At 44.8% G+C, this 70,810-nt stretch overlaps 2 protein-coding genes and 1 long non-coding RNA gene across 6 annotated transcripts; 1 reads left to right on the top strand and 2 right to left on the bottom strand.

Moving 5' to 3' along the window:
• Window positions 1-30,729: 30,729 nt before the first annotated feature.
• On the bottom strand, window positions 30,730-48,423 carry LOC131496121 (uncharacterized). Its single transcript, XR_009254325.1, has 4 exons — window positions 43,659-48,423; window positions 32,636-32,781; window positions 31,421-31,505; window positions 30,730-30,893 (listed from the first exon to the last, which is right to left on the bottom strand). It is a non-coding gene; the product is annotated as an uncharacterized LOC131496121 (long non-coding RNA).
• LOC131496120 (cytochrome c oxidase assembly protein COX20, mitochondrial) lies at window positions 43,130-51,125 on the top strand. The gene is made up of 4 exons (XM_058701350.1): window positions 43,130-43,237; window positions 49,945-50,059; window positions 50,155-50,218; window positions 50,879-51,125. The coding sequence occupies exons 1-4, from the start codon at window positions 43,196-43,198 to the stop codon at window positions 51,054-51,056; spliced, it is 399 nt and encodes a 132-aa protein (XP_058557333.1). The 5' UTR covers window positions 43,130-43,195; the 3' UTR covers window positions 51,057-51,125.
• Window positions 51,126-51,735: 610 nt separating this feature from the next.
• HNRNPU (heterogeneous nuclear ribonucleoprotein U) lies at window positions 51,736-70,247 on the bottom strand. 4 transcript variants are annotated; one of them, XR_009254324.1, is made up of 16 exons: window positions 69,321-70,247; window positions 68,341-68,452; window positions 68,182-68,255; window positions 65,984-66,123; window positions 65,298-65,397; window positions 64,800-64,912; window positions 64,195-64,458; window positions 63,793-63,912; window positions 63,240-63,368; window positions 62,979-63,147; window positions 62,477-62,731; window positions 61,798-61,982; window positions 61,374-61,445; window positions 55,323-55,393; window positions 53,181-53,283; window positions 51,736-52,650 (listed from the first exon to the last, which is right to left on the bottom strand). XR_009254324.1 is itself a non-coding variant. In XM_058701348.1 (14 exons), exons 1-14 carry the CDS (start codon window positions 70,009-70,011, stop codon window positions 60,895-60,897), a joined length of 2,478 nt encoding a protein of 825 aa, XP_058557331.1. In that variant the 5' UTR covers window positions 70,012-70,246; the 3' UTR covers window positions 59,820-60,894. The 4 variants fall into 4 exon arrangements, 2 of the variants coding, with proteins under 2 accessions (XP_058557331.1, XP_058557332.1); XR_009254323.1 differs by having other exon boundaries at window positions 53,181-55,393; XM_058701348.1 differs by lacking the exons at window positions 51,736-52,650; window positions 53,181-53,283; window positions 55,323-55,393 and adding an exon at window positions 59,820-60,948 and having other exon boundaries at window positions 69,321-70,246.
• Window positions 70,248-70,810: the final 563 nt, after the last annotated feature.

Below are 70,810 nucleotides of genomic sequence, written 5' to 3'. Positions count from 1 at the left end.
ACAGAGTTTTCCACTTGGTTTTGCAGGGCTTTCCTGATAAGTGAAGTAAGGCTCAGTTAGCAAGACAGAAACTATAATATTAATCCAGACTCATGTCATTTACTGCTATAATTCCTCTTCATATGTAATTTTCACAATCCCCAAAGAGCTTTTATTTTGGTGTTAAGATTTGTGGTTAATAAGATCCTCCTTTTAGGGGGAAAAAACCCCTCAGATTTCTCTTTTAAACCCTCCAATTGTTTTCTTTTCAATCAGACCTTTGTCTGGTGGTTTAAAACTTTAAAGGTATCGACCCTCTCTTTTCCTCATAAACAAAAAGACTTACGTTGATTTATTTATATTTATCAAACTTTTCAAAATGATACTTTTTTATTATTATTATTATTGAAACGCTATCCCAGAAGCAGAAACATCCGTGACAGGGAAGGCCTTTGTGCCCGCGTTTCTATATTTTCTATAGAGAGCTGCGCTGTCTCGTGCTGTAGCTAAAAACCACATGGGGCTCTTTAAATTAATTTATAGCAATTCAATTTAGAAATTCAGCTCCTCAGTTGGACTGGTCACATCCCAAGTGCAGTGAGAGACAACGATGATAGACTGTGCCTAAGTAGAATATGTCCACCACTGCAGAAAGCCGAACAGGGCAGCACTGAATGTGTGACTTAATTTGTACAACCACCTACGGTTTTGTTCCTAGACGTTAATGGAACCCAGGGGCCCTCCCCCTCCACCTGGGGAAGATCCTAAGTTGAGAGGTAAGGAAGTGTAACTTAAAGAGCACAGCCCTGCAGGTTAGAGGGAGCTGTTTCTGGGGTTTCTGAGGTGTAAGCCCTTCGGCTTTGACTGTGAAGGTAGCTCATTTCAGGTGGCTCCTCCAATAAGTATTAACGCGAAGTATTGTTAAAAAACAAAATTGGGGGGGCGCCTGGGTGGCTCAGTCGGTTGAGCGTCCGACTTCAGCTCAGGTCACGGTCTCACGGTTGGTGAGTTCGAGCCCCGCGTCAGGCTCTGGGCTGATGGCTCAGAGCCTGGAGCCTCCTTCCGATTCTGTGTCCCCCTCTCTCTCTGCCCCTCCCCCATTCATGCTCTGTCTCTCTCTGTCTCAAAAATAAACATTAAAAAAAATTTTTTTTAAATAAAAAAAAAATTGGGGGGCACCTGGGTGGCTCAGTCAGTTAAGCGTCTGATGTCGGCTCAGGCTGTGATCTCACGGTTCGTGGGTTCAAGCCCCACGTCGGGCTCTCTGCTGTCAGTGCAGGGCCCACTTTGGATCCCCTGATTCCCTCTCTCTGCTCCTCACCCCCTCTCAAAAGTAAATAAACATTTTTTTAAAAATGTAACGAAGTGGGGGCGCCTGGGTGGCGCAGTCGGTTAAGCGTCCGACTTCAGCCAGGTCACGATCTCACGGTCCGTGAGTTCGAGCCCCGCGTCAGGCTCTGGGCTGATGGCTCGGAGCCTGGAGCCTGTTTCCGATTCTGTGTCTCCCTCTCTCTCTGCCCCTGCCCCGTTCATGCTTTGTCTCTCTCTGTCCCAAAAATAAATTAAAAACGTTAAAAAAAAATTTTAAAAAAAATGTAACGAAGTAAATTTGAAGATCTAATTGGCTTTGTTAAATAATTCGTGAATGGGGTAGCATCCCATCTGGCGAGAGGAGAGCTCTAACAAAAGCAGGGTTTTTAAAAGCAAAAAGGAGCATTTAAAAAAGAAGAAAGGAACTTGTTAGCAAGGTTTGCATTGTTTAGGCAAGATTGCCTTCTTCTTCTTTTTTTAATTTTTTTTTCAACGTTTTTTTTTTTTTTTTTTTTTAATTTATTTTTGGGACAGAGAGAGACAGAGCATGAACGGGGGAGGGGCAGAGAGAGAGGGAGACACAGAATCGGAAACAGGCTCCAGGCTCCGAGCCATCAGCCCAGAGCCTGATGCGGGGCTCGAACTCACGGACCGCGAGATCGTGACCTGGCTGAAGTCGGACGCTTAACTGACTGCGCCACCCAGGCACCCCTCTTTTTTTAATTTTTTTAAATATTTATTTATTTTTGACAGAGAGAGAGAGAGAGAGAGAGAGACAGCATGAGAGGCAGAGAGAGAGACACAGAATCTGAAACAGGCTCCAGGTCCCGAGCTGTCAGCACAGAGCACGACGTGGGGCTTGAACTCACGGACAGCGAGATCATGACCTGAGCTGAAGTCGGATGCTCAACTGACTGAGCCACCCAGGTGCCCCAAGATTGCCTTCTTAAGGGTAGTGGAAGGGGGGCGCGCCTGGGTGGCGCAGTCGGTTAGGCGTCCGACTTCAGCCAGGTCATGATCTCGAGGAGTTCGAGTGTCAGGCTCTGGGCTGATGGCTCGGAGCCTGGAGCCTGTTTCCGATTCTGTGTCTCCCTCTCTTTCTGCCCCTCCCCCGTTCATGCTCTGTCTCTCTCTGTCCCAAAAATAAATAAAAGACGTTGAAAAAAAAATTAAAAAAAAAAAAAAGGGTAGTGGAAGGGGTCTGTCAGTAAATTTCCTACTACTGACCAGGAAATTCCATGTTGACTGGTTAAAGGTTACACGGGGATTTGGGGGATTGAATAGGCAGTTGGGTTAGGTATTCAGTCTTGGTTTGCTGACTTGGCCTAAGTGATGCCATTTTGGCCTTGTGGTTTTATTTCTCTCTGTGTCTTTTTTTTTTTAATGTTTATTTAGTTTTGAGAAAGAGAGAGACAGAGTGTGAGAAGGAGAGGGGCAGAGAGAGAGGGAGACACAGAACCCGAAGCAGGCTCCAGGCTCTGAGCCGTCAGCACAGAGCCCCACTCAGGGCTTGAACTCACCAACCGCAATATCATGACCTGAGCCTAAGTCAGATGCTTAACCGACTGAGCCACCCAGGTGCCCCTCTTTTTAATAGTGTTAACATAATCAGCAGAACCGGGGAGACAGGTGACACAGGCACTGATAGGGACCGTCAGCTTATCAAAAGAAAGACTCTTCTCAGCCTAGAAGCCCAAAGCTGGGCTCATGATTCCAAATGTGTGGCCACTGCAATGGCAAGGACTTAACCAATCAAGGGGATCGTGACAGCCCTAAAAATCTGATGAAGGCAATTAGGCAAAAAAGAAAAAAAAGAAGAAAGACATACAACTATCACTATTTGAAGGTGACATAATCTTGCATATTGAAAATTCTAAGAAATCCACTAAAAAACTATTGGAATTAATATGTTTAGCCAGATTTGCAGGGTACAAGATTAATATACAAAAATCAGTTGTATTTCTATAACACAACAATAAATAATGCAAAAATGAAATTAAGAAAACAATTCCATTGGGGTGCTGGGTAACTCAGTTAAGCCTCTGACTCTTGATTTCAGCTCAGTTCATGATCATGGTTTGTGAGATCAAGCCCCAAGCTTGGGATTCTCTCTCTCTCCCTCTCTCTCTGCCCCTCCTCTCAAAATAAATAAATAAACTGAAAAAAAAAATCTCATTTTGTATGCTGACAGATTAAAAAAAAAGAAAATTCAATCTACAGTGTCATCAAAGGGAATAAAGTAGGGATAAATGTAACGAAATAAGCATAAAACTTGTACTCTAAATATTACAACTATTGTTGAAAGAAATTAAAGGAGGCCTAAATATTGTGAATACAAAGACATTCCATGTTCATGGATTGGAAGACTTGATATTGTTAAGGTGACCAACACTCCCCAAATTAATTTACAGATTCAATGCAATCCTTGTCAGAATCCCAGCTACATTTTTATGCAGAAATCAACAAGTTGATCCTAAAATTCAGATGGAATCGCAAGGGATCCAGACAAGCCAAACAATCTTGAAAAAGAAGAACAAAGTTGGAGGACTCACACTTCCCAATTTCAAAACTTAGTACAGGGCTACAGTGATCAAGACAGCATGGTGTGGGTGGGTATAAGGGCAGATGTAGAGATCAATGGAATAGGTTTGAGAGTCTAAAAACAAACCCTTACTGACAGTTCAATGGGGAGAGAATAACCTTTTCAATAAACTGAATGGGGACAACTCCATGTTCCCTTCCTTATACCACACACAAAATGAACCCCGAATGGATCATAGACCTAAATGTCAAAGCTGAAACTACAAAACTCTTAGGAGAAAACATAGGAGTAAATATTCATGCACTTGGCTTAAGTAAAGCCCCCTTACACATGACACAAATAGCATAAGCGACTAAAGAAAAAATAAACTGGATTTCATCAAAATTAAAACCTTTCCTGCTTCCTAGGATATCACCAAGAAAGTGAAAATCCAACCCACAGACTGGGGGAAAATATTGGCGACTCATATCTCTGATAAGGAATTGCATCCAGAACAAAGAACACTTACAACTCAATAATAAAAAGACAAATAACAGAATTTAAAAATAAGCAAAAGGTAAGAACAGACACTTCTTCAAAGAAGACACAGAAATGGCCAACAAGCGCATGAAAAGATGCCTAAAAATGGCTCATTAGCCCTTGGGGAAATGTAAATTAAAACCAACACAAGATATCACTTTGCATCCATTCAAGAAATATAATTTTTTTTAAAAAAGATACCAGGGGCACCTGGCTGGCTCAGTGGAGCACACAACTCTTGATTTGGGGGTCTTGAGTTTGAGCCCCACATTGGGCACAGAGATTACTTTTAAAAAATAATAAAGGTATTATCTATTTTTAATTAGTTTTTTAATTAAATTAATTTAACTTCATGTGTTTAAGTAATCAAAAAGATAACAAGTGTTGATGAGGATGTGGAGAAATGGAAACCTCACTACCGGTGAAAATGTAAAAATGGCGCAACCCCTTGGGACAATAGCTCAGCACGTCGTCAAAGTTACCACGTGACCCAGTGATTCCTCTTAAAGATCTATATATACCCAGAGAAACCCTCCACACAAACACTTGTACATGATCAATGTTGACAGCAGGATGACTCATAGTAGCCAAAGGTTGTAAACAACCCCAAGTATCTATCAACCGATGAACGGATAAACCAAATGTGAACGTAGCCACACAATGAAATATTATTGGGCAATAAAAAGTAACGATGTACTGTGTCACAGCACAGATGAACCTTGCAACATGCTAAGTGGAAGAAGCCGGACACCAAAGACTGCCTGCTGCATGGTTCTATTTGTCTGAAATGTCCAGAAGAGGCAAGTCTATTCAGACACAGTAGATTGGTGGTCTGGAGGGCGGAGGGGAAAAGTAATTTATGTGGGAAGTTCGCTGGCGTGATGAGACGCACCAAGGTTGATTATGCCACTGGTTGCACAACTCTGTGACCACGCAGATGCCAGTGAGCTGTACCCTGCAGGGGCGGGGAGGGGGAATTGCCTAGTCTGCAACTTAAATCTCAATAAAGCTGTTTAAAAAAAAAAAAAAGAAAAATCTGGTGAACCTGTGAGTGCTGGATGCCAGCCAGCACCATCTAGAGCCTAGACTCTTCTTCGAAGTGTGGACAGTGGACCTGAAGCAGCTCAGGCTTTCAACCAACTTACTAAATCTGCATCTTCCAACATCCCATAGGCACGCTTAAGCTTGAGAAGCACTGAAAGGCTTCGGACTCAGGAAACAAACTCTGGAGCGACGTAGTGATTGATAGACATTGAGAGGATGTATGTAACATGTACTTGAAATATTTCTTTAAGTATTACTTTGTCTTCTTTATTTATTTTCTGAATCGAGGGTAGTGCTGTGAGATAAATGTTTACGCTTTTATTCAAACATGATAGGCATGCTCCTAACTGATCCCCCCTTACCAAGTTCATCCCATGGCCCCTGTTCTCCATTCCCGCTGCAGTGGGCACCGGCTGGGTTGGGTGCACAGTGAACCCCTCTCTTGCAAGCTTGCTCTTCCGAACACCATCACATTCAGCAGGTGGATGGGCTGGTCCAGAGGCTCCAAGTCAGCTCTGTTCACCTGTCTGGCGAGACGGCAGGGATGTCTACCGGGCTGCGAATGTCTACGAAGGAGCCTCCATGGGCCTCTTCAGCATGGTGGTCTTGGAGTAGTGGGATGTCTTTTTATATGGTGGTCCAGGGCCCCAGAGTGTTTGAGTGGGAAGGAAGTGAAAGCTGCCAGTCTCCAAAGGCATGGACCCCAAATTGGCACCGCATCACTTCCATCCTATTTTATTGGTCAAAACAGGCACAGATGGGGCGCCTGGGTGGCTTAGTCAGTTAAGTATCTGACTTCGGCTCAGGTCATGATCTCATGGCTTGTGAGTGTGAGCCCCGCGTTGGGCTCTGTGCTGACCGCTCAGAGTCTGGAGCCTGCTTCACATACTCTCTCTCTCTCTCTCTCTCTCTCTCTCTCTCTCTCTCTCTCTCTCAAGAATAAATAAACATTAAAAAAAAGAAAAAAGAAAAACAGGCCAGAAGCTGCCCGGATTCGAGAGAAGAAGCCATAGACCTAGTTGGGGAGAGAGGAAAATGGGAGTCATTATTTAGCGGGTTATAGAGTTTCAGTTTTGCAAGATGAAAACGCTCAGGAGATTGATTATACGACAATGTAAATATACTCAGCACCACTCAACTCTACACTTAGAATGCATAAGGTGGCAAATTTTGCATTACGTGTATTTGACCACAAGTAAAAATACAAAAAAAAAAAAAAAAACAAAAGAAAAGAAACTCCCTTGAACAACGCACTGCCAATTTAAGGCCACCATGTCATACATAACAACAAGCACGCGCCCAATTGCTGCTGACAGTTGGCGATCTCTTTAAGCTCATCTGAGCTGTCTGTAGGGCCCAGGATTTTATCACTGCAAAATTGTGTTGGTGGTGTCATAATTTCTGAAATAAACATGAAGACAAGACACCACAGAATGTGCCCAGTGAGACTCTGAAATGGGTCCTACAGGGAGGGTGACAGAACCGGATGGGAGCAGGAGCAATGGTATGCGTTCATCTGCAGTTCAGATCATGGAATATGTAGAATGAAGCAAAACTGATAATTGGGAACGACTCTCAAATGTTTCATTTACAGGTGAAAAACCAGAGGCCCATAAAAATTACCTGAGGACATGGAGGCAGAGATCATGCTCCTGGATGAGAAGATTTAACACTGTGACTCCCTCTTTCTCCCTGGCTTCTCAGTGGGAGACATGTTAAAGGACAGGGTGTAGGGTCTGGTGCCACCAGTTCTGTGTGCACCCGGCCCTGTTCAGTGTCATAGCTGGGGAGGGACACTGGGGACTTGCCTCAGGGCACACAAATTCAACTGGTGCAAACATGTTAAACCATCATCTTAGAAGAATGGGTAAAACTTGGGGCGCTTGGCTGGCTCAGTCAGTAGACGATGCGGCTCTTGATCTCGGAGTTCTGAGTTTGAGCCCCACGTTGGGTGTAGAGATTGCTTACATACATACATACATATATACATACATAAATAAAAGATCGGGTAAAACTTGATATTCTCCCCACTCAGCAAGAGCCTTCCTCCACCTCTCAAGTCATTGGCTCTTGATCTCTTGAACAGAGATGGGTTGAGCCCAACAACCACGGTCAGCTGAGGCCCTTTGGGCTCTTGTCCCTCCCAGGCTCCTGACCTTAGCCGGGGAGCAGCCTCTGTGTCACGTGTATACTCCACCTACTGATAGAATCCCAACACAAAGGGTATAAGGAGATCCTCAGTGCAAGTGACATCAAGAATGTGACCAATATTTGATGTCCAAGGGAAACAAAAACAAAAATAAAGTATTGGGACCTCATCAAGATAAAAGCGTCTGCACAGTGAAGGAAACAATCAACAAATCTAAAGGGCTGCCTGAAGAATGGGAGGAGATACTTGCAAATGACATATCGGATAAAGGCTTAGTATCCAAAATCTGTAAAGAACTTATCAAACTGAACACCCAAAAAACAAATGATCTAGTTAAGAAATGGGCAGAAGACATGAATAGGCATTTCTCCAAAGAAGACATCCAGATGGCCAACAGACACATGAAAAGATGCTCAACATCACTCATCATCCGGGAAATACAAATCAAAATCAAGATGAGATACCACCTCACACCTGTCAGAATGGCTAAAATGAACAACCCAAGAAACAACAGGTGTTGGTGAGGATGTGGAGAAATGGGAACCCTCTTGCATTACTGGTGGGAATGCAAACTGGTGCAGCCGCTCTGGAAAACAGTACGGAAGTTCCTCAAGAAGCTAAAAATAGAACTATCCTACAATCCAGCAATTTCACTACTAGGTATTTACCCAAAGAATACAAAAATATAGATTTGAAGTGGTACATGCACCCCAATGTTTATAGTATTTCGCCAATAGCCAAACTATGGAAAGAGCCCAAATGTCCACCAACTGATGAATGGATAAAGAAGATGTGGCATATATATATATATATATATATATATATATATAGTTAGTTAGTTAGTGGAATATTACTTAGCCATCAAAAAGAATGAAATCTTGCCATTTGCAACTATGTAGATAGAACTAGAATGTATTATGCTGAGTGGAATAAGTCAGTCAGAGAAAGACAAATACTTTATGACTTCACTCATATGTGGAATTTAAAAAACAAAACAGATGAACATATGAGGGGGAGAAAAAGAGAGAGGGAAACAAACCACAAGAGACACTTAAAGGTAAAGAACAGACTGAGGGTTGCTGGAGGGAGGTGGGTGGGGGATGGGCTAGGTGGGAGATGGGCTCTGAGGAGGGCACTTGTTGGGATGAGCACTGGGTGTTGCATGTAAGTGATGAAACACTGAATTCTACTCCGGAGACCAGTACTGCCCTGTATGTTAACAAACTGGAATTTAAATAAAAAGTTGAAATGGGAAAAAAAGATAGTGGTCTATATTTGAAAGGAAATGTGGAGATGTTAATACTAAATCCAAATGACATGGTTGAGTATCACGGACATTTCTAGGCTGCCAAGACAGATGAGTGATCACACTGACCAGTGTCCGGTTTATGGGTGCCATCAACATAAATGACAAGGAAGTAGGCTATTCGGCTTTCCAAAGGTCAAGACGACACAAAGCCAGTTAGCAGATTTGGGCCAGATTCCGGAACCAAAGCCCAACTTGTGTGCATCTCTGACCTTTTGATGTAGAAATCCCATTTGGAGGCGTCTACTCTAACCGTAGTGACAGATGTCGTCTCTGTCCAGCATCCATCCTTGTGGGGAACAGCACCCCCTTCCCTGGGGAGATTTCATCTTGGACTAGGAGGCTCTCTGTGGCAGAGCCCCACAGCACTTGAGTAGCTGGGACAATGAGTTGAACTTGAAGGAGGACATCACAGTTCCCCCCAGAGACTACCAGAGGCTGCGGTCGTAGGGGTGGGAGCTGTGCGAGCGGGATGTAGGGATGAAGAGAAAGACAAGACCTCCCAGGGGGAGGAGCCAGAAGCAGCAGACCCATGAGATCTCCCTGAGAGGATGGATGTTAACGAAACCTGTTGTGATCAGTCCACAATACATGTAAATCAAACCATCGTGCCCCTTGCCTTGAATTTATAGAGTGACTTAGGTCAATTATTTCTCAATAAACCTGGAAAAAAAAATAAAAAATTATGAGAAGACACAAAAGTGTAAAAATATAATACCAGTCACCAGGAATATTCCACTTTCATACATGTGTGTATCCATACACATAAGTTAGAATCATGAAGCATTTATTGTTTTGGTTTTATACCTTCCTTTAACTTCACATCATAAGCATTTCCATGTCATTGAATATTTAAAAAAACAATTAAAATTTTTTTTAAGTTTATTTATTTATTTTGAGAGAGACAAAGACAGCACGAGTGTGGGGGGCGCAGAGAGAGAAGGAGAGAGAATCTCAAGCAAGTTCTGCACTGTCAGCATAGAACCTAATGCGGGACTTGTACTCATGAAACCGTGAGATCACGACTTGAGCTGAAACCAAGAGTCAGACGCTTAACCGACTGAGCCACTCAGGCTCCCCTAAAAAAAAAAAATTTTTTTTAAAGATTACATAACATTCTATCAATGGATAAACCATACTTTAACCATTTCTCTTATCAGGTCTTCTTTTTCTTTTGCAAGATTATATATACCGCTATCAAGAACATCCTTTGTGTGCGTCCCTGATAATTCCCTTAGTATCTTAACGAGTATCTGTGTGGCAAGTCACAGGAGCCCAACTCAAAGTAGCTGAAGCAAAAAAGTAGAATGCATTTGCTTACATAACGGACAGAAGTCAAGCTGCCCCAGGGATGACAGATGGTCCCAAGGGCTCTAACAAGGCACTCTATCCTGCCTGTTTCTCTCTGGGCTTTCTCTCATTCTCTCCTATGCTCTAGAATTATCCTATATGAGTCAGAGATGTGCTGTGGGGTAGCTCTGGATATAAGTCACCCCAAATCATGAACCCCAGAGGAAAGAAAATACTTGATCTTTACCCCAGTCCATAAAAATCCCTGGAAAGGTCTCGGATTCCCTGGCAGGGGTATGTATGGTCACATCCACTTTGAACCAACCACTGTGTCCAGGGGGTGGGCACTCTGACTGTCAGCTTTCACCAGAACCACATGGTTGAAAATGAGAAGGAAGGAATGTTGTTGCCCACAAGGATGGATGCTGGACAGAGACGACATCTGTCACTACAGTTAGAGTAGACGCCTCCAAATGGGATTTCTACGTCAAAAGGTCAGAGATGCACACAAGTTGGGCTTTGGTTCCGGAATCTGGCCCAAATCTGCTAACTGGCTTTGTGTCGTCTTGACCTTTGGAAAGCCGAATAGCCTACTTCCTTGTCATTTATGTTGATGGCACCCATAAACCGGACACTGGTCAGTGTGATCACTCATCTGTCTTGGCAGCCTAGAAATGTCCGTGATACTCAAGCATGTCATTCGGATTTAGTTTTAACATTTTTACATTCGCTTTCAAATATTTACTCCTCTTCTAGGGTCACCCACATTGACTGCTGACATATGGCAGAGTATTGAGACAGAGATCGAGACATCTCTGAAGGTGGTGGCCTTTCTAGTCCTGGATCCCCATGGGGTTGGCCAAAGCTGTCACTGGGTCTGGATCTCAGCTTGACTTCTTCTGCCCAGTCCTGCTTCTGAGCCCTCCCTTCCATAGATGCTGATCCCAAGGGCAATCCTTAATAAATACTCCACACATCAAACACTGTCTCAGAGTCGGCTTTCTGTGGAACACAACCCACAGCATAGCCTTTATGATCTGAAGTCATTTTGGTCTTGGATCCCAAATTGCCTTGTATGCTTTGGTTTCGCAAGGGTAAGCCTACCTCTCATGGGGTATGCTTACAAGAAGACTGTAAGTTTCTTGAGAGCAGACGCTGCTGTACGTTTTGTTAACACCCATGCCACCCTTCCCCCACCCTCCATCCCAGCACTCTTTGCTCTGAATTAAACTCAAGGATTTCGTGCGACAAGAGCAAGCACGTAAAGGGCCTTAGAAATTTTATATCTACATTATTTGCAAATCACAATGGGGAAAATATGGACTCTTGTCTCAAGGGCTCAGGCTGATATAACAAAATGCCACACAGACTGGGTGGTTTACACAATAGAAATTTGTTTCTTACAGGTGGAGAAGCCCAAGATCAAGGTGCTAACTGATCCAGTTCCTGGTGGGAGAGAGGGAGGATGAGAAAGAGACAGAGAGGACGCCTTGTGTCTCTCCCTTTTTTTATAACATTAGCTTCATCCTAAGGGCCTCACCCTTGTCACCTGATCTAAAACTTACCTCCCAGAGACGCCATCACTAGGGATTAGGGCTTCCACATGTGAATTCTGGGGGGAGTCACAAACATTCAGTTCATAACCATTCTTTTTCTTTAATTTTTTTAAATGTTTATTTATTTTTGAGAGAGATGGAGACAGAATGCGAGTGGGTTAGGGGCAGAGAGGGAGACACGGAATCAGAAGCAGGTTCCAGGCTCTGAGCTGTCAGCACAGAGCCCGACGTGGGGCTCGAACTCACAAGCGGTGAGATCATGACCTGAGCCGAAGTCAGACGCTCAACCGCCTGAGCCACCCAGGTGCCCCAATTATTTTTCTAAAAAGGTCCCATGGTTTCTGGATTCCTCCCCCACTCACACTCTGTGTCTCTTTCAAAAATAAATAAACATTAAAAAAAAATTTTTTAAAGAATTACATATAGCAACGAAGGTTAAGTATTCTGCCTTGTAAAGCCAATTGCAAAGTGGAAAAAAAATCCCCTCTTCCCACGTTTCCTATTCCATTGGACTTTTTTTTTTTTTTTTTTTTAATGTTTATCTTTTTTTTGAGAGAGAGACAGAGACAGAGCATGAGCGGGGGAGGGGCAGAGAGAGACAGAGATACAGAATCCAAAGCAGGCTCCAGGCTCCGTGCTGTCAGCACAGAGCCCAACGCGGGGCTCGAACTCATGAACCGTTTGATCATGACCTGAGCTGAAGTTGGACACCCAACCGACTGAGCCACCCAGACGCCCCTCCATTGGTCTTCTTGTACAACATCACCCTCTTCACCTCTTTAATCCTCATTACTCTCTTTGGCTGTTTCAAGTTGCATGATGGATTTACTTAAAGTTAGCTGAATTATCATCAGAAAAAGACATATATCATATGACTTCACTTACATGTGGAATTTAAGATACAAAACAGATGAACATAAGGGAAGGGAAGCAAAAATAGTATAGAAACAGGGAGGGGGCCAAAACATAAGAGACTCTTAAATATAGAGGACAAACAGAGGGTTGCTGGAGGGGTTGGGGGGAGGGGATGGGCTAAATGGGCAAGGGCCATTAAGGAGGACACTTGGGATGAGCACTCAGTGTCATATGTAAGTGATGACTCGCTGGATTCTATTCCTGAAATCATTATTGCATTATATGCTAACTTAGATGTAAATTTTAAAAAATAAAATAAATAAAAAATAAAAGTAAAAGTAGCTGAAGTATCAATCCTTGGAATTCACCAATATAGGAAACCTGCGCAGGTATACTAGGGCGACACCTGGTGGTAAGATTTGCAATAACATCATGAACCTCCTATAATGGCGGATTCTCAGCTTACCCCTGAAGAAAATGGAATAAAATTTTAAGAACCATTTCACAGAGTTAGCGACAAGGAGAGGGGGTGTGTGCACATGCACACATGTGTACATCTTCTTGTTCATGGAAGATAGAAATGACCCACGACACAGGCAACAAAAATGAGAGTATGATCCAGAATGTGTGCCATTTAGCCTGTTCCTTAGGTCTTCTGACCTACAAGATACCCAGCCACTCTGGGCCCCACTTTCTCATCTGTAAAATAGAAAAAAATCATAATGCCTACTGAGTTCTCTGAACAGCCTAAATGAAAAGGCGTTTTATGAACTGTGTGAACACTATCTACACATATGTGTATATATACATATGGAATTAAGACTGAGAGTTAAAAGAGAGTGAGTATAATTTGCAATGTGGCCACACGCTCTGACAACGTTTTTTTGTTTTTTTGTTTTTTGTTTTTCTAATAGGGCAAGAACAAGGTGATGGAGCATGCAGAAAAGGGTTTTTTAAAAAAACCTTTTTAGTAGTCATATTGGCAAGGAAAAAGCAAATGAGTAAGTATGGGATAGTTTCTTATCCATTTTGTTTTTGAGAACCCTCTACTCAATTTTGGAAGAAGGGGTACACAGCTGTAAGATAGAAGCAGTTAAGCAAAAATCTTGTGGTCCTGAATTTGAAGTATCCGTATGAATAGATGGAGTATTTGTGTATATTTATCATATCATATCATATCATATCATACTATATTATGCTATATTATATTATACTGTGCCATATTATACTATATATTATATTATATTATACCATATTATATTATACCATATTATACTATACCAAATTATACTATACTATATTATATTATACTGTATTATTATATTATACTATACCATATTATGCTATATTTATATTTTATATATTATATTATATTATATTATATTATATTATATTATATTATATTATATTATTATATACAACCTCCACTGAAAAGGCTCAGAAAGAAAACAGCAACCAACAACAGTAGCAATGAGCATCTTTGGTGCTGATTATTATTCTGAAATACCATTTCCCACTAACAGAAACCCAGGCTTCTTGAAGAAATGACTGATTCCTGGTTTGAGGCAGGAAATGTATACATTGACCCTGTGACATCACTTAATCATATCAGATGGCAGCAAAGCTGTCTTAGACGACTAGATACTGTAAAAAGGATTCAGGAGCCAATGGTAAGAGGCATCCACTTGCCAAAGGTGGAGTCATTTCTGCTTCAGTAATTCCAAGGGATTGAAATTTAAATCCATAGGTTCATAATTATATACTTTTTATTTTTAAAAAATTTAATGTTTATTTATTTTTGAGAAAGAGAGAGAGAGAGACAGAGCACAAGCGCCAGGTAGGGGCAGAGAGAGAGGGAGACACAGAATCCAAAGCAGGGTCCAGGCTCTGAGCTGTCAGCACAGAGCCCCATGCAGGGCTCGGACTCACAAACCACAAGATAGTGACCTGAACCAAAGTCGGAAGCTTAGGCATAAAGCTTACTTTAAAATAAATAAATAAATAAATATCATCACATTTGGGGGATGCTTGAAAAACCGGTACATAACTGGAAAGAATGCAGCACTTTTCCTACCTTTCCACATGAATTGTACCGCTGGGAAAGCAAAAGGTAGATGAAGGGCAGCATTTCCATATGAAAGTGCTACAACCAATAAATGAAAGAGAAGTGATGGAATTAGAGTGTTACCACTCTGCACTCCCAATGAATTAATGGATTTAGGCATTAAGCAGCAATGGCTGCTAACATAACAAAAGGGAATCGGACGGTTTTATGCCTCCTGATTCAAGATCACATCACCACTTATGATTTCGCCAACGGGGTTAACCTGGGTCTCACCACACCTCAGCTTCATCCAACCGCCAGGTGGTAGGAAATCCAGAACATGCTGACCTGTACCAAGAGTACATCATTGGGCAACATCCAGACTACAGAGAATTTCACAAGCCAAAGGATTCAGGTTTTTCAATGGATAAAGTATAAGGCTGAGAAAGGGATCAAGGGGAAACTTAAAATAGTATCAAAAATTTTAAATGGGGGCTCCTAGGTCCAGCATCAGTCGGTTCAGCATCCAACTCTGATTTTGGCTCAGGTCATGATCCCAGGGTCGTGGGACCGAGCCCTGTCTTGGGCTCTGCACTGAGTGTGGAGAGATTCTCTCTCTCCCTCTGCCCCTCTCCCCTTCTCATGCGCTCTCTCTATATAAGAAGAAGAAAAACCTTAAAAGGACAACTATAGAATCCCAGGGTATTTACCTGGGTGAAAGGACTATAGGAAACACAGGCAAGTGATCAGCTTACTGGTTACTTGGGAGGAAGAATATGGTCAGTATGGGGCACATGGTGGGGGGGGGGAGGGGAGCTCTACTCAGTGGCTGGCAAAATTTTATTTCTTGATCTGGGCAGTAGTTACGAGGGTGCTATGATGATTCATTAATATATGCATTATAATTAAATATTAATACATTAAATATAAATATAATAGTATGTCAATATAAAATTCAATATTAATTTCACACCTCAATTTTGTGTATTAATCTGAGTATTAAATACTAACATATACCTTATGATTTATTAAGCTCTACGTTTGTTGTGTGTGATTTTTCTGTATCTGTGTTCATTTTTACAACAAAAAAAGCTAAAATAAAAAAAGAAATTGGCTGGCAGAAATTTGTGGAATCTTCTCACAGCAGTAGAAGCACACGGAGGGTTTTTACAGCTTTGTTTTTACACTTAACCTTTCCAGTTGATAAGGTAATGGTAATTACTTGGGTTGGCCACTAGGGTGTGCTGTCCGTTGCCCACAGCCTCTGCGCTTGATCCGGTAAAGAGGGACTTCCCACGTTTCTGTAATGCCCCGTGAGCATTAGGACAAAGCAAGCCATTATCTCATTGTCCTCTGATCACGATCTACGTAAGTGTCAGAACCGGCAAATTTTATTTTGGAAAGTTAGATCCAATGTGTAAATACAGTGTAGATACTGAAAATGCTGTAGCTTTCTCCCCCTGTAAAGTAAGTTTTAATTTATTTAATAAGTTATTATAACGAAACCTCATGAGCCATCATAACAAAACATTAGGACCTAACACGTGGAGGATGAACGGTGACGTTATCAGATCCGTCTTTTATACAGATGAGACCACACCCGTGGCGAGGACAGAAACTCTCCAGGGCTCTTCAGATGCTCCATCAAACATGTCAGGCACGCTGCTCTGGGGGGACTGCCACGAGCAGCCGGCCGGCCTTTGAGGGCCCCTGAAGAGTGAGAGACGGTGTTTGCAGGGTCAAGGCTTTAGAGCGGAGATGGGGAGCAAAAGTGGGACTGTGAACCCAAGAACCGTCCTGCCTGATGCGCAGTGTGGAAAGGGCTGCTGGACACAGAATTTTATTCGTAAGCTTGACGGGCCTACATCTTCGGCGGGAATCAGTGGCTCCTGCAAACAGCTGCTTATCTTTCCTCTATGGGGTGAACAGGTGATCTCTTAATAAATCCTGGGTCTCGGGTGCTTTATGTTGCTAAGGAAATAGAAAGCTTCTGAATTGTTCATAGGCCAAGAAAAAAGATGCTTTGAGTTTTGTAAATTTTTTAAAACTATTTATTTATTTATTTATTTGAGAGAGAGGGAGAGCGAGCACGCACCTGTGAGTGAGGGAGGAGCAGAGAGAGGAGAGAGAGAGCCAGACGCTCAACCAGCTGAGCCACCCAGGCGCCCCGCGTCTTGTAATTTTTCTACAAGGCTGCAACAGACAATACAACAGCAAACCTTAACCTGTAGCAGCCTAATTTTTACTCTGTCATTTGGCCGGACGTCTCCAGCCATCCCGAGGGTGTCATGCAAGTGCACGCGGGTCGGCGTGCATATACGTTTGTCACAATGCACCGGAGTCAGGCATTCTGGTTAGTTTTTGAGATGTGAGATTGGGTGGCTTCGTTCATCCGAGACACCTGGGGGCACACACCCTTCCCCTTCCTGCGGTGTCTTAGCGGGAGAGGTGGGATGCTGGCTGAGGGCAGGGAAAGGAAGGTGGGGAGGATTCCTGCTCAGCAGACACCAAGGCTTGTCCCTGCTCCCTGGTGCCGTTTAGGGACCCCATGCCTCAACCCAGAGCCCAGATCCAGCCTCTGTCGCTGTAGGACATTCCCAGGAGCCTCAAGCATACACTTTGTTCTGGGCTCCTGGGTACCCCACAGTGTCCCAACCTCTAGGCTTCCTTCCGGCCCTGCCAGCCTCACTCCCCCAGTGTCCCCTCCTACACCCTGACACTTCCTCCGGTGCCCCCTTTTCTGAGGCACATGCCATGGTTAAGAAATGGACTCTGAGCTCACAGAGAACCAAGTTAGAGTCCCGGCTGAGCCACTTTTTTTAAAATTTTTTTAATGTTTTTATTTATTTTTGAGACAGAGAGAGACAGAGCACGAGCAGGGGAGGGGCAGAGAGAGAGGGAGACACGGAATCTGAAGCAGGCTCCAGGCTCCGAGCTGTCAGCCCAGAGCCCGACGCGGGGCTCGAACTCACGGACTGTGAGATCGTGACCTGAGCTGAAGTCAGAGGCTTAACCGACTGAGCTACCCAGGCGCGCCCCAACCGGCTGAGCCACTTTTACGTGACCTTGGGCAAAACATCTAACCTCCCCAAGCCTCGGTTTCTTTTTCCATTACATAAGGATGGTAAGGATAATAATATTGATGTAATATTTATCTTTTCACAAAGCAAACATTCCCCTGTAACCAACACCAGATCAAAAAATAGAGCAGGAGGCACCCCGCGCTGCTGCCCCCTCCCATTCGCTGACGCGGCCCCCGCCCCCCGACATGGAGACCGTAGATTTGTCTGGTTTTGAACTTTACGCAGATGGTAACCTACAGTGTATCCATTTTCAGGTCTGGCTTTTTCCGCTCAACCTTCTTTCTATTTCTGGGATTCACCCACGTTGTCAGGTTAGCAGTGACTCCTTCTCGTTCTGCCACCGATGAGCACTTGGGTCCTTTCCAGTTTGGGCCATTACCAAGAAAGCTGCTAGGAACATGCCAGATGTTGTCTTAAGCAGTAGAAAATAAACACGCTCACTCTCTCCTGCACTGGGGCAGAACAAATTCTAGATGGAAATATCACACACATGGGGCACCTGGGGGGCTCAGTCGGCTCAGTGTCTGACTCTTGGTTTCGGCTCAGGTCATGATCTCCTGGTTTGGGAGTTTGAGCCCTGAGTCAGAGCCTGCTTGGGATTCTCCTTGTTTCTCTGCTCCTCCCCTGCATTCTCTCTCCCTCTCTCTCTCTCTCTCTGTCTCAAAATAAATAAAATAAACTTGGGGCACCGGGGTCAGCCAATCAGTTAAGCACACAACTTCGACTCAGGTCATGATCTCATGGTTGTGGGATCAAGCCCTGCATCAGGCCCCACACTGACAGAGCAGAGCCTGCTTGGGATTCTCTCTCTCCCTCTCTCTCCGCCCCTGCCCTGGCTTGTGCTCTATGGCTCTCAAAATAAATAAAGAACATTTGGAAAAAAAGAAATAACACACACATTACAGAGTTGTTTCTGAGAGGTAACATGGCACAATGGAAAAAGATACAGGGTTTTAGATAAGACACACTCATGATTGAATTCTGGATTTTCCAACTTACTAGTAGTCAGACTCGGACAGTTACTTGTCCTCTTTGAGAATCAGTTTCATCACCTGAAAAGTAGTAATAAAAAAATATCTCCCTTTGGAGTCACCTGGGTGACTCAGTCCGTTAAGCGTCCGACTTCGGCTCAGGTCATGACCTCAGGGCTCGTGAGTTCAAGTCCCACGTCGGGCTCTGTGCTGACAGCTCGGAGCCTGGAGCCTGCTTTGGATTCTGCGTCTCCTTCTCTCTCTGCCCCTCCTCCGTCTCTTCTCTCTCTCCCAAAAATAAACACTAAAAAAAAAAGATTTTAAAAAAATATCTCCTTTGTATGGGCACCTAGGTGACTCAGTCAGTTGACGGTCTGACTCTTGATTTCTGCCCAGGTCATGTTCCAAGGGTCGTGGGATCGAGACCCACATCGGGATCTGTGCTGGGTGTGGAGCCTGCTTAAGATTCTCTCTCTTCCTGTGCCCCTCCCCCCCCAAATAAAAACATATATATATCTCCCTTGTTTGGTGATAGAGACGGTCACCTGCCATGGCCTGGCAGGGAGCCCGGCACAGACGGCCCGTGTAACGGTGTGTCTGAGCACCTGCACCAGCATTCTAGGGGTGAGAGAAGACCACAGGTGCAATGGAGAGGCCCCTTCCCTCCTGGATGCATGTACTCAGGGTACTTGCTCAAGCAGATCTCCTGGAAATAATCTTATCATAAAATAAACAAAGGGCAGAGACATTTAAAATTTTCCAGAACGTCTGACCAACTGAAACAAATCTACCTGCGCATCCAATTGGTGCTGTATCCAAACAGATAAAGACTAAATCGTAGTACTGACTGCACACCCCCTGTGGGGTACACCCTAAGGGCAAAAGACGACAGACAGAGAAATAGGTACACGCACGGAAGGAGCAAATCGTCACGGTAACATCTTAGGAACCAAGATTTGTAGCATAAAAGAAAAGAGGTAAGAATATAAAACCCAGGGGCGCCTGGGTGGCTCAGTCGGTTGAGCGTCCGACTTCAGCTCAGGTCATGATCTCACGGTTCATGAGTTCGAGCCCCGCATCGGGCTCTCGGCCTCTGTGCTGTCGGCTCAGAGCCTGGAGCCTGCTTCAGATTCTGTGTCTCCCTCTCTCTACGCCCCTTCCCCACTCACGCTCTGTCTCTCTCTGTCACTCAAAAAATGAATAAACGTTAAAAAAATTTTTTTTTAAAAAGGAATATAAAATCCAGAAAAGTTGAGTAAAAAAATCTGTAACTGATTAATATGTACTATTATTTAGTAGACAGTAACTGTCTACGGAAAAGGCCAAGAAGCAAAGACACCTAAAGGCAAGGAGCATGCCTGAGGCCCAGATTGTAAATATCCTAATTTAAATATCAGCATAAGTTCATGACTTAATGAAACTTTTCTTTCTACCTCTGCTCATGGAAAGAGCCTGAAAGCAATGGCATCCTGGGAACAGTGAGGTCACCTAGCAACCAGGTCTTGGTTTCCAAATACTTTACCCACTTAAAAAAAAAATTTTTTTTTTAATGAAATGGCTCTTTGGAGAAATGGCGAGTCTGGGTCCAAGGCAGAAAATACACAAGACGTTCCAGGGATATCTTTTGTGTCAGAAAGAAAGGAAACTATTGAGGACCTCCGGGATCTTTTCAAAGATACAGGACTCGACTTGATAAGGCCAAAATTGGGACAATTTGAATGTCAGAAAGAATAATGACCACAGTGGATTAAAAACAATAAAATTATAGGGGCGGCTCAGTTGGTTAAGCGTCTGACTCTTGATTTCGGCTCAGGTTGTGATCTCGCTATTTTGTGAGTTCGAGTCCCGCATGGGCTCTGTGCTCATAGCGTGGAGCTTGCTTGAGATTCTGCCTCTTTCTCTGCCCTTCCCCCACTCACACTCTCTCTCTTTCTCTCAAAAAAAAAAATTACAAAAATCCAAACATCCATGACACTAATCGCCCTGCCCCTCCCCCAACCACCACCACCAAAAAAAAAAAAAAAAAAAAAAAAAAAAGCCCGCATTGCTTGTTTTTGGAGATTATCAAGGTACCAACACATTTTTCTGAAAGTTGCCAAATGAAGGAAGAGTCTAAGTATTTGCCCTGCCTTTCTAGTCAGCTCTGATGTCAAGCTAACCACACAGTTGATGAAGGAAAGTTCTTCTTTGAGAAGCCCAGTTCATAAATCCAGAAGCAAATGGTAGCCACTAATGAAGTAATGCGTCTTGGCCACAGTCATCAGTAGGGACCAAAACCATCAGCTCAGGGGAACTTTCAATGGAGGGATCAGGCTGATGCATCAACTGCTTGACCCAAATCTTTGAACGTGAGAAATAGGGAGCATGTGGCATGAAGGACGGTCAAGTATTCTCACCTGCAAACCTGGATCTAATCAAGCCTCTGGAGCTGCCTGCCAGTTTACAGGAAACAGAAGGACAGCAGAGCGGGCTAAATGACACAACAGGGGCACCTGGGTGGCTCCGTCGATTAAGCATCCGACTTTGGCTCAGGTCATGATCTCATAGCTCATGAGTTCGAGCCCCACGTCAGGCTCTGTGCTGACAGCTCAGAGCCTGGAGCCTGCTTCTCAGATTCTGTGTCTCCCTCTCTCTGTCTCTCTCTCAAAAAATAAACATCTAAAAAAAAATGACGCAACAGAGGGGCGCCTGGGTGGCTCAGTCGGTTGAGTGTCCGACTTGGGCTCAGGTTATGATCTTGTGGTTCCAGCCCCGCATCAGGATCTCTGCTGTCGGCCCAAAGCACATTTCAGATCCTCTGTCCCCCTCTCCCTCTGCCCCTCTCCCGCTTGCTCTCTCCCTGTGTCCCCCCAAAATAAACAAACATTTAAAAATAAACAAATAGCGGGGCGCCTGGGTGGCGCAGTCGGTTGAGCGTCCGACTTCAGCCAGGTCACGATCTCGCGGTCCGTGAGTTCGAGCCCCGCGTCGGGCTCTGGGCTGATGGCTCGGAGCCTGGAGCCTGTTTCCGATTCTGTGTCTCCCTCTCTCTCTGCCCCTCCCCCGTTCATGCTCTGTCTCTCTCTGTCTCAAAAATAAATAAACATTAAAAAAAAATTTTTAAATAAACAAATAGGGGCACCTGGGTGGCTCAGTCAGTTGGGTGTCTGACTTCAGCTCAGGTCATGATCTCACAGCTCGTGAGTTCGAGCCCCGCATAGGGCTCTGTGCTGACGGCTCGGAGCCTGGAGCCTGCTTCGGATTCTGTGTCTCCCTCTCTCTCTGCCCCTTCCCCCACTCATGCTCTGTCTCTCTCTCTCAACAATAAATAAATGTTAAAAATTTTTTTAAATGTTCTAGCAAAAAAAGCAGGGTACGATGATACATATGAAGTCAAATGGACCCGAGGTTGATGGTTCAAGCAGATAAAGGCCACTTAAGAGCCCATTATGTTATTCGCTCTACTGAGGGGTATATTTGAAGTCTTCCAAGGTAAAACATTTTCAGTTTTATCTAGAATTTAAATCTATGCCACAGACATAGTGTACATTGAATCTCATTAATTGGGACTAATGGAAATCAAAGCCAAACTAAACTGTTTTTTGGAGTATAATTCCAATTGTAGAAAAGTGTGTTTCATTTCAACAGACTGTATATTACTCGTAAGTTGATGCAGTCACTTGGACCGGGAATGTTTTAAAGAGTTCTTTAAAGGGTTCCTAGATAAAACATCCGTCGTTGTGTCTGGATGGTTAAGGCAGGTGACTCTTCAATGTCCGTTTCAGCAAGGGCCCCAAAGGCCAAATGGTGAACAACAGATTCCAAGTTACTTGCTGTCTTGATTGAGATAGCGACTGGACCAGACCGTCTACACTGGACTGGTAAAGGGGGAGATCCAGGCCAGGTCCGCGGGAAGGGATGAGGGTCCCCAGAGGGGCTCCGAAAGCCCCAAGGGCACTCGGGAGTTGGGGGTCAGGACTGACGGCAGGCATGTGAAAGGGGAGAAGCCATGGCAGAACAGCCTGTCTGCAGGCAGAGCAAAGAGAATCACCTGGAAATGAGCTATATTTCCGCTGATGGCCGAGCAAAGGGAGATGTTTCCAGGGACCATATGTGGACCCCATGGTGGGCCCCTGCCTGGCGTCATGGAAGGAATTCCTCTAAGAGCACCACTTAGAATCCGGACCACCCAGAGGTGGGGTCAGGGGGTCCACACTGCAGACTACACCCCTGTCCACCATGGGAAACGCTGCTCTGTCCCCTTCACCCTGCCCTGCAGGCATCAGAAATTGCTACTAATTTCCAAGCCAGAATTAGGCCCAAGCTTGGGAAGCGGGGACATTTTGAAATTAAATACATTTGGAGTTTCTTTTTTCTTTTTCTTTCTTTCTTTTTTTTTTTTTTTAGAGAGAGAGCGAGAGCAGTAGCAGAGGGAAGGGACAGAGAGGGAGACACAGAATCCGAAGCAGGCTCCAGGCTCTGAGCTGTCAGCACAGAGCCCGACACGGGGCTCGAACTCACAGACCGTGAGATCATGACCTGAGCCGAAGGAAGTCAGACGCCCAACCGACTGAACCACCCAGGAGCCCCAGATTTGGAGTTTCAACAGAATTCTTAATGAGACTTTAAATTTTCTGAAAGGACTTATTCAGGTGACACAGAAACCAAAAAAGCTTTGGGACATAGTCATAATTTTATCCAAGAGAGAGGCAGGATGAGTCTACAGAGTAAGCTTAACGATTAAAATTTCTTTTATACTTACCTACTCAATCAAGATTTTTTCACTAAACCACTGAAAATACTTGTGAAACCTTAGCAGTAACTAGAGAGCTGGGGATCCACACAGGTTGAGACCAGAGGGCCAGGGGCCAGGCGGTGAGGACAGCTGAGCCCTGTCAAGGATCTTGGTCTTTGTCCTAAAAACAATGTAGAGCCCCTTCATTGTGGATTACGAGGTAGGATATTCAGTTGCACGGGGGCAAATGGGGTGGAAGCTGGAGTGGAAGCGGGAAGCCAGTTCGGAAACTACAGGCATCCGGAATCCAGCCAGATGGTGGTAGTAACCCTGCTGGAAATCAGGAAGGCGAGGAGATATTAGATTTATTGGATGAGGAAATCTACAGGGCTTTTTGATGATTGGCTATGGGGGGGGGGGGAAGAAGGGGGGCGGGCAAGAGAGGGTCCCTGGGATTATGGACTGAGCACCTGCATGGGTGTGGTGCCTTTTCGGGAGGGAGAAGGCCACAGGGGAGGAGGTCTGGAGGGAAGAATGATGAGCTTGGTTCCAAAGCGGTCAAGTTGAAGTGAAGTCCCTGCGAAGGGAGCAGGCAGGGAGCTGGAGACAGGGCCTGGGGCTCAGAAGAAAAGGGGCCACCGAGAGCGAGTGCAGCCTCCGGAGGGCCTGGCTGGCTGGGCCGTGTGGGAAGTGACATCAGCGGCCAAGGGAAAAGCCCCAGGGAAAGTGAGGGGTGGGAGGGGAGAAAGGTCAACCCAGAATATCTCAGAAGAGGAGGCCAGAGAGCAACCAAGAAGAGGGAGAGAGAACAGTGCCATCAAAGTTTAAGGTCAATGGAATTATAATAGTGGGGGGAGGGGGGGGCAGATGGTAGCCACACCCACGACACGCACACCACACCACACAGACTTGCTGAAACCCTGAGGTACACCTGAGACTAATGTAATTATGTGTCCTCTATACCCCAATTCAAAAAAAAAAAAAAAAAAGTTGAGGGAGGAATAAACCACAAGTTCGATGTTGTTGGATGGCCAAGGCAAAGATGTGAAAATGGTCACATCTTATGTGAGAGTTCTTATAGTTTTGACAGACGGACTGAGTATTCAGGGATAAATGACACAACTTCTGGTGTTTCCTTCACCGTAATCCTGGGCTGGGGTGGGAGGCAGCGGGTGGGGCTACCTGGGCGCGAGCTGTTAATTGCGGGAGCTGGGCGCTGAGCGCGGGGAGGTTCACCTCGCCCTTCTCTCTACCTAGGTGTGTGTTTGAAACTTCCCACCAGGGGCGCCTGGGTGGCTCAGTCGGTTAAGCGTCTGACTTTGGCTCAGGTCATGATCTTGCGGTCCGTGAGTTCAAGCCCTGCATCAGGTTCTGTGCTGACAGCTCAGAGCCTGGAGCCTGTTTCAGATTCTGTGTCTCCCTCTCTCTGACCCTCCCTTGTTCATGCTCTGTCTCTCTCTGTCTCAAAAATAAATAAACATTAAAAAAAAAAAAAGTAAAAAAAAAAAAAGAAACTTCCCACCACAAAGTTTTTATTTGCCCGGTATGGAGGTTCCTCAAAGAGTTAAAAAAACAGAACCACCCTATGACCCACCAGTTGCTAGGTGTTTGCCCAAAGGATACAAAAATACAGATTCGAAGGGGCACATGCGCTCCAATGTTTTTATAGCAGCATTATCACCAACAGCCAAACTATGGAGAGAGCCCAAATGTCCAGTGACTGGTGAATAGATAAAGAAGACGTGGGGTACACACACACACACACACACACACACACACACTGGAATATTACCCAACCATAAAAAAGAACGAAATCTTGCCATGTGCAATGACGTGGATGGAGCTAGAATGTATTATGGTAAGCGAAATAATCGCAGAAAGGCAAATACCCTATGATTTCACTCATCTGTGGAAATTGAGAAACAAAACAGATGGACATGGGGAAGGAAAAAGAGAGAAGGAAGCAAATCACAAGTGACTCTTAAAGACAGAGAACAACTGAGGGTTGATGGAGAGAGGTGGGTGGGGGATGGGCTAGATGGGGGATGGGCATTAAGGAGGACACTGGTTGGGATGAGCACTGGGTGTTATATGCAAGTGATGAATCACTAGTTTTGCCATACATGTTAACTAAGTAGAATTTTATTTTATTTTATTTATTTTGAAAGAGAGAGCGTGTGCGCGCTCAAGTGGGGGAAGGGCAGAGAGACAGGGGGAGAGAGAATCCCAAGCAGGCTCTGCACTGCCCCTTAGCTAACTAGAATTTAAATGAAAACTTGGGGAAGGGGCACCTGGGTGGCTCAGTCAGTTAAGCGTCCGACTTCAGCTCAGGTCACGATCTCGCGGTCCGTGAGTTCGAGCCCCGCGTTGGGCTCTGGGCTGATGGCTCGGAGCCTGGAGCCTGCTTCCGATTCTGTGTCTCCCTCTCTCTCTGCCCCTCCCCTGTTCATGCTCTGTCTCTCTCTGTATCAAAAATAAATAAAACGTTAAAAAAAAATTTAAAAAAAAGAAAACTTGGGGAAGAAAAAGGTTGTATTTTTTCCATAATAAAAAGTAGCCTTTGGGAGCACCTGGGTGGCTCAGTCGGTTGCGTCCGACTCTTGATTGCAGCTCAGGTCATGATCTCACGGTTTGTGAGTTCAAGCCCTGAGTCGTGCTCCGTAGCTGGTAGCATCCTCTTGACCCAGAGAAGACCCGGGCACCTAGCAGGTGATCAAAAAACATCCTTAAGCCAATGAATGAGTGAAACCCACCGGAGAACATTTTAGTTTCAGCTTTAGTGACAAGCTTTTCTTTTTTCCTTTTTTTTTGGAGGGAGGGATGGCGCTTCTGAGGGCTGATCTGTTACTTTGCCCAGAAGGTCAGTGTCTCCTGAATCGTGTGCCGCATTGCTGTCCTCTTCTTCCGTCTTCCTTTTCCCAATGCAGTTAGTTTTTATTGCCGCCACCAAGAACAGTTCCCAGACTTAGCACTTCACATCTTGTGCCTTTGAAAAATCCCCCTCAAATACGAACATAAAAATCCTACTCTAAATGCAAAAGATAAGTTCACAAAAACGTTGCTCTAAAGAAAACGTCCATTTCAAATCCTCTTTTTTTCACTTCACTTGCAATTTAAAATTAGAAACGAGTCTTGGGGCGCCTGGGTGGCTCAGTCGGTTAAGTGTCCGACTTCCGCTCAGGTCACGATCTCACGGTTTGTGACTTCAGGCCCCGTGTCGGGCTCTGTGCAGACAGCTCAGAGCCTGGAGCCTCTTCGGATTCTGTGTCTCTGTCTCTCTCTGCCCCTGCCCTGCTTGTGCTCTGTCTCTCTCTCTCTCTCTCTCTCAAAAATAAATAAACATTAAAAAAAATTTATAAAAAAAATAAAATTAGAAATGAGTCTTGACCCCCACCTCCCCCATCAAAAGCTGGTCCCTGGAAGAATAAAAGCATACCGAATGATTCCAACAAACTTTTTGAAAACCACATTACCTTAAGGTAATTTAATTTAATTTAATTTAATTTAATTATTTAAGGTAATTTCCCTTTTGAAATACTAACGTTCAAAATGCTAACCCTAGCGAAAAATAGTAATATCTTACATTTGATTGTGTATTATATGCATAAGCGTATGCCACCCGGCCCCCAGCATTGTTTGAGATGGCAGGCGGTGAGGGCCACCAAGGCAGGAACCGTGGTTAAGGCCAGTGTCTTGGGCTCATAGACTAAGCTCCACTCTCTCTATCTGTGTGATCCTGAGCCAGTCACTTCTGGACTTCAATTTCCTCCCCTGTAGAAGGAGGTATTAATGCCTCCCTCACAGGGTTGTGAGGGTTAATGAAAAGCCCTTGGAACACCTGAAATGTGTGAGTTAGCTAATATTGCCTATGTATTGTCTTTCTTTTTACAGATTAGGAAACTAAGACCCAGAAAAGTTCACAAATGTGCTTAAGGTTGCACAGCCAGTAGGCATCTGAGTTTTGACTCATCCCCAGAATTTCTCACTCCAAACTGAGTGCTCCTTCCATCGAACTACAATTATCTCCCATTTTAACAACGAGAATGTTTGGCTGCGCTTAGACAAGGTCAGAAATAAGAATCCTCAAATTATAGCATGCAATCGGGAACAGACAGCAAGAATACCGTTTTCACGTTCTCACGACGTCCCCATTCTAGACAGATCAGTCACCAAAGCACAGAGATTTAACTACTGTTTTACAGCAACAAAGTACCGTGATCCTTTAAGTTAAAGCTAAGTAATTCCCTTCGGGATGGTTTTTTGTTTTTGTTTTTGTTTTTTCTCATCACTCCTTCTTACTGGCCTCTGTGACCGGATGCAACTGTATGGCATGTTACAAAAATACAGTCGATCTTGTTATTCACCATAAAGTGAATGTCCTGTAAAGTCACTGCGAACAGAGTTACTGAATTCGCAGGGGAAAAAACAGGGTTAGGTTCCTGTGAGCCTATGATTATGTTTTGTGAGCCTAGGTTATGATTTGTCAAGCAGTCAAATCATAACCTTGTTTTATGTGTGTTTCTGTTTAAAGACACCTTATTTAATATACATTGTTGATTCGTTAACATTGAACTTAGGGGCGACATCACTGTAACTCATGCCTGAGCAAAGCGTATCTAACGCGTATTTCTCTCATAAAGTACTTCACGGCCTTCTTGTGCTCAGGAGCGTTGCCAGGACCCCAGCACTACACTCGGGGGCCACTTTAAAGAGCAAATCACCCACGAAAAACAGAGCAATGCCAAAAAGCATGGCATTAAAGTAACCACGAAAGGGACATTTATAATATTCAAGCTAATGAAAGCAGGCAGAATGCCACCGTGTTCTACCTCGGTTGGGAACGTGCGCATTGGGCAACTCAAAATTTTCACCACGCTGTGTGTCTGGTTGTGAATGACCCAGGGATTAATTTGAGGATAACAAATCAATTTTAGCAAGGAGATGAGTTCACAAATGGAGTCTGCAAATAACTGTCAGGAAGAGCCGTACGTACTCGGAACAGAGAGAGGCCATGGGAAGGGGGCCGTGAGCTTCTAGACTGGCTCGCCTGTTAAGGAGGTGCGTGGACAAGTCCCCAAGTCAATCTCCAGCTGGATCCAGAAGTCCTCGCGGCACTAACATTCATTGATGCATTTAATGACTGTCACATAAGCATGCAATAGACGACTTGATGTAGATCATGAGACTATATGGATCATGGGAGCTTTGCGACTCTGGGCAAACAGTTAACCTCTCTGAACATAGATTCCTTCTTTACAAAACGATAACATTTGGCTCAAAGAGTTGCTGGGGTGGACAATGACATGGGATAATAAATGAAATCATAATATATGCGAAGTGCCTAGAACATGGTGAGGACTAAAACGGTCATTCTTTCCTGAGAATGTAGAAAGCCTGCTTATTAATATAAACTTGTTCGGGGCACCTGGGAAGCCCCAGATCGGTTGGGCACCCGACTTCGGCTCAGGTCGTGCTCTCACTGTTTGCAGGTTCGAGCCCTGCATCGGGCTCTGTGCTGATAGCTCAGAGCCTCCACCCCCTGGAGCTTGCTTTGGATTCTGTGTCTCCGTCTCTCTCTGCCCCTCACCCACTCGTGCTCTGTCTCTGTCTCTGTCTCTCTCTCTCAAAAATAAATAAACATTTAAAAAAAATTTTTAATAAATAATACAAACATGTTGAACTGCATGCTGGGAAAAGGGGCTACTTAATAACTTCATAAGATCCAAGAATAATCAATGACAAATATGTTTGATCAAGTACCTAGTGGTTTCTAAACTGGTAATAAAATATGTCAAGATTGTTCCTGAGTTATTGCCAATTAGTAGATTAAATGTGGCCAGCTCAGCCACATCAGGTTATCAAAAGTCCCTGGCTTTCTCATGCACTGATTCATTCATCTGTTTATTCCACAAAGACTTACAGACTACTTACTATGTGCCAGGCCCTGGAGATAAAGCAGAGAACAAATAGTTAAGTCCCTGCTCTCCAAGAGCTTATGGTCAAGCCTAACGAGGGGCAGACAATAAACCGAGATCTAGTGCAGTGTCTGGTGACAATCAAGGCTAAGAAGAACAATAAAGTGGCTCAAGGGGACAAGAGCAACGTGAGGAAGACCCCCTTAGATGGCAGGGTCAGAGGAAGCCTCTTTAAGGAGGTGCATTTGAGCAGCAACCAGGATGGTGGGAAGGAGAGACCCGAGAGAAAACCCAGGCAGGGCAAGGGCACTCCAAGCCTTGAAATACGAATGAGTCTGGGGCACCTGGGTGGCTTAGTCAGTTGAGCATCGGACTTTTGATTTTGGCTCAGGTCATGGTGTCATGGGTTCGAGCCCCGCTTTTGGATCTGTGCCGACACATCTGAGCTTGCTTGGGATTCTCTCTCTCCTCTCCCTCTGCCCTTCCCCCACTCTCTCTCTCACACAAAATAAATAAATAATAAAAAAAACAAAGAATGAGTCTGTGCATCAGATAAACAACATGGAGGCCGGGGCCCCAGAGTGTAGGGTCAAGAGGGGAGAGCAGTACATGAGGTCAGAGTGGTAGGACAGACCAGCTCATGGAGGCCAAGGAGGTCATGCTAAGGACTGTGGACTCCTTTCTAGATACTGTGGTGAGCCAGCCAGTCATGGTTGGGAGCAGGTAAATGACTTTTCTGATTTGTTTGGAAAGAGTAACTCTGGGTGTCATGAGGCAAAGACTATGTGAAGGTCAAGAGCAGAAGCAGAAAGACCAAGCAGGGGCTGCCCCATCACCTAGGCAGGAGGTGGTGGTGGCCTGAAGGAGGGTGGTCGGCTCCTGAGTAACAGGATGTAACTGGTGCCAGATTAACTATGTTCATGGAAGTCATGGTGCAGGAATTCTTTACTAACAGCTGGCGGGACGATTAGGCACTCTGTACCCGAGTTGGACTCTAACTGGCCTTAAACAAATCTGAGGGGAGAAAAAAAGCAAAAGTTCTCAAAACCACCCCTTTTTCCTCTTTCAGATCTCTGTGACCTTACCCTGCAAGACCTTTGAAAAGGAAAGAATATACTGGAGATTTCCTTCGTGGAATTTTTTTAAGTCGGGTAAACATACATTGAATGAATTTGAATTGCTTTTTAAATCCAATTATGAAATATTTAAAGCCACTGAAAAGCATAAAATACAACAAGCCTGGCTGGCTCAGTCAGTTAAGCGTCCGACTTCGGTTCAGGTCATGATCTCGTGGTTTGTGAGACAGAGCTGACAGCTCAGAGCCTGGAGCCTGCTTCATATTCTGTGTTTCCCCCTCCCTCTACCCCTCCCCCCCCTCATACTCTGTCTCTCTTGGTCTCTCAAAAATGAATAAATGCTAAAAAAAAAAAAAAAATTAAAGTAGGGGGCGCCTGGGTGGCTCAGTAGGTTAAGTGGCTGACTTCGGCTCAGGTCATGATCTCACAGTCCGTGAGTTCGAGCCCCGCGTCGGGCTCTGTGCTGATAGCTCGGAGCCTGGAGTCTGTTTCAGATTCTGTGTCTCCCTCTCTCTGACCCTCCCCCGTTCATGCTCTCTCTGTCTCAAAAATAAATAAACGTTAAAAAAAAAATTTTTTTTTAATTAAAGTAGAATAGAATCTTCCTGGTTGCCTGTCCTCAGTCACATACCTCTCCCTCCCCACAAGAGGGAATATTTTCCTGAATTTGGTATTATTATTTCTAGGTGGACCTTTATGTTTTTACTACTTTATATGCATTGCTACATGCATAGTGTTGTTTTGTATAATTTTAAGCTTTATATAAACACTTTACATATCTTTGCGTGGTTTACATTTTGTTTCAAATTATGTAAAAAATATTAAAATTATTGTAAAAGTCATCCACATTGATGTTAATCTAGCTCATTTGCACTGATGATATATATGTTATTGCTGACTTCGCCACAATTAATTTACCCATTCTCCCATTCCAGACACTTACATTGTTTACATTTACATTGTTCTTGGCATACTGCTATGATTATTCTCGCTTTTATATGTGAGAATTCGCACTTTTACATGCCCCCTTTTATATGCGAGTCAAAGTTAAATCTATTTTACTTACTATTCAAAGCGTGGTCCCAACATTAGCAGTATCAGCATTGGCTGGAGCTTGCTAGAAATGCAGAATCTTGAGCCCCACAACAGACCTTGAATTAAATCTGCATTTTAACAATACTCCCAGGAAACTTATGTGCACAAAGTACGAGTCTAGCAGAAGCAGTCCTTCTCAAATTATTGATGATGAACCAGTTCTGTTTTGGTTTTTACATTTTCAATCTGTTACACACGGATATTTTGTAAAATATCAACATTTCAGGGGCGCCTCGTGGCTCAATTGCTTAAGCGGCTCAGGTCATGATCTTCCAGTTCGTGGGTTCGAGCCCCACGCGTCGGACTCTGTGCTGACAGCTCGGAGCCTGGAGCCTGCTTTGGATTCTGTCTCTCCCTCTCTCTGCTCCTCCCCTGCTTGTGCTCTCTCTCTCTCTCTCTTTCTCTCAAAAATAAATAAACATTAAAAAAAATTTTTTTAATCAAAATTTGATATCACTTCTCAGGAAGGGAAGGGCTTATCCAAGTTCAGGTGGTCTGGGAAGTTCCTTGGAACGTGGTGTTGAGCTTGCCATGGAGACTGGGACATGACCAAAATGGAACACCACGTCAGGGAGTCTGCCTGTGGGAAGACAGCAGAGCGGGGAACCCTTGCCAGCCACTCACTGCAAAAGCAGTTTTCAGAGAACCCATGACTGATGAAAACATTTCAGGTAATTGGAGGATATTAAAGTCCACATGACAAAGTCCACATGAAATAGGGAAGTTGCCAAAGAAGACTTTGCCTCGTTTGATTATATACCAACGATGGATGTAAGGAGCAATCTGAAAGATTTGAATAGAAAAAGGAATCAACTTATGGGGCGCCTGGGTGGCTCAGTCGGTTAAGCGTCCCACTTTAGCTCAGGTCATGATCTCACGGTTCCCAAGTTCGAACCCCACATAAGGCTCTGTGCTGACAGCTCGGAGCCTGGAGCCTGCTTCGGATCCTGTGTGTCCCTCTCTCTCTGCCTCTCCCCCACTCGCTCATGCTCTGTGTCTCTTTCTGTCAAAAATAAATAAACATTTTAAAAATCTTTAAAGAAATAACACACACAAAAAAGAAAAAAGTAATCAACTTAAAGACTGCCAAGCTAAAACTAAACTACTTGGGAGCCCTGATCCACAAAAACAATATATTATTGAAGATCCCTATTACAGGAATGACTCCAACTTCGAGGATGTGTACCTGGCGGTGTATCCATTCACTGTCGAAGACCAACACTGACTACACCAAAGTGAGGTTCAACATTTCTCAGTAGCGGTGTTAAAGGGAAGTAATGTCCCATAGCTCAAGGCCACATATGCTTCTCCAGTTGACTTAGTGTTTCTTACCTTAAAAAAAAAAAAAAAAAAAAGTTGTAGATGGAAATCAGTTGTGTTCGGCAGAAAAATAAATTAAAATCTTTGATTCAGACAGTTTATGGAGTACATTAAGTGTTCTCAGACCAGTTGAACCTCCCACTTCGCCCCAGTTACAAAGATAGGGGGCCAAACAAAATGGTAGACCCGCAAAGTGGAACATAAATGAAGTAAACAGCTTATAATCAAGGCCAGATCAACCTCGGAACTCACAGTCACAAATGATCTCCTCTACTTCTTCAGGAAGTTTATGTAGATAATTTGATAAAGAAAAAATGCGTTCTTTTCACTTTTCATCTTTCTATCTCAGGGCCTTTTATTGAATAAGAATGGCCCCATGCACAGGAGCCTCCAGCTTCAGCTCAGGTCATGATCTCACAGTTCGTGGGTTCGAGCCCCGCGTCGGGCTCTGTGCTGACAGCTCAGAGCCTGGAGCCTGCTTCAGATTCTGTGTCTCCCTCTCTCTCTCTCTGTCCCTCCCCTGCTCACGCTCTGTCTCTCTCTTTCTCAAAAGTAAATCATCGTTAAAAAATAAATAAATAAAAATAAAGGGACAGGAAAGAGAGAAAGATTTATGGGGTTAATCGTTAGCACCTTTAATACTTTGTAGATTTTGTATGCTTAGTTTATCTCATAAGGAAATCGACTTATTTGTTCCCGTTTAAACAACTGCACCTGTGAAATTTTAATATACCCAGAAAGAAGGACACCACATGCTGGCTTATCTTATGGTCAGTTTGAGGAATGTGTCTGTTTTCATAGGCACACACACACCAAATGTAAATGTATATTGGGTTAGGTGGGACAAAAACCATTGTAAAGGTTGAGAAAGGAATTATATTAGGTTGAAGTGCTTGAATATTAACATGTTAGGTTAATAACCTTTCATCAGTGTTTAATAAATGTATAGGAAAATATGGGTGATTTCTGTGTGCTTTAAAGTAACTAATCTCCCAATTCATATGGAGATATATCAGGAAAGACTGTTTGCAAAATAAACTGGGGAGCTATAATAACACAACTGAAATTAAAAAAAAAAAACGGGGTGGGGAGGACACTGGAGGGAAAGAGAATGCCAGAAGGAGCAGAGGCTGACGTCTCGGGCCTGGGACAGTTGGACTTCCTGGCATGCGCTGACGAGAGGGAGCACAGGAAGGAATTTTGGCCTCACTTCGCAAATACAAAACCTAAGGCCATCCAAGATGCAGTTTTAAACGTGCAGTGAAGAAACTAATGGTTTCTTGTACAAAGTGTTAGTTAAGGATCTTGAAGAAGACGGCATCAGTATTTTCCTTATACTTAAATAATCGTCCTCCCTAGTGGCTTTAAGAAGCAATTGAATCCCCACTAAAAGCACAAGACTTCTTTGAAGAAATGGTTGATTACAGGTCTGGGGCAGGGAATGTGCACAGAAGCGTACTGAGCATACAAAGAATGTCTATATCTAATTGTAACGCATTAAACACATACATACAGAAAATCATATCCAAATAGATCTATGAAAAGGGGAGGAGGAGCTCCAGCAAACAAACCTAGATGGATTGGCAAAATATGGAAACCACCAGTTGACAACCCCAATGTAATCATCAGTTCAAGGCAAAATCATCCAAAAAAAAAAAAAAAGGCAACACCGTTAGGTGAACGGATTTGGGGGAGATTTGCGTAGACTTTTAAACGCAAAAAGGGAAGCCTATCTTTACCATGGAGAGTTCCTGGTCTCCACGTTAACCGAAGGACCAAAGTTAGCATCGCTGTAGTGGGACCACTGACATAGGAGCCCCCGGATGGGTTACAATCTGAAATACACATCATCTAGAAATATTCTTACTAAAAATGTTTAACTTGGATTTAATCAAGCTATTAGACCACGCGTGTCAATAGGAATATAAATTTTCTGTATACATGTTCTATCTAAAGCAAAAACGAAACCAAAAAGCCCACAGGTGAAATTTATTTAAATACTTAATTTAGCCCATATCTATATAGGAAATATTAGTATTTCAACATGTAATCAATATAAAAAGTTAGTGTTCATATTTTACCTTCTTTTTTTATAGTGAGTCTTCAAAATCCAGTGTGCATTTTTACACTTAAAGCACATTTCGGGGCGCCTGGGTGGCTCAGTGGGTTAAGCATCCGACTTCAGCTCAGGTCATTATCTCGCAGTCCGTGAGTTCGAGCCCCGCGTCAGGCTCTGGGCTGATGGCTCGGAGCCTGGAGCCTGCTTCAGATTCTGCGTCTCCCTCTCTCCCTGCCCCTCCCCTGTTCATGCTCTGTCTCTCTCTGTCTCAAAAATAAATTAAAAAAATTAAAAAAAAATTTTTAAAGCACATTTCAATTCAGATGATGAGTTTTCATTGGAAATGCTTGATCTGTATTTAGAGTTCATCAAATTTACCACTGAAAAAGGAGATTTGCATACCTAAGTTTTTCCAAGCACACTTAACATTTTTCCAACAATGAAATGGAGCATGAGTTTTAGATTCAAATTATTTCAACTTAAATTAAAATTCAGTTTCTCACTTGCATTAGCATTAGTTGTGCAACGCCTAGCATACTGGAGAGCTCAGTCCTGGACTTAACTTCCAGTTTACAGAAAATAAAGGTGATAGTAAGTAGACAAGTTAATGATACCACGAGAACAATCCAGAATGTGGGACGTTCTGCAAAACAACTGGCTTAGTTTCCAAACATTCAGTGTTATCAGAAAAAATAAGATGGGGAGACCGTCCTTGACAAAGACTAATGAGATGTAACAGTCAAATGCAGTACCGGATCCTTGTTTGAAAACAAAAACCAAAAGCGTGGGCAATTGGAAAAACTTCTCTGAACAACCAGGGAACTTTGAATATGCACTACATGCTAGATGAATCACGGAATTATTGCTCATTTTCCTTAGGTGCGATAACGGCATTACGATGACGTGGGAGATTGATTTATCTCGAGGAAGGATAATAATTCTAGTGGGAGAATCATTCTAGAAATGCAATTGGATCAAAATATCAATCAAAGTTGACAGGAGAGGGGCACCTGGGTGGCTCAGTCAGTTAAGCGGCCGACTTTGGCTCAGGTCATGATCTCGCGGCCCGTGAGTTCGAGCCCCGCGTCTGGCTCTGTGCTGACAGCTCAGAGCCTGGAGCCTATTTCAGATTCTGTGTCTCCCTCTCTCTGACCCTCCCCTGTTCATGCTCTGTCTCTCCCTGTCTCAAAAATAAATAAAACGTTAAAAAAATTTTGTTTTTAATAAAAAAAGTTGACAGGAGAGAAACATATCCGGGGGCATGGTGACCCCAAAATGTTTATCTTCTACACAGCCTTTTCCCAGGAAGCGCCTAGAGGATGCCATCCTCCAAAATGAGCGAGGAAGCCAAGAGAGAGGAAGATGAGGAATGACGAAGCAGGTGACCCAGCACAGGCGAGAGGTGGTGAGAGTCTCCAGGAGGATGGCTGGGAATCCGTCCTAGAAAGCAGCCATTCTGGACTAGACCACAGAGAGAAAATCTCCAGGAGAGAGGTCTTCAAACAAAAACCTGGCAGGCAGGTAATACAATGTGTTTGACTCTACTGTGGGAATTTGATAACTCTACTGGAGAATTTTGAGAGAAATGTTAGTGATAGGTGCATTCAGTAGTATATTGGCAAACCACCTCTCTGAAGAGAAAAAAGAAAGAAAAAGCCCTGATTTGTAGCATTTGTTGATTTCAATGGCAGAAATACTCCCACTATTGCCTTTTTTTTTTTTTTTAAGAGAGAGAGAGAGAGCAGTGGAGGGGCAGAGAGAGAGAGAGGGAGAGAGAGAATCCCAAGCAGGCTCTGCTGTGAGCACAGAGCCTGACTAGGGGCTCGATCTCACAACCCTGGAATCAGGACCTGAGCCGAAATCAAGAGGGGACTCAATTGACTGAGGCACCCAGATGCTCTCAAAATAGCCAAATTAAGCTACCAGCATGAAGTCACTGAACAGATTTGGCAAGAGGTGCCCATGATTGGGTCTCAAGAGTCATTAAGAAATGCACGTATACTGGGGCGCCTGGGTGGCGCAGTCGGTTAAGCGTCCGACTTCAGCCAGGTCACGATCTCACGGTCCGTGAGTTCGAGCCCCGCATCAGGCTCTGGGCTGATGGCTCAGAGCCTGGAGCCTGTTTCCGATTTTGTGTCTCCCTCTCTCTCTGTCCCTCCCCCGTTCATGCTCTGTCTCTCTCTGTCCCAAAAATAAATAAACGTTGAAAAAAAAAATTAAAAAAAAAAAAAAAAAAAAAAAAGAAATGCACGTATACTATCAATTGGTCCCAAGAACCAAATGAGAATTATATGGTATAATTCAGATAATTTCTTATGCAAAAAAAAAAAGAGCCAGTAAGACCTAGCTCCAACAAAATTAAGCAAACGCACAAATACAGCAATTACTAAATCCCTCCCCCTGCCCAAAAAAAAGTTCTACAAGAAAAGAAATGGAATCCTATGACTCTGCGTGGCTTAGCTACAAACATTTACGTCGTCGTGGCAATGTCCACACAGAGTGCGGGTTTAACACTGCAAAATGTGATGCCCCATGTTGAGAGGAGGGGGGGAAGGGGTAGAAAACAAAGCTAAATTGTCACTATCAGTAGACAATGCCTAAAAGTGAAAAATCAAGAAATAAAAGAATAAGTCTTTTATTTAGAAATATGAAGGGAAGGGGCACCTGGGTGGCTCAGTCAGTTGAGTGTCCGACTTCAGCTCAGGTCATGATCTCGCGGCCCGTGAGTTCAAACCCTGTGTCGGGCTCTGTGCTGACAGCTCGGAGCCTGGAGCCCGCCTCGGATTCTGTGACTCCCTCTCTCTCTGCCCCTCCCCTGCTCATGCTCTGTCTCTCTGTCTCTCTCTCAAAAATAAACATTAAAAAATTTTTTTTAATTCAAAAAGAAATATGAAGGTAAACTATCAGAATAACGAGCCAAAAGAGATAAAGGCCACTGTCTGTGGGGTACAGAACAGACACTCCGAGTAAATTAGGGCAGAAAACAGCTGCTTTTCTTTCTGACTCCATTAAGGCTTGCACACACTCGTGTGCACATATGCACACATACTCACATGCACAGACACACAAATAGGAAAGAAGAGGAGGAAAATTCAGACTTCTGGTTATAAAGGTCTGACAACACAACTTTTTACCGCTCCCTTCCTTAAAACCTATTGAAATGATGAAAAGAATATAAAAATAAATCGGCATTTCTGCTGGAAAGACAGGAGAATGCACCAGTAGAGGACCAGGACAGTAGGCATTTCCAGATGATACAGAGGAGCTGGGAGCGGATTGATTATTAAACCCAGTATACCTGATTTAAAAACAACCCCACACTCAAAAAAATAAAATAATAAAATATAAAATAAAACAAAACAAAACAAAATAAAATAAAATAAACCCCACAGAAGCCTAAGAGGAAACCTCAAACCTTCGCTAGCACAGCCCTGCTAACCCCCTACAACGATATTCCCATTTCCTTCCCACCAGCCTGCAGATAACCGCAGCTGTCTAGGATGGGGTTCCTGATCCTGGATGCTCTCTCCCAGATGAGAAAATGAAAGCAGACACTCTGGGAAGCGTGCCAGAGGGTTTACAACCACCAGGAGCAAGGGAAGAGGTAGAGAAGAGTTTTTCTGGTCCCGCTCTGCCCACTGCGCAACCTACCACCTCATTTAGGACCCCTGCATCCACTGCCAGACAAACACGGAGACTTGCAACAGCCAGCATGGTTGGCAAAGCAAAGCACCACGGTGGGAAGGAGACTGAACAGATCTGGCATCGTGATTCCTTGTTGTCACTGTTATCCTGAGAGTCGCTCCTTTATTTCTTGTCACTGAGACCCTCAGAACTGTCCTGGATGCCATCGTTTTCAACACCTGGCTCAACTTTTTATCCATTCAGTGACTTTCTCCACACCTTCCCAGTACACTTTTTTCTTGATGTTTATTTATTTTTGAGCGGGGGAGGAGCAGAGAGGGAGGGAGACACAGAATGTGAAGCAGGCTCCAGGCTCTGAGCCATCAGCACAGAGCCCGACGCGGGGCTCGAACTCACCGACCATGGGATCATGACCTGAGCCAAAGTTGGACACTTAACCCACTGAGCCATCCAGGGGCCTCTCCAGTACATTTCTTTCTTGTTTAAGCTAACTAGAGTCAGAGTCTTACTTGGAATGAAAAAACCCTTGCCATACAAAAATATGGTTGAATGATAATAAGCTTAATTTTATGTTACTGAGTTTATATTTATATATCCATATATTTATAATATATATATTATACTATTATAACTAATAACCTTAACATGATACTAATATAGGAACACACACTGTTTTCAAATGCCTATGGAACATGCACAAAATAATCTCTTAGGTAACACACACACACAAATGGATAAATCACAAAAAGTAGAAATACACGTGACACAGTGTAAAACAAAACAAAACAAAAAAACTAAAAGCGAATTCCAAAACTATATCCACACTTATTTACTTGTAAAGAAATAAAAGCTGAAACTATTAAAAATTTAAGAAAAAAAATGTAATAAGAACATTACCTCTCAAAATCTATGACATACCATGGGATAAAATGATTCTCAGAGCAAATTTTATAGCTTTAAATATATTCATTAGAAACCAAAAGTGAACTAAGGGAGTCAAATCAAAAAGCTGGGGAAAAAAAATTTTGTGTTAAAAACAACAGGGGCACATGGGTGGCTGTCGATTGAGCATCTGACTCTTGATTTCAGCTCAGTTCATGATCCCAGGGTTGTGTGGAATTGAGCCCTTCACAGACACGCTCAGTCTTCATTGAGCACGGTCAGCTGGGAGCCTAAAGTCTCTCTCTCTCTCTCTCTCTCTCTCTCTCTCTCTCTCCCCCCCCCCCGTTTCTCTCTCCCTCTGCCCCTCCCCCACTCATTCTCTCTCGCTCTCTCTCTCTCTCCCTCTAAAATAAAATTTAAAAAATAGATACCAGGTAAACAGAAAAAATACAAAATAAAAAATAAGATAGATTAAAAAAAAGTGGTTACTAATGCCAAAAGCTTGTCTTTTAAGAAATAATATATAAATGATCAAAAGTATTAATGAGAAGGGAGCACATGAAGATTATTTTCAAAATTATGGGAGTATTTTTTAATTATGGGAGTCAAGGCTTATGTAAGCAAGACGCAAGATCAAAAGCCATAAAAGAAAATGTTGACAGATTACACTCCATTTTTTAAAAAAAAAGTTAAAAGAAATGAAGTGTCCAGAAACAAAATTAAGAAGTGAAGTGGAAATAACTTTATTATGAATTAAAAGCCAACGTTTTAAGGAACTGCTATAAACTAGTAAGAAAATCACATATACAAACACAATTTTTAATGTGCAAAACCTATATACAAAGTTAGTTCTTGGAAAAAGAATAACCAACAAACATTTGAAAGAATGCTCAAAGTTTAAGCAGTAAGTTTAAGATAGTTTAAGCAGGAAGACCCCACTTTTCACCCATCACATCAGCAGAAATTTTAATCCATAACATGTAGTGTTAAAAAGGTTGTGAGGAGGGGCGCCTGGGTGGCGCAGTCGGTTAAGCGTCCGACTTCAGCCAGGTCACGATCTCGCGGTCCGTGAGTTCGAGCCCCGCGTCAGGCTCTGGGCTGATGGCTCGGAGCCTGGAGCCTGTTTCCGATTCTGTGTCTCCCTCTCTCTCTGCCCCTCCCCGTTCATGCTCTGTCTCTCTCTGTCCCAAAAATAAATAAAAAAATGTTGAAAAAATAAATAAATAAAAAAAAAAAAAAAAAAAAAAAAAAAAAAAAAAAAAAAAAGGTTGTGAGGAAACAGGCTCTCCAACACATTGTTACTGGGAATGAAAACTGCTAGTATTTCTGGAGGACACTTTAGCAGTAGGTATTCAATTTTTTTAAGTTTCTTTATTTTGAGAGAGACAGACGGTGCGAGTGGGGGAGGGACAAAGAGAGAGAATCACAAGCAGGCTCCACAGGGTCAGTGCAGAGCCAGAGGCTGGCCTCGAACTCAGGAACCATGTGATCGCGACCTCAACCAAAACCAAGAGTCAGACGTTTAACCTACCGCCCCATCCAGGCGCCCCAGGTGGTCAGTTTTTTTTTTTTTTTTTAACCTTTATTCATTTTTGAGAGACAGAGACAGAGCGCAAGTAGGGGAGGGGCAGAGCAAGAGGGAGACCCAGAATCTGAAGCAGGCTCCAGGCTCTGAGCTGTCAGCACAGAGCTCCCCCCCCTTCCCCCCCCCCCTCAAACCCAGAACCTCCAGATCATGACCTGAGCCAAAGTCGGACACTTAACAGACTGAGGCACCCAGGCGCGCCCCTCAATTTTTTAATGTCACACCCCTTCCAATCAAGCCACTTCCAGAAATCCATCCGACTAAAATACTTGAACATGTACACAAAAATATAAGTATAAAGATGCACTGAAGCACTTTTTTTGGATTAGTGAATAAACAAAAACAGAAACAAATTTTCTGTCACTCAGAAAGAAAATGAGGTTTGATGAAAGGATTGATGAGCAGCCTTTAAAACGAATGAGAAAATCTATAGGTACTCATGAAAAAGTTTCCAACTTAGTGTTAAATGGTAGATAAACTATTGAATGCAAATTACATAGTAATTAGATCTGTGTATCATATCCGTACATACAAGTAGGCGTGTAGGGTGGGCAGGTAGGGCACGGAGAGACTTCCGCTTTTTATGCTAAATTCCCATGTTGTTTTAGTAAAGGAAAAAAGGAGAAAAAAAAGGACAGTTTGGAAACTGACACATCAAACCCCGTGAGTTCACCTTAGGGGAGAAAGGAGGGGTGAGAGTGGAAAAAATGTTTACTTTTCAGTCTTACCCTGTAAACTTGGGGGGGGGGGGCATATTGTATTGGAGAGGATAATACAACATGCAAGTATTACGCAATTTTTGTGAAAATGCCATTTTTAGTATAAAGAAACAATAACGCTTTCCAAAGACCATGAGTTTACAGTTTTTACATAGTAAGTTTACAATTTTCCAAGTCACAGTAAAAATAAAATAGCAGCGCTTATGTGTTTCACCTGGTACTTTTCCAGTTCTCCTTCGTTTTCAACACTACTAGGAATTACTTCAAAAGAATTCCTTCCTCGTTTATGGAATATTACTACCCCGAAACAGGACCTTCCAGACCAAGAGTTCAAAGCACAATTAGCTCGACGGTTGCAGGAGAGAACCCCCACGTGGCGGGATGCAGGGGTGCGGGGCTGTTCTCCCACTGCCCAACACCTACTACAGCAGTAGGCGGTGTAACTGTCCGAGTCCACCCAGAGCTCGGGTGGCACGCAGAGCTGTCCCCATCCACCGCGCGTGGCACGGGGACTGCAGAAAGGGGTCGGGCGACGGTGGGGACGAGGTCAGGAGCCGGAACGGGGCGACAGGGACCGCCGCCTGCCCACCGCGTACACGCGTGCCCAGGAGCGCACTTGCAAGGGCACCGGGCGGGAGGCGCGCGGCCCCGGCGGGGCAGTCACCAGCGGGCGGACGGGAGGCCCGGGAAGGGGGCACCGCCCGGCCTCTTCCGCCGCGCTCGGCCCGGGCGCCCTGACGCACGTCCGCCCACGACCGCTCCCTCCATTTTGTCCCCAGTCTCCTTCGGGCGAGGCGGGCGGCGCTCTTTCAAAGCCATTAAGTCGTGGAACTAACAGGGGAGGCGGCGGGGCGGGCGTGGGACGGCGGAGTGCAGGGGGCCGGCGCTGGGGGCTACACGGCCGCCGGCGCTGGGTGGAGCTGCCCGCGGCAGCCAGGGCTTGTCCTAGGGCCGGAAGGACAAAGGACACTCAGGGACCGCGGGCCGCGAGCGAGCGCGGGCCGACTTCCAGGCCGGTGGGCCAGGGCTGGGGGCGGGCTGGGCCGCCGACCCGGCCGCGGGGCCCGCGCGCAGGACAAAGCGGCGGCGGCGCGCCCGCTCTCCGCGCCGCGGACCCGCCGCGCGCGCGCCCGGCACCCAGACACGCGCGCGCGCGCCCGGCGGCCGACGGTTAGAAATGGCGGTCGGGGCGGAAGGAGGGGGCTGGGGCGGGAAGCGGCGCAGCCTCGAGGCGCCAGGGTTTTGTTTTGCCCCCGCCCCGCCGAGGATCCCAGTGCAGGGCTGTTTCACGAGCCCTCCTTCTCTCACGGCCCCGGCCCCCCGGACTGCGGAGACCCCCTTGTGGAGAAGGCGTCACCCGCCCGTTTGAACAAAGGAGACGGCCCCCCAACCCAGGCGGCGGCCCTGCGCGGCCACTGCGGAGACGGCAGAAACCTGCCCTAAAATGGCGGCCGGCGCGCGGGGGCGGGGCTGGCGGGGGAGGGGGCTTCCGCTCGCGGTGCGGGCGGGGCGGGGCGCAGGCGCTCTCCGGAGGCCATGGCCGCCGCGCCGGAGCCCGGCGAGCCCGCCAAGGGGAAGGTAAAGGGGCGCGCGGGCCGGGGGCCGGCGGTGGGGGGAGGCCACCCGCCGGGACGCGGGTTCCGGAGAGTTACCGTCCCCGCCCCGACATTTCTAGCCGTAGCGTCCTGACGAAAGTGTCCGGGACTCGGGGGCGGAGGGGACCGAGCGGCACCGGCAGTGACCGTGACACGGGCTGGTGGCACTGAAGGAGAGCGTAGCCGGCCGGGGGCCCTGCACCGCCATGTGCTGGTCGCGGTGAAGAGCGTTTGCGCGCTCCCCGAGCACCGGTGCCTGGCCTTGCAGATTGTGTCCTGAGCACGACACACGGGGACCCCGGAGTGCCGAGGAAGGGAAACTTGGTTAGATTCCGGGGAACTGCTGCGCACGGCAGGCGGAGGGCGGGTGAAGACTGAGGTTTTCCCCGTTTGCGTGCGCTCACCTGCAAACTGCACCATTTCACGTCTGCGGGAGATGCAGTCGCTGCGGCGCGTTGCTCCCAGGATAAAAGCCGAATTCCGTGGCCTTTAGTACAAAGCCCTCACGTAGCCCCTAACCGTGCAGCCTGTGTGATTCCTCTCCCTTCCAATTGCACCAAACCTACCCGAGGCTCTAGACACAGGGGGCTTGGAAAAGGAGGGCGGTTTCTCCTAAAGGGCCTCCTGACTCCCCAAAGCAGACGGAAATGCCTCTGTCCCCATCTCCCCGGCACCTTCCACTTAGCTACATCATTCCCGCACTCATGATACTGGATGTGCATCATTTATGTCGTCTTCCTCTTGGGCTCCTTCAGGGAACCCAATTTATATATCCTCAGTGCTGAGCGAATAACGGATGTTCAGAAAATGGAAGAAAACATTTTTTTTTCAATAGAGAGCTTGTAGAGATGCTCACTTTGGATCAATAATGAACAAATACGCAAGAACTACTGTGTGCCAGAACGGTCCTAATCCACAGTTTTAGGATAGTCTCTGCTCAGCTTGGAAATTTTGCTACTTCAGTTACTGCTTCTCTGGGGATTTTTCCTTTAAATTTGGCTCAGGTCATCAGATGGTTAATATGAACAAATGTTGGATATTTCCATATTGAATATCAAAACAGATTTGTCAGTTTCTACACTATCAAGTGCCTTTTTTTTTTTTTAATGCCTCATATACTATTTGGAGTATACGTCATATAACCAAATGTACCCCAATTTAAAAGTTGTTTATTTCAAGAGGCACCATAACTGTAAGCACTGGCATCTTAAATAGGGCTTTTATCCCTCTGTTTGTTACCTTTGACAGATGACTGCTATCATTTAAGGGTGCAAAGTATGGTTTAGCCATTGAAAATTTAAAAATTTAATGAAAAAAAAAAAACTATTGACCTATTTAATTGGTCCATCATTAGCAAAACAAAATACTGTAGTTGGTGAAAAGAAGGCTTAGGTACAAGCCGCAAAACTGAACACCACCAGATTTATGTGGCAAGGTTGGGAGGGGGGGAAAAAGCTTACTCATAAAACACTAGTACCTATCAAAGCTCATACAAAGAGATTACAAAATTTATGTAGCATAAGCTATGACTGAATTAGTAGCCCAGGGTGGTGTCAGAAAAGGAAGCTTGCAGTTCTTTTTAAAGAATTATTCAGTGATCATTCCAGTGTAATCTAGGGATTATTAGCATCAGCAAACCTAAGATAAAAATGGGAGTTAAGCTGATAGAACTAACCCTTAAAAACTTTCTGCCCCCATTCTTTGCTCTCCAGGAAACTTTAAAATACAAAATTTGGTACTGGCCTACCAGGAAAGCACTGTAGGCAAATTCTGAATTTATCAGCCCATTCAAAAAGTATTTACAGAGTACCTACTGAGTATTAGGCACTTGGTGCCAAAGACACAGCCTTGATCAAAACAGGCAAAATGTTCCTTGTGGAACTTCCATTGTGCTGCAGGACTCAGACAAAAGGGAAACCAGAATTTCAGCTACTGACTCAACCACGCAAAGATCCAGGAGAAGAAAGGCAGTGTGTGCTAAGGAAGAACCATCTGGGTCGGTGTACCTAGACCAGAGGATGAGAGAGAGTGGGGGCCTTCACGACAGTAGTAAGGAAGGCATGGGGGATTTAAAAGGACGATGGTCTGTGAAGATACTATGAGGGATGATGGTAGCCTGGTAGGAGCAGCGGAGGTGAATTCAGTTCAGGATGTGTTTGGTTCAGGTATGTCCCAGACTTGCCAACACATTGGACATGGGTTTGATGAAGGATTCAAGGATGATGGTGCCTAGGTTTTTGGTCCGCAAATTGGTGGAGGAGTGATGCCTGAAAAGTAATTCTAATTTGGAAGTATTAATTTCAAGGTGCTTCTCTGACATACACAAGGCATCGCTAGACAGATGAATGGGGAAATGAAAGCTTGGGAGAGGTTAGGTGTGATTTACAAATATGGGGAGTCGCCATCATGCAAATGGCATTTAATTGAAAGCCTACATTTGGGAGTGGCAAAGGGCAGTCAGTGCGAGACGTCATCGGAGGAGGGAACAGCAGAACTGCCAGGAATGGCCAGCAAGGTAGAAAACCAGGAAGCGCTGTCCGTCCCATCTGAAGCCAAGGAAAGCGTTTTGAAAACAAACGGTGGCCCGTGCCAGGTGTGCTGATGGGAGTACGGCGGGTTTTATGGTGTCTCACGCAGGCTTCTGCAGTGCAGCGTAGGGATAAATGCTCTTTGAAGTGAGTTAAAAGGCGGGGAGGTTAACTTTAGCTTTGCAGTGAGAGGGAGCAGAAAAATGGGATTGTACCTTAGGCGGCTTGTTGGGGAGAGGGGTGTCAAGAGAGAAGGGGTTTTGTTTTTAGCCCGGAGAGGAAAAATAATGGTGCAAATGAAGGGGTAACCACATTTGCACCATTTTTGAGTGGTCAGGAGGAACCCACTGCAGTTAGGACTGGTTTGAAATAGGAAGGCACCCATTTCATCCGGTGCATCGGGAGGAAAGTATGTACCGGCCCTTGATGCAGTGGGAAATGGGGTGCCTCTATAGTTCAGTCTATTTCCTATAAATTATTAAACTGGCATGCTGGCTTAGAAATCTTTTGAGCATCCCTAATTCCATCAAGGTGAGCTGGAAAAGCTGCTTTTCCAAATCTAAGCTTAAAATTTTTATGGGGCACCTGGCTGATTCAGTCAGTAGAGCATGTAAACACTTGATCTTGGGGTCATGAGTTCGAACCCCACGTTGGGCAGAAGAGTGTCTGTTTTTTAAAAAAATCTTAACATAAATAGTACTCCAAAGGGACTTACGGCTTGAGCCTTTTAATTTATATTTCTGAGCCTTACAATTCAGTGTACTTTCTAAAAGTGTTCTATGTGCTTAAGACTGGTTTTTCATTAATTTTCCTATACTTGCTTTTAAGTAATCAGTCTAAACTGCAGCTTTACTGGGAAGCTGAGAATTCTCTACCAGTGAAGATTGGGCTCTTAAAAGAAGTCTGTGCACTCTCACCCAGTTTTGATACAAACTGCCGATCTTAGTACTTACTCCCGAGATGTGTGACCTTTGGAAAACGTCCCCCCATTTCATTTATGAAAACAAAAGAAAGGGTTAAGGGATAGTGGGAAGGACAAGCTTTGGGGGTCAGGCAGACTTACTCCCACGTCCTCTCTGACCTCTCTGCAGCAGGTCACAGCCAGGCTCGGAGGTCTCCTCACATTGAGAGGTTGTGACAAGGGATGTAAAGGGCCTGGAAGGACAACTCCCACCCCAGCTCTAAATTACTGTTTAATTAGACCAGTGTTGGTTTCTTAACTTTAGCACAAACCAGTTTTGTTGGATGTGGTGCTGATAAGTGTAGTGTGGAATGTTTGGCAGCAGCATCCTTGGCCTGTAGCCACATGTTGGTTTTCTAGAAGATTCCATTTTATAAAGTAGATGTAACTTCTTTTAAGGGGTCTTTTAAAATAAGACTATTTTGAATCACCTCCCTTTTTAACATTTACTTTTCTTAACAGTATCTAAAAGCTGTCCCTGATCTGGTAAGATTCATAGAAGGGGGGGGGGGGGGGACCCTGAAACTTTCTAAACCTAGATCTCCACGGCCCATCCCAGAATCCGAGGGCAGATTTGAAAACCTCTAAACTGAAAAAAGGTAAGTTTCCTAGCTGACTTAGTGCTATTTCATATATTTGCGAAGGTATTTTACTTTATAAAGAACTGGGGTTGGTAGCAATTTGCCTAAGTACCCCCAGAAACGTTTCGTCTGCAGATCCTGCCCGGTAGGACTCGGGGGCATGGAAGGGAATCCACATGAAAAAAGCCATTCATAGAGTGATGTGTGCAGTGGCCAACCCGATCGTTCCTTTTATTCTTAGGACGTCTCTGCCCAAACGTGCAAGCCATAGTGACTTCCTACCCTGTGGCAGACCTGAGAAAATGGGCACAAACCACCCCTTCTGGTCTTCCCCTAGGTAAATGGGCTGGTCTGAAGACGAGGGCATTAGCCCTGGACTGCAGTGGGGAGCCCTGTCTGCAGAGCAGCGCATACCCTCCCCACCTGCCATGACTGTTCTGTCCCCCTTGGCTTTTTGAGCTGATGGGGGACAAGCGGAGTTTTCTTAAATCAAATGAACTGCTAGAAACAGAATCAACCTCTTTGAAAACACAGGGACGTATTAAGTTTGTACTGAAGAGCTTTTACAATTAAGTCGGCAACATGTATCCACCAAGCAGCATTAGGGGTGTGTGTCTGGAATGGGGGAATGGAGAGAGAAGAAAATGGGATAATCAAGAAGATACATAATTTCAGCTTTATTGTTAACCAAATCACACTTCTTGCCTGGCAGCAGCTTGAGCCAAAGCAGCAAACACAGGAGGAAATACAAACAAGAGTATCTTCATAATTCAACCTTTAATCTGATTTGCCATTTACTGCCCTTTTCCCATTCCTTCCGGATCTCTTTTCCCTCCTCCTACGGAATCCTGCCTCACACCATGCTGTTCACAAATTATTCATTGAAACTTTTTAAAATATTTACTAAGAGAGCGTGCGTGTGCACACACACATTGGGGGAGGAGAGAATCGCAAGCAGGCTGTGCTGTCCGTGCAGGGCTGGATGCGGGCCTCCATCCGTGACCCTGGGATCACGACCTGTGCCGAAATCAGGGGTCAGACACTTAGCTGAGCCACCCCAGGTGCCCCATAACTGAAACCTTTATTTTTTTAAGTGTTTATTTTTTTTTTAATTTTTTTTAACGTTTATTTATTTTTGAGACAGAGAGAGACAGAGCATGAACGGGGAGGGTCAGAGAGAGGGAGACACAGAATCTGAAACAGGCTCCAGGCTCTGAGCTGTCCGCACAGAGCCCGACGCGGGGCTCGAACTCACGGACTGTGAGATCATGACCTGAGCCGAAGTCGGCCGCTTAACCGACTGAGCCACCCAGGCGCCCCTTAAGTGTTTATTTTTGAGAGAGAACGCGAGTGGGGGAGGGGCAGAGAGCCGGGGACAAAGGATCTGAAGTGGGCTCGGCAGTGACAGCTGCGGGGCTGACAGCAGACAGCCTGATGTGGGGCTCAGACTCAATCAGACCTGAGCCAAGGTCGGGACACTTAACTGACTGAGCCACCCAGGCACCCCCATGACTGAAACCTTTATATGGACAAGTCTGCTTCCTTTTTTCAAAGTCTGTTACCAAAAACTTGCATTTACTCAAGTTTTAGGAAACCGTCTCATTGTTTTCTAAGTCCTTCTTACGTAGGCATGCCAGAGTGAAGCAAGTGTGACTTTAAAAAAAAAAATTGTGTCCTGCCTTCCCCGAACCCTGAAAATCGAGTTCCATTGGATATTCACACTAAGCATGTGAGGCTAAGCTGAGCAGTATATTTTTTAATCAGGAAGAGCAAGTCCATACATCCATGCAGACTGTAGAAAAAGAAGCCAAGGTTCATCTTAGCACCCGAAGGAACTTAAATCCTCTCCTAGCCTGATGCCTTTCATTATAGATCGAGGGCCACAGACATTAAAGAATACACATATATCCCACAGGCTGTAGAAGTTGGTGGCAGAGCTGACAGAGAAACCCACCTGCACCTTTCCACGGCTTTCCCCATGACGCCTCCCCCGCCCCTCAGTGCCGTGTGCTATCAACAAAGACTCAAATACAGTCCAGCACAATTTCTTATCACAGGCAAGGAAACAGACCAAGAAATAGTGCACGTTTATCTTCACGTGAGATACTTTCATGAACAAAACTAATTTTCACCTGATACCAACAAAATCCGAAGTCCTTGTTGACTTTAAAACAAACGGCACTATAGTCTCATAAGTAAGCGCGGCTGAGTATTTACTTTTACCATTCTGTGCTTCCCGAGGTATGGGAAGCAAAGTGTTGCTTAATTTCAGTGATCACCAGATTCCCACCAGATAACTTCATTGATGTTTAAACGATCAATGATCAGAGTGACGGATGCTCTTATTTCCAAATCAGTCAACCGGCAAATTGTGGTATTAACACCATACTTTAATTCGTTTAGATGTTTAAGTTGTCCTGTTGTAATGGGGTTTTCTGATCAGATTCTCCAGGTTTCCCACATTTAGCGATTCAGACTGTAGGCCAAAGCCCGATGACCAAAGATGGTAAGTGGGTTCACGGTTGTCACACAGCACATAGCCTAGAGTTTTTAATCTTTGCCAAACCACCCAGAAATAAAATATTTTGTTCAATCCAGGTTCTTTTCTATTTTATCCTAGACCTTTAAGCTCCTAGGAATTTTGGATGTCGAGAACATCCCCTGTGCACGAGATTCAGTATTATATGGTTCATTAGGATCTGTTGTGGCTGGCCTTGGACATTTTTTGTTAACTAGTGAGTATCTGTTTCTCTCTACGTGTGGTGAACATTTCCTAGAGGGACTAGTATGTAATGTTTAATTATGATGGTCATCTTATGCTTTTTGACAGGTAGGATTAGAAGATCATGTGATGTTGGAGTAGGAGGATTTATCTTGGTGACATTAGGATGCTGGTATGTGTACTAAGTAATTCCAGAATATCCAGGATGGTGATAGGTTTCTCCAGTTCAAGCACATGCTCTTTTCTGAGCCACCTCCCACTAGAAGACCCCCCCCCCACCCCTGTGCCTTTATATCTTTTAAATGTGCGTATGTGGACGCATTTTATACCATTCGTCAGATGAACAGACGAATGCAGGACATTCCGTCAACACCAAGTTAGGACTTGTACTTTAGGGAAGGCCTCTACCTTCTACACGCTCAGTTCCGGCTTATGGCATCACAGCTGAAAATGCTACTTTAAGAGTGTGTTCACAACTATTGGCACAACACATGCATGAATCTGATGATGGGTTTTCTTAAGGGGGGCGGGGAGAGCCAGACCCAGAGGACCCAGAGTACATCATACATATGAGGTTCTACAAGTAAAACTAAGCTAAAGGTCATGAAAGTCCTCATTTTATGTAATGCATACCTTAATAATAATGTGCTCATAGGTATTCTTGACATCAAACTACCCCCCACGAACAGTACTCCAAATTAGAATGGTGGTATTTTCAGTCTTGGAATAGTCATCTGTAAGGCCTCTTGAATTTTGTTACTACAGACATCACACTTGTCTCTAGAAGAACTTTCTATGAAGAAAGACTTAACTCCTGTTCTTTTCTTACAAGGTTCCACTGTAGGTATAATTATGCAAAGCTAAGAATCCAGGAAAGAATGGCCAGAGAAGGAATTAAAAATAAGATTTTATATGAAAGTACCCACCTTGATCCTCAAAGAAAACCAGCCAACGGCAACGGCGGCAGTGGGGTGACCTCGAGCACAGAAAACCCAGCTACAACTCACTGAGGTCCACGCTAGTACACCTTGTACGTGCCGTGACTTTCAATCAAGTAAATAAAGCGTGTGTTAGTTGTAGTCTCTTTTTCCTACACTTGTGTGAACACACACTGACTCTCACTCTTGGACTGCGGCCAGCGTAGCATAGTGGGCTCGTCAAACTTAGTGGCCTCACATGCTCAGAAAAGTTTCCTTGTAGTAAGAGTGTAAGTAATGGCATTTCGAGAAACAGAATCTCTCCCAGTTGGGTCAGAAAACTTGCCTTAAAAACAAGTAACAACTGCATTACTGTATCCTGTTAAAAATGAGGAAATACTTCCTGGTTTCTAAAGTTAGGTGCTACTGTAAGCCTTAAAACATTAATGGACCGTAGGACTTTGCGGATTACTATTTTAAAAACGCACTCACCACCTGACCATATTCTTCGATTTCTTAGAACAGGTAGGATCTCTCCAAAAGTGAAGATTGTTTTTAAGTGCTCTAATTTTTCTGGAAGTATGCAGTTTCTTTTAAATGGAATTTAAATATACGCAGGGCATGCACAAACATTTTCAGAACTTGTTTGGTACAAACAAAAAACTACAGGATCACACACATATTATTACATTAATATGAATAAGTCATTTACAATTCAACCAGCTGTCATGTAAAAAGGCAAAACAGAAACAAAAACAAGGCACCCAACCAACCAAGTCTACAGCATTTATTCATTCAGGGAAAAAAAACTCCCTTTTGGAATGGAAGCAATGGAATTATTTATTTTTTGGCTCGATAAATAGCCAACAGGACTTTCCAGGAAAATCTCTTAAATAATTTGACAAAAGACAAGCTAGGGGGTCCCTTCCTGGTTAAGAAACGGTAAGTCTGAACACAGACCAGCGGACAGGTTTCTGGTTATTAATGGTCCTAGAACTGGATTATGGTGGTGAGCCAGAGAAACAGAACAAGGTCAAGATATCCTGAAACTTTATTCTGGGGTGTCCCACTTTTCAAAGGTAAGTGGGGAGCGCATGCTCCGTTCAGGTCACACAAGGGAGCACCCTTCCCTCCTACGCCCACCTTTCCCGTGGCCGTCCTCACCAGGGGCAGGGCGCACGGGCTATGTGGTCTCCCAAATGCCACACCTCCTAAGAATATTTTCATCATCTAGGGACCACCCAAGGCAGTATTTGAACACTAATGAGGAAAGGTTGTTGGAAAATGCAGTTTACGAACATCTGTCCACTACAGACACAACTCAAAAGCTGAATCCAGTCTGTTATTCAAAGTGACCAGTCACTCACGTTTTAAGAGGCAGCACTGTATCTGCATGGGGGGGGGGGGGGGGGGCGGGGGGGGTACCGAGGAGTACTGATCCAACCGGACCTTTAATAAGCTGTGTGCACAGGCCACTCCTGTTCTCAGCTTCGGTTTACAAACGGAGGCGATGTATAAAATCGGGCAATCGGATTAAGTTAACTCAGTTCCCACCTTGCCCTCCCATTCTATGATTACATCTTACCCTGAGTGAGAGAAACCTCTCAGCTGGCAAAAATTTCCAAGGCCTTCACCAGTTACAAGGTTAGTTCACTTTCACAGCAGAGTAACTGCATAAACTGAAGACCTGGGTAAAAACAAAGTTGTGACATACTTACTTGGATTGACTCTGAAAATATCGTTTAGTAAGTTTACATGATAATGCCTTCTATTTCCTTCCTCAGTTACGGAGGTTAGGGATAACACTCCTTGCTGGACTAGGACACACTCCAGGCCCCTCCCCCGTGGCTCCCGGACACCTTCCCTGAGGCCTCCCGACAGACCTCTAGGTCCCACCGCTAGTCTCCAACCCCGTCCGCTCACGCTCCGCCATCCAACCTCAGGCTCCCACCAGGTGAGCGCTGTGCAAAGCCTGTCTCCAGCGCACCTCCGGCCACGGAGACCTGAACTCAGGCCTCTGCTTAAGCTCTCCCACTCTGGCCACAGGCAGAGCCCAAGTCCCTCGTCGGCAACTCCGGTCAGCTCTTCTCTTTATGTTCCCAACCCCTGTGCCTGGTAACGCCAGTCCCCACGTGTCCGTTAAACGGTGCTCCCGGTCCCCGCTCCACCCCCCCCAGCCCCCGCCCCCCTCGCCAGGGGACTGGAAGGGCAACCTACCTTCCGTGACCTCGGGAACCTCCAGGTGAATCGCGGCTTTCACTGTTCCATTAATTCCAAAACTTCACACTAGGTGATCTAGCAGTAGATACCAGCTAAATAGCTGATTAAAATAGAATTGCGGCCATTAGTAGTTTTAAAAACGCTTTGTGGCTTATCTATAATGCTTCAGTTAAATCTGTCTGGTGCTCTATGCATTTCCCCCTTCCCTCACCCCTCCCTCGACTACTTGGCTTTTCCATCACAGTAAAAGGACCTCAGGGAATTTAACATTAACTAGAAGCTTTTCTTTGGACTTGTGATTTATGACCAAGTTTGGCAACAAAAAATTTTAACTATTCCTAGTACCATTATTTGATTTGCAAGCATCTTTTTAGTCTACGTACCTCTACTCCATCGCTGGTTTCCCTTTGCTTCGATTATATAATGCGAGGAGGTCTATATAATAAATTCAGGACTCCTGTTTATGCACTTTTCAGCAAAGAGCTAGGGATCAAATGGGGTTGGAATCCTTCTATTCCTAGATAAAAATCTGTAGCGGATGGGGGTCAAGGCACCCCTTTGAAAGTCATGTTAATATACGTACTACAGTTTGGGTAAACAGAAAGTCTTAATGAGTAGAAAAAAATAAAGCGAGTGCTAAACTTCTGATTTTTAATGGTCCTCTATAATAATAGTTTTTGGAAGCATCTTAAAATATGGTCCAGTGGTCATCCAATGAGGACAACAGAATATACCAATACCCCAATGCTGGCGTCTCACGCGGCCGATTTTATGCAGGAAGCTCCACCTTTTTTCTCTTAAAATACGAAGCTTTAGGGACAAAGCTTATTACAAAGGTCTTCCTCAAGGTATTACACGTTGAAGCTTGTAACGTTGAAGCTTGTAACTCCTACTTCAAGTAGGAGTCTTCAACAGCTATGCTTGCCTTGCTCTTCATTTTCTAGAATAAAGGTTTTTTTCCAAGTATTTCTATCTTGACAAAACCAGCAGTGACTACATTTACACGAGCAGGCACTAATGTAAAAAGCCTTCGGTTGTTCATTTTTGTGAACAAATGGTATCTGTTCCACTTCCCTAGGAATAACATCCGTTAAGTTCCATATGCCATAAACTTATGGTAGGACCTCCCCTTAGGAAACCAAAGTCAACAACCTGTATACACGGGGTTTCTTAATGGAGCAGTTTCCACGGAAATGTTTCTTCCCTTTGGACTGTGAGGACAAGTCCTATGAAATGAAAGCTATGCTTTGCTCTCTGAATTCAAAGCTTATTTCTGAAACAAACCTTTTTCTTGTAATGGTTTTCTTCCTCAAGTGAACAAAATCGGATTTTTACTCTTTAGTCTGAAACAGAGCGAGCAGTCTGCTCTTTCAGAAGCCATCAGATTTTAAGTGACACCGTAGAGCTCTAGCTCACTGAGCAAATCCTGATAGCTACGTCTCAACGCTATACTGTATTACCCAATACATTTCCCTCTAAGCTTCTTATCAAGCCTTTAAAGGACTTCAGGGCGGTGAGAAATTACATGCTCCGGACTGGCACAAGCAGAGCTCACACTGAGCCTTTTTATTCCTTCTGTCTTCACAGTTTAAATTTACTTCCTAGTTGATTTTTCCATTTTGATATGGAGTCCCATCTCATTATCCAAAAGGATCTCAATCTATCTTCCAAATGTTTATAAACTAATAAAGAGTAAGCATGTACGCATTTAGCACAGATGCAGAAAGATCTGGGGAAAACATGGACACAGGTATCCTGGACAGTTTTCTGCATTAAAGCATTTTCCGTAATCTCTACAAGTGAGGAGAATTAAAAAGAGTGTCTTCCAAAAAGTTACAACAGAAGGAATTTGAACCATTAGACTAAGGATCTAACCTTTTAAGGGCTCGGCTCTATTTGCATATGCAGTCTTAATCTTAATCCCATGCAAAGACCACCACTTGCAACACTGATACTTCATACTTGGGGGTGTGAAGGACAGAGGAGAAAACCTGGTTTTCCAGTTTATAGAATCTAGCCAATCAGGGTTACCAATGTCTCCCAATCCCCTACTTTTAAATAAGAGAGTTCTAATTAAGGTGATCCTGGAAGCCCAAAGAACAAGTATGAAATGTACAAGCAGCAATGAATTTGGAATACCTATTGGAATCACTGGAACACATTTAGTTGGGCCCTTTTACTCTTCCACACAGGACATTCACATGGACAGACTAAGGAAAAGGAGATGAAATTTCAATCAGCATATATATATTTTTTTTTTTTGCTTTATTACTTAAAAAAAAAAAAAAAGATAAAGCTGGAACCTTTCGTTGTACTGGACCATGACGCCCACTGAAATGTAAGGACACCTTCTATTACTAGCTACCTAAAAAAATTGCTAATTGCCATTCTAGTAAAAGCCCCGCTCCTTCTTCTGAATTTTCCCTCACCTGTCTGTAAACCTTAATACTTCAAAACGTTTCCGTCACAGGTTGGCCAACCGTACTGGCCATCTCGCTGTTCTTGGCCTTTTAATTTTTTTTTCGTTGACCCTAACGTGTTGAGTATGCTTCTCAGGTGCTTGGCAAGTGCAGAAAATTTCACTGCACAAAGTGGATTTTACTTCTGGTGAGCGCCTGGACTGTTAAAGGACTGGCAAGGAAGAGCTTGCCATAAACAACAGTTCAGTGTTTATTTAGACAGGTTGGCTCCCTGGCCTATGCAGTCAGAGCTGCGCATGCTCCAGACCGTGCTCCGCCACTGGGACGGCAGCGCCACTGGCGGTGTAGCCAAAACGAAGCGAATCTGCCCCAAGACATTTCTCTATTTACCTAGACTGTCATTACCGCCTCGCTTTCAACTACAGAATATAGTTTCTCATACCCACCCATCCAGCTTTAAAACCAAAACCCCCCCTGTTCCTTGTCAAGATGCAAGTATACGTTGAATCCTGGCACGAAAAGGGAAAAAAATTGTAATATTCCTAGGCAATAATTAAAGTTAAGTACAAACTGAAACACACAGTTAAGGTCCTTGTCCCAATAACCTCCCTAACCAAGTAGCGCCTATCGATGATCTGTTCCCCTACAAGTAACTGCTCTACAATCACAACTGAATGCCCCAGGAGCTACGCAATGCCAAGAAATTGTAGTTATTCCGCTTTCCACGTGGACGGCACAACCTAACTTCACAAAATACAGAGGTGTTAACATTTTTAAAATAACTCCGGTTGACATTAGGACTATAGTACTTACAATCTACTGAGCCTTACAGACTAAATTAAGTTCCTTGGACCAACTAATCAGATGTACTCAATCGCCTGTAATTTTAGTCAACTGGTTAGGATGTGACGTCTGTCACTTAATGTACGCGCATGCTGTTGGCCTTCTCCTATGGATCTTAAGTGCTCGTATGGGGTCTCCAGCCGCATGCACGTTGAAATCGACTAAGTATAACCACCAAATAAAGTAGCGTACGTTTTTAGCAGAAACAACAATTGGCTATTAAGTAGGTGATTTCAACTATTCAATGTCACATATACAGGATTTAAACTTCGGGATATTAAGGGACTTGGGGATCCTGGTTTTTCTTTTTGTCTACCCCAACGCACTCAAGAGATATACACTGTGTCAATCAGCACGCCTTTAGGTCACTTCCATCACAATTCTGAAAGGTTTACCTTAGATAGCAAGGTGAGTAAAAAAGAGGAGGAAGGCTAAGGTCACTCGCTTCAACACGAGCTAGCCACCATAAAGTATTTTTAGTATTTGTCTATCACGTACCTGCAGTGCTGGCACCAGGGTATAAAATACACTGGGCCTCAGAGGAACCTCAAGAAAAACTCAACCACCAACCTGGCTACACATACGACCCCCAAGTGTTTTACTGCAGACTTGAAGAAAAGGGCCGAAAATTCAAACCTAAATCCAAACAGAAGGCTCCGCGTAGCAGAAGGGCATTATGGTTTTAGGTAAGTTTATGAAATTAACCATTCGAGTTCGAAGAGACCGGTTGAACGGGACTAAAACTATTTAGACAGCTAACGCAGTTAGTCTAAATACCAATTTACCGTCCCCTTTAATGCCCCGAGCGTAACCATCGTGACCTATTGCCAAGGCCCTTAACACTACGTATCTTTGCTCTCTACCATTACTGAAACGTTACACCATTTCTCAGAGCCCCAGAAACAAAGGACGACAAAGTTTAGACTCAAACCATTTTAAATACTTAGGTACGCATGGCTTTAGAAAAGAATGCTGTACTCTTTCCGGAGTAGTTCAAGGAATATTCTGGGGGGTGGGAGTGGCCAATTATTCTCTGCTACATCCACCCACTTTTAAAAAAGACACTTTATATTTACACATACAAAGGGAGTCGTGGAAACGGTTTTTAAGGTTACATTACCAGACACTAAGACTTGGGCTATGAAAGGTTTATGCCTTCCTTGGTAGCTTATTCTGGTTTTGCCTTTTTCAAAGTACCAGATATATTCCTACAGACCTATAATCAGTTTTTTGTAGGTGACTGAAGTCTACCCCAAGCTTAAAAAGGTATGGGAATACTTCGTTTTTATTTGTGCGACGGGACCTATTATGAAAACGGTCCTAAGGACAAAACAGCCAATTTATATTAAGTGCACAGAAAAACACATTGATTCCCACAACTGATGCAAGCATTGGATGCAGAACACATTATCTCCATGAATGTAAATTCTCCCGAAGGTGGAAAACATACTTAAGTATTACTTCTCCTGGAAAAATTTTAAGTACTTTGTCAACGCAAGTAGTCTTTAGGAAGCTTTAATACCTTGTCAGTGCTCAGGACATGGTCGTCATTTTCAGACAGAATCTACCCTGGGCAAGTGTGAGCTTCTGGTTTTGTGGATTTAATGAGGCTTCCTTTGGTCAGATGGACTTCACTCGTGCTGCATTCTAAGATTTCACCTTACTGTCTGGCCAGGAAGGGGCCACAAGTTAGTCCTGACCTCCTACGTCCAAGCCAGAGACCTCCACGTCAAAGGCCAAACAGGAGCCACAAGACAGAACCCACCAGCACAAAGCAAATGCTCTACAGGACAGGAGCTGTTACTTCATTTCTTACAGTGATTTGCCATCTTTCCTGATTAACCTATTCCTGCGCTTCTCACACCGCTGGAGCTCACCAATCTGATCCAACACCTCACTCAGGAGGACAGGACCACCTGCAAAACTTTCTAGGGGAAGTACCACTAAACCAACAGCAATCTCACCGGTGGAGCGGAGACATTTGTTCCCAACTAGGTCTTTTGTTTCTTCGGTTTTGCTCGCCACAGAGGGACGGGCTACAGGAGGGGCAAGCAGGCAGCCAAGTTTCTCGTTTACAGACCCTACTCTGCCAAATGGCGTTTCTTCTTTTTCTCCCTTTTGCTTGCTGATACGCTCCTCCTTCCCAGTTCCTTAAACACGAAGATTATTCCTTTCCAGGCATATTTAGTTCTAATCTTGAGGAGACTGCTGCTGGAAATTTTAACATATTCCTGGACAGTGTTTTTATCTATTCCACTGGTCTTCCCAAACTTCTCTGGACTACCGAAGGGAGAACAGTCTACCCAACAGTATTATTTGGCCATTACTCCCCCACCACGATTCACGTTAGAGTACGAACTCCTCGGGAAGCAGTTTTCAACTAGAAGGTAGATCCAAGATGTTTCAAACGTACCCAGAACACTGATTAGCAACAAAGCTGAAAACAAATTTTTCCCCTGGGTAGGTCTACTATGCAATCCTCGTAATTACAATGTGTACTGATATAACAGTTAATGCCAGTGGTTGCCAGCACTAAAGCTAACTGCTAAAAAAACAAAAACCCTTGAGACGCTACCTTGTCCCGTTAAGTATTCTCACCGGAATTCCAGGATTAGCCTCCGCTCCCAAAATGTATCAATTTAAACCTACACCACCAGCTAAAACTCCACTCCCGCTCCGCTTGTGGCAGAATTCCTAGGAGTATGAAGAAGTGAAAAATCTGATTGAAGATGGCTAAAACAAAAATCTAAGCAAACAGAAGAAAATACAGACAAACCTCAACTTACCAGAAGCAACCTAAAACACCAACAAAACGCTAGACTGAAGTCAAGTTTTAGTTCTACAGTTTGACTCCTGATTCCTCACTTCACATCAGTGAGGGTCCTTTAGAAGATTAAGTGTTCTGTGCAAACCCAATAGAATTACAATTAGGGGATCTAATGCGGTCACATAGCTACAGTTAAGTTAGCAGTGTTGTGTAGTCGTGAAATCAAGGACTGGCTTGTACGATGGCTTCTAAAAGCATCTGTTCCCAGAGTCTCACGTATCAGATATATGCGTATTAAGATATTCTCTCGAGGACAGCCGTTAGCATTTCGTAAAGATGGTAAACGGAGTGTTAACTTCTCCCAGCCAGTACACCTTTTCCCCTCGTTAAATGTTAAGTCGTCTGGGGGGGGAGGGGAAGGAAGGATTCAACTTTACTTCGTAATTAAAACTCAATTGTCAGTATACATTTAAGTTTTTAAAACCTAAATGTTCGAAGTACGGAGTACAGAATAAGCTGTCCAGAAAGCACACACTTAAATTTCCTCCTCTTGGGAGTTTTATAAAGGGATTTTGAACCTTGATGGCGAGAATCCCAAAACGAGAGTAAAATGAATTCTTTTTATTGCAAACAAACGTCTAAATTAATTTCTCCACCCACTTTCTTTAGAAAGAAAAAGAAATCAGCAGGCTAAGGAGATACCCATTCAAGAACTGACATGATTAAAAATTAAGATATAAATGGGTGACTCACAATTTCATTAGCTTACAAAGATGGTGGAGTAAAGTACTACAAGCACACTAGTGATACAGTATTTTGTGGGAGAAGGGCATACAGACATAGCTAACTTCATATAGATCCCATTAGACAACTGGATTTACAACAAGTTTTTTTAATAAGAAATGGGCAAAGCCAGCTTTCTTTTCAGAATCAAAATGCAGAACAAATGGAAAAATTATGGTATTGAACCTTCACAAGTTTGAGCCTCCACAAATAATGCAACCAAAGTTTTACATTTTGAACAGCCCTTCTACGTACACTCCATCTTCTCTCTCTTGGTTCCAAGTTTTCTCTTCGTTCCCCATTAGGCCAATTCCGTTGTTATTTAAAAAAAAAAAACAAAGAAAAAGACTTCCCAGTTATGGTCAGGAACTACGATGGAAGCTTCCCCCTCCGCCGCTCGGCAAACTACAGAGAGGATGGAGTGTTCTAGGAGCAGTACAGAGTCTCAGGTGATTCATGAGGACTGCGCGGTCCTCCCATGAATCTGGTTGCTAACATTTCTATTATATTGTGACAATGACTCCCGACTGTTATCTCTGTGAGAAATGGGGGGAGTAAATTCTTAATAAAAGACACCAGGTACAAAGCAACATTTTACTTTTGTTGTGATAAAAAAAAAAAAAAAGTCACATTTTACAGATAAAATGTAGAACCCTGAAATACTGACACATTCTCTTATCGTGCACAATGCTGAGGTTCTCTTACGATTCACTTTAAAACTGCAATTAAAAATGTACAAAAAAGAAAAGAAAAAAAATCAACCCACAAAGCTTCTAAAAAAGGAACCCGCAGGCACTTCCTCTTGTGGAATGTTTAAAAAGTTAGCCTACTAAAGAAAACAGTCGACTTCTTGTGAAGGTTTTGGAGAAATATGTATCAGTTCGTTTTATTTGGGTATTCAATAATATCCTTGGTGATAATGCTGACTCCATGGCTTCTGACCCCAGAATTGCTGTAAGAGAAAATTTTTTTTTTAAAGAAAAAACATCAATAAGCCACTCAAACTGCTTTTAGGAAATGACAATCTAATTCAGAGTAATTGCTGGAAACAAATTTACACCTGTCATACCTCTGATTTCTATCAAACCAGATTTAGTTAGTATTAATATCCCATTATTATCAATAAACACATTACAAAAGAAAACACATCATGACTTGGTTAGTTTATACAATTAAAGCTAACAATAAAAAGAACCGTACGTATTAAAGAATATTACTTTATTAAAACAGTAAGTTACAGCCATCTCCACCTATATTCAAACCTCGCCCTGTAACGATTATAAAAACGCTCCAATCCCTGCGCAAGGGTTTCAAGACTGACTCTTACGATGAACTTAAGGCACAATGAATGTACGTAGCACATAAGAAGTTACTTACACCCTGCTGCCACTGGTTGTAGCCCTGAGATTGGTTTTTGTAGCCACGATTGTTTCCTCGTCCTCTGAAGTTCTGGGGGTGGGGGGGAGGCAGGGAGAAAAAAAAAAAATCCTTGAAAACTCAAACTCCAGAGCACAGGTCTGTGCTGTACACAGGAGCCAGCAGCACAGGACAGGCCTCGCCTCTAGCAACTCAACCCTGGGCACCCTGTGCTGTTTGCTCTCGGTGTTTAATTTATTAAGACATCCTTGGACGTGTTGCGGGTTCATGCACCTGAACACCAAACTTAGGCGGCCCTCATTCTACCATCCCTGGTGTTCCTGCGCCACCGCACTCAGACCTAATGGCCTAACTGAGGCTGTGACAAGACTTTACAACTTTCCCGACTCCGTTATCCGAATCATCGGGGCTGGGGGCGCGTTACCTGGTTGTAGTTCCCTCTGTTGGGCATCCCGCCTCTGCTGTAGTTCCCTCTGTTCGAGTAACCGCCTCGGCTGGGGAACACGGGGCCGCGAGGGTACGGGTAGCCGATGCCGCCGCTGCCGCCACCGCCGCCGCCTCGCTGCGGCATGTTGCCCCTCCTGTTGTAACCACCGCGATTCCCAGGAGCTGCAGACAAGACACGTTGGCTTTAGCAACCTTGCACTTCCTTTCCACAGGACCCTACTCTTGCGGACTGGCCCTCTACTGTAGAGAAAAGTAACTTCTAAAACCAACAGGGGCGCCTGTCTGGCTCGGTCGGGTAGGCATCCGACTCTTGATTTTGGCTCAGGCCCTGACCGCAAGGTCTGTGGGATCGAGCCCTGCGTCAGGCTCTGTGCCGACAGCGCGGAGCCTCCTTAGGATTCTCTTTCCCCCTCTCTGCCCCTGCCGCGATCACACACGCTCTCTCAAAATAACGTTTAAAGAAAAAGACACAACAAGGTTTAACACCTAACAAGGCGTGCTTAGGATCACATCACGGCATGTGAAGCTAGTTACTAGGGCAGCAGAGTCCAGGGAAGTCAACTGTCCTGCGTTGACCACCACCCAGCCCCCAAACTTAGAAGATGGTCATCGCTTGTTCCAACCTCCAACCAAGTGAAACTCAAAAGCAAACTCACCTCCTCCTCTGAAACTCCCGCCGCGCATGTTGAACCCGCCACGTCCTCTGTGGCCGCCGCCTCTGTTGAACTGGTTCTTGCCACTCTTATTTTTATTGCTCTTCTTGGAGCCGGTGTTCTGTTTCTTTTCCGGCGGCAGGGCCTTTTTGCTCTCCTCCTTATACTGCTCCAGAAGTTTTTGGGCTTCCTCCTTCTGCAGCTCAACATAGGTGATTTCATCAAAGCACTCGGCCACCTCCGGCAGCGTGAAGTTTCCTACAAGGAATAGGGTCAGATTAGCCCCAGACCACAGTCCTAAAGCCTGCTTTCATCCTTTCAAACCACGCTATGCCATCTGCTCGGTGTACGAGCGTTTCCCTAAAGAGAGAAATAAACCCCCCCACACACACTCCCTTAACAAAGAGCGAAGGTAACTCAGGAACCGGCATCACCGGCAAACGTTCACGCAAGTTTGCAGGTACAGATCTCGGCAGATTTAACGTTAATAGAATTAAATTCATACCTTTCATTTTGAGGACAGCGTGTTCTGGTAGGTCTTTCCCCTCTACTTCAGCTTTCTTCTGTGTTCTTTGCTTATAATCTTCATCTTTTGGGCAAACTACGACAGCTTTTCGCTGGAAGCCTGCAAACAGGCACATTTTTCTCCTCTGGGCAGCAGCAGACACGTTGGTCTTTAAAACAAAGTTCATAAACCCAAATGTTAGCTCCACGCCAAACCCAATCATCAGTTCCTTTTGTTTATAACCTCAAGGCTGCAGCTCACCTGATCCAGAATGAAATTTCGCTTCTTACGGGCAGCGATCTCAATAAACTTTCCGAGACACTGTGGAGCCCTCTGCAACAGCGTGTTCAGTTTTCCAGTATCAGCCATCTGTTTCTTAAAACCTGCCACCTGTTTTAAAAGTTCAACAGTTCCTTTGAACTTGTGAATAAAGCTCAATTTTTTTTTAATATCAGCTTAGATCTACATGGAAACCAGACATTGCAAAGTTTAAATACCGCCTTTCCTTGTCATCGCTACAAAAAAGGTCGTTTTATCACGTAAGCAAGATCCTCTGCTCTTCTAGTTCAGCTACTAAATGTCGATAGTTCAAAAAGTTTCCTAGGAAAAATAAAGCGTCGCCCCTGGAAGGCACTTTACCTTCCAAACAGAAGTAGTTTACATCCTTCTATAGTTTAAGTAACCAACGGAACTTTGCCCAAGCTCCTATCTCTAAAACACCAACGCGAAATGGATAAAGACAACAGGCAAAAAAGTTTTAATGCCTTCTGGTCTTTTTAAAGTGCTGAGATCACACCCTCAGTATTTTTCTTACCATCATTTTATCCATTATGGTGTTTGTTCCGAGAATGTTGTATTTACCAGGATTTTCTGCCGCATGTTTAGTAACCCAGGTGGTTTTCCCAGCTCCGGGCAAGCCAATCATCATAACAACCTACCATGGAAAAAAAATGTTTCACTTAGTAGAGCCATCTAAAAATTCCTGAAGTTATTTTGTGAAGTGCACAAAAACCCAGTTTCAATTTGTAAATTTTCATTGCCCTAAAACAAGGGAATTTTTGGAAAACTTAATATTCTACATCAAAAAACACAGCTACAGCTGATGCCAACAGCCGTGCCACAAAGCAAATGAAACAGAACAATCATCCAGATCTTCTGAACGTCATTCTTGCCAAACAAAAGTAACCTTCAAATGCTTTTAAAAAAATCCACTTACTTCACAATCTTTCTTCTCTTCAGGCCCCTTTGGTCCTCTAACTCGATCCTCTAAGGGGACATTCTGGATAAAAGTATAATCTTCTGGTATTGGAAAATATGGCTTTTCCTTCTGACCAAAATTAAATTCAACTGCACAGTTGTGGCAGAGAACATGCGGGAAGAGTGGCCTTCCAGCAAGAATTTCCTTACTGATTTTGAAGGCAATGCCAAGATCTTGCCCGTTCTTTGCATAGGAGAGTTCTACTTCATCGCTTTCAAAGTTCTGTTAAATTGGGAAAAAAATCAAATTAAGATTTTAACCTGCTTCCTTTAAACTTGCTTTAAAAAACCCTCAAAATTCAAGTTGAGTGAAGCTTACCCTCTGGAAAACAGATTTAGGTTAAACGTTAGGAGCTTTAGAATAGTTATAAACAATGAGACACACACATCTAGAAGCAGAAAAAATACTGCCTTCAGTAAAATACACTAGATTTTTCTGGTCCAGTTCACGTTAAGTACTTTTTAGTCAAAATGGGTTAGTAATGAAGACCACTGTTGATAAACCTTTTCAAAAAAAAATCCCCAGCTAGTAATTGCTCACTTATATATACTTAGTTGACTTACAGCAAAACATGTTATCACATCATTTTCATCAAATTTCTCTCCATAATCTTCAGTCTCACAGTTGCAGGTTTTTATTCCTTTAAGAGAATACCCATAAGAGAATTCTTCTTCACCTAAGAAAATAATGAACTTTCGTGAAATCGATTGTTCAAAAACAGTCCCATGACCCACATATTTTAACATTCAGGATAGAGGACAACAATATGAATGAGTACCTAACCTAACATTCTTCCACTCATGCTGTATCTAAAACATAGACGCGTAATGAGAGCTACAAGGCTTATGTAACTATTTGAAAAACTGCAGACCACAGGATAATGTTTTTCCTAACCACTGGTCATAAAACAAGTAACCATCCTACTATACATGCTAATAGCATTCATCTCTAAAATACTAATAGATTAAGAACAAACAAGACAGAATTAGAATACTTCTAGTCTCACTACTGAAATCAGACCCTGAACACTCATGAGGACAGTACTCTAATGGAAACTTTACCAAGCAACATTCCACTTGTGGTTAGTGACCAGCCAATCCGAACTTCATGTATGTCAATATCTTTTGTATATAAATGCCTTACTGGGATCTTCTCTGTAACCTGAAAGTCAAATCATAAATGATTACAATGAAGATAAACCCTTGAACTCTAGCTTCATTTCATCTGGGCCATGGGCTAATTCTTCTCTGGCTACTAATACAAAGACACTCATTCTACCCTGTCATCTCCCCCCTCCCCCATAAGAACTTTACAAATTGACAGAACTTCTAACTTGGAATTGAAAAGGTTCAAGTTAAGCACTTGGTTGGATCACGTTTAACAGATAATGTTTAAAAATTACATATTCCTGACTCAAAACCCGATGAAAGTATACGCTTAACATGCTTTGCTCTGGGACAAAACGAGAAACCCAGCAGTTATTTTTAAACCCTTGGTGGGCTTTTCAAGTGCCTGATAAAAAAGGAGCACCCTAAAGAAAAACAGACTGGCTCAATAACAAATTCTGATTGTAACAAATATGGTTAACGGTTATAAAACAAAGGTCTTCCAAGCCCCTCTTCCAGTCCACAGAAACTTCCAAAGAAAGAAGCCCCACTGACACTGAATAGTGTCCAGCAACTGGAAATTCACTTGTTTAAAAAAAAAACAAAAAACAAAAACCAAAAAGTCACAAAACTGCCTTTACCTTCATCTCAAAACAGACTTTGCCTTTGGACACACCGTAAGATGCCCTTCCTCCGGCCCAAAGAAAAGCAAAACTCTCCATAGTAAGGGAAGAAGCACTGAGGCGGTCTCTTGATATTTTAAAATGTAGATCACAATTATCTGTAATTATATCAAATACCATATTATTTCTTTTGACATCCAACGTGAGTACAGCTGCTACGTAGGCAAAACCTGGTGATTACATTCTTGCGTATTTCCTAATGCTTCACCGACACTGCTTCTACAAACCATGCTGCTGTTCTGACCTTCCGTTTAAGCCCCACCCCCACACCAAGTCACTCTCACCAAATTACCAACTAAAGCGTAAACAGCCTCCAAAACTAAACAGCCAGGTTTAACGTGTATTTTAAGTATATAAAATAATCAAGACAATGGGACATGGATACATACCTGCTCTGCTCTTTACCTTGATTTAGAGGCAAGCAGTAGAGGATAGCAGGAAATCAAAGTGAAGTATGCCAGAACCAGGGAGAATTTACCCGTGCCACAATAAAACTGAAGGTAGGCCATGATATTTTAAAATACAGGAATATGAGCCGTTGATCCTGCACTTTGTAATTTTAAAACACCAGGGGCTCTAGATCCTAAATTCTTTCTAAAACTTGTGAAGGCAGCCTCAACCCTACAAAGTGCAAACCTGGTTGTCTAACACTGTTCATATTACAGCATTTTAAGGTCCCTTTTCCCCAGGCTTGCCGGTTAGTCAATAACAATGGGGGATTATCCACTTCCCGGATTACTCAAATCCAAAAGGTCTTTAACTTAGCTACCTTTGGGTCACTGGCTCATTTTGTATGCACCTTCTTGGTGTTCCCCCCATGAGAGCTGAAGTTAAAAAACTGTTTTCTTCAACAGTTTTTATTGATGAAAGGAAATTAAACCTAGTTTGGAATTCTCCTTAAATAAGCTTTGCTCTCAAAAGATTCCTGATCGCTGGTAGAATTTTTGGCTCAAACTGTGTTTGTACCCAATGTAAGTAGCAAATTAAGGAGCTGATATTCCTCAGTAATGAATTAAAAGCCTACTCTGATAGTAGCGTTACTTCTTGAATCACTGCTTCACTATCCTACCCATGCCCGCCCAGTTTGTATTTAAGCAACCAAACTGTATTTAAAACTTTCAAAGAAAACTACTTTTCCGTGTGTGTTTTCTCTTTTAAAAGACTCCCTTAGCTCAACTACCTGTAAAGGACATTTAGTAAGAAATCCAGGGTTAATGTTTACATCCTCACAAACCTGATTAAAATTAAATTCGTATTGGAAAACCCGGGAATCTACACTTTAACTGCCTGGATCTACAGGGCAGGTTCACACCTTACCGCTTACTTTTCAAGCAATTGTTTCTACCTTTTGTTCTTTCTATCCAAGTGAAAGAATCGTGCATTCTGATCGAATGTTAAACCAACAAAACGTTGTTGTTAAAAAATAAAGTCACACACGTGACAGCCAAGGCCCATCTAGAGGTCTGCAATCCTCCTCATACTCAATTGCAACCCAACTTGGGTAAAGGAGCAGTATTTACAGCGCTGCCATTGACACCATTCGCTGCTGAAGAAAGCTAGTAGCCCCGTGATAGCCCACTGCTGCTGCCCCAGGTCTTTGGAAGAAATCAACTTATGTTAAAGCAGCAGCTACTGAACTGGAATTGAGAACAAAAGAGCAGTTATTGAAAAAGTAATATTACAATCTTTTAGAATAGGGAATACACTTGCGTGCTAATGGGAAAAGCCATTCATTACATATTTCACTAGCCCAAAGAGCTCCCTTGCTAGAATTCTACCCCAAAAAGGGAAATTATCGTAGGAGCCTGCAAGGACAAGTTACAGATAGTCTTACAAGTTTCCATTAACTAACTAAAATTTAAAAAACTGGCATTAATTTTACATTCCTACAAATGAAAACTTTCGAGTCATATAAAAAAATATAACCAAATTGCCGAAGCCTGAAAATTATCAATACGACACAACCGATGCTGTACTAAACATTTAGCTACCGAAATCTGAATACAAGCCATCACCACCTTCCTTTTAACAGAAACGGTTTAGGCTAAGTTTTATGCGTTTACGTTCGGTGCACTGCGTTGTTTTCTAACACTCTCGGACCCAAACCGCCACACTGAGAAACTAGGGGAGTAGACGGGAGAAACCGCTTCACTTACAAGTATCAAGACAAACCACTGTGTCATCGAAGTGCTCATCTTCCTCTTCAACAGGTGGCTGGGGAGATTTGGCTCTGAAAGACAGAATTGTCTCCTGATTCAGCTTGTCCTACCCAAGACCGAACGGGTAACGAGTAGAACTAGATGGGCATCCTCTACCTGCTATACTTGTTCTCTTCAATGTACTCAAAATATCCACGGCCATGATCTTCTCGAGGTCTTTTCACACCTCTCTTTTTATCTCCGCCTTTCTGCTCTGTTTTGCCGTCTCCTATAACACACAACACCCCCGCGTAAGGGGCCAAGCCGCGTCACGGCGGAAAAGAAAAACCCCCTTCCTGTTCAAAGACGCAAAAAGCTCGACTTTCCCGTTCTTTTCCGGGAGGGTTTTCAATCGACGAATCCAACGCGAACCCAAAGAACAATCAGCTCGGAACCGGGCTGCAGTTAGTGACGCAGTCCAAAACCATCGCTAATTTTGCCACTCTACGCGAAGATTCGAGAAAGCTCCTGCAGACTAGCGCGGCACAGGCCCCGAGCCCACGTGTATCCCAAAGAGAGTTCAGGAAGGGGGGAGGGGCCGGCCCGGCCCGCGCGCCCTCCCCTCCCCCACCCGGGCCCGCGTTCCCCGCGGCCGCATTGTACTGATCTTCCGCCCCGCTCTCCCCGCCCGGCCCCTCCCGCCGGAAGTGACGTCACGCCGAGACCCTGCGCTCCTTGCACAATACCGCGGCCCAGCGCCGCCAAAGCGCGCCCGCCCCGGGCCCTCGGGCCTCTCCCCTCCCCCCGAGACATGTGCCCGCACCGCGCGCACGCAGCGCGGCGGCGCCACCGCGGGCCGACGGGGCTCCCGCCCGCCGCTCCTCCCCCCGCCAGCGGCAGCTGCAGCTTCCCCCCCCCCCACCCCCCCCCGGCTCGCCAGCCACATAATGGAGGCGCCGCCGCCACCGTCGCACGCCCCGAGCCCGAGGCCTCGCGGCCGGGCGGGATTCCCCGCGCCCCCTCCCCCCCTCCCCGCTACCCCCGCGGCGGCCCCCGCCCGGGGCTCCCTCCCCCCGGCGGGGCTCCGGCAGGCCTGGGGCACGGTCCCCACCCCGCGCGGGCCTCCCGCCGCGCGCAACGTACAACGCAGCACTCACCCGCCGCCGGAGCCCCGGGGCGACCGCCGCCTCCGCCGCCTTCCGCCTTCTTCTTACCTCCCGCCTGCTGCTGGCCCTGCCTCGCCCCGGGCGGCGCCACCGTCACCGCGAACAGCGAGGTGGGGCCGCTGCTCTTCCCCGCGGCCTCCTTGGCGGCCCCGCGCTGCTGTGGGGGCTGTTGCTGCGGCGTCGCCGGCGGTTGAGGCTGCTGCTCCCCGTGCCCGTTCTCGTCGCCCGCGCCTTCCTCCTCGTCGCCGAGCTCATCTTCCCCTTCCTGGAAGCCCTGATCGTCGCCGTTCTCGTCTTCCGAGGCGGCCTCCTCCTCCTCCATCGGGCCCGAGTCGGCCGCCCCCGCGGCCCCGTTCTCCTCCCCTAGCTCCATCTGGTCGCCATCCAGCGCGGCGATCCCTTCCTCCTCCTCTTCCTCCTCCTCCTCCTCCTCGTCGCCGCCGGCCGCGGCCTCCTGCTCGAGGCCTGCTCCCGAGCGCCCGGCGGAATCCCCGCCCAGGTCTAGGCTGCCGTTCCCGGGCTCCATGGCGGGGCGGCCGCCGGCCTCCTCGTCGTCCAGCGCGGCCTGGAGTCGCTCCATGAGCTCGGCCTTGAGACCCTTGTCGGAAAGGCGCCGCTTCTTGAGCTCCTCTTTCAGCTCCGAGACCTTCAGCTTTTTTACATTAACAGGCGAGGAACTCATGGTGAGGGCCCCGATTCACCGCTAGGCGCTGGCTCAAACTCGGCTCCGCTCACTCGGCCACTGGTGGCGGCTGCTGCGGCTGCTCCTCGGCCCGGGCGGCGGCTGCGGCTGCGGCTGGAGGTGGGTTCGTGCTGCAGAGCGGACCCGCCTGGTGTCGAACGGCGCCAATTCCTTTCACCGAGTTCGCGAGGGAGACGCGGAGACTCGCCTGGCGCGAGCGAGCACGCAACGTCCTCTCGCAGGGGCGGCGCCGCGCACGTAATATAGGCGCCCCGCCCCCTGCGCCGCCGGGAGCGCCGCGCAGGAGGAGAGCCGGAGCGCGCCCGCGCCCCGCCCCGCCCCGCCCGTGCCTGCCTCCCCGCCCCCACGCCGAACCCGCCGAGAGCGCGGCGCAGGCCGCGCAGTGCGCTTCCAATTGGGGCCGAGCAAATGGAGGAAGAGGAAACCGCCTTTCGGTTAAACCGATCCTCTGCAGCCTCCGCTGGCTTTTCTAGTCCTCTGCCGGCGGTACTCGTCCCGCTCTTGGCCTTCCCGGCCCGGAGGCTGTGTGCGCGCACAGGCTCGCAGGCCTCGACCTGGCCTGTTCAGTGGAGCCCTCCACCTTTTCTTCCATCTTAGATCTGCCTTCGTATCTGTCTCCCCAGCTATTTGTTCGAAACTCCTTCAATCTCATTTCCGTGTCGGTTTGTACCACACGAATCGGCAGTTATCGGACGCGGGGGGCTTTCTTCCGCTTAGTGTTTGGTTTAATTTTTCCAAGCCCTGCCTGGCGCCCTAGGTTTTAAATTGAGGAAGGGCG

The sequence above is a fragment of the Neofelis nebulosa genome, chromosome 15 (genome assembly GCF_028018385.1).
Source record: "Neofelis nebulosa isolate mNeoNeb1 chromosome 15, mNeoNeb1.pri, whole genome shotgun sequence".
Lineage (NCBI taxonomy): Eukaryota > Metazoa > Chordata > Mammalia > Carnivora > Felidae > Neofelis > Neofelis nebulosa.
Note: the sequence above shows the minus strand (reverse complement) of the source record. Positions and strands in the feature narration are given on the sequence as shown.

Bases quoted from the DNA above. Each gene is read 5' to 3' on its own strand.
- LOC131496120 (XM_058701350.1), top strand. From the start codon at position 43,196: ATGGCCGCCGCGCCGGAGCCCGGCGAGCCCGCCAAGGGGAAG. The intron at 43,238-49,944 runs GTAAAGGGGCGC...ATTTTATCCTAG, and splicing joins GCGAGCCCGCCAAGGGGAAG to ACCTTTAAGCTCCTAGGAAT. The intron at 50,219-50,878 runs GTATGTGTACTA...TTTTCTTACAAG, and splicing joins TTGGTGACATTAGGATGCTG to GTTCCACTGTAGGTATAATT.
- HNRNPU (XM_058701348.1), bottom strand. From the start codon at position 70,011: ATGAGTTCCTCGCCTGTTAATGTAAAAAAGCTGAAGGTCTCGGAGCTG. The intron at 64,459-64,799 runs GTAAGTCAACTA...CCAATTTAACAG, and splicing joins ATGTGATAACATGTTTTGCT to AACTTTGAAAGCGATGAAGT. The intron at 63,913-64,194 runs GTAAGTGGATTT...TTTCCATGGTAG, and splicing joins AAGAGAAGAAAGATTGTGAA to GTTGTTATGATGATTGGCTT.